This window comes from Dermochelys coriacea, chromosome 2 (genome assembly GCF_009764565.3).
Source record: "Dermochelys coriacea isolate rDerCor1 chromosome 2, rDerCor1.pri.v4, whole genome shotgun sequence".
Taxonomy (NCBI): Eukaryota; Metazoa; Chordata; order Testudines; family Dermochelyidae; genus Dermochelys; species Dermochelys coriacea.
Window position 1 is genome coordinate 91,348,369 of NC_050069.1, and position 72,089 is coordinate 91,420,457.

The window sequence follows — 72,089 nt, forward strand, 5'->3', positions numbered from 1 at the left end:
AAAAATAAGGGAAGGCATGGTCCCCTGGTCTGCAAAGTTTACAGTTTGAGATTGCAAGGCTGGGCTAATGCACATCCATTAAACCCTACTTGTGCCTGAAAAGGTACAACCCAAACCATTTTGAAATAGCCCCTTCCCCTGGGTTCTTCCCTACTGTTCATGTTTCAATAAAAGTAAAATGGGAAAATCTGGATGTAGAGACAAGGAGAGAGCATAAGCCAGCTGCCCTAATTGTGGTAGCTAAAATCTGGGGAATACTATTTAATAAAGGAGGGCTGAATCAAATATGAATGGTAAAAACAGGAACTTTACATTTTTGTGCGCATTTTTTACTGGCCTGGTTGAGTCAGCTCTTGCACGTTTTTTTCCAAAGCTTCTAACTTCTAACCCTGACATTTTTAAAACACAAAACAACAATAGCCAGAGCCGTGATTTGGTATGGAAAGTTTAATAGCAAACAGGCAGCTAAGAAGATCTCTCGACTCTCAGTTGCAGTACAATTTAACTTAGGCTTACGTAACACTAACAGAGCATAATGTTTTTGTTTGGTACTACCCTGTACTCTTCCAAATATATGTTCAAATTGAGCCCTCTTGTGTTTGCTAGAGTTCATTACAACACCTTTAATGAAATTAGAAAGCCATTTTATCGACCCATAGAGTCATAGATTTTTAAGTTCAGAAGTGACCATTATGATCATCTACTCTGACCTCCTCTTCTTATGTAACACAGATCATAGATTTTCATCCAGTAATTTCTGCATCAAGCTCATAACTTCTGACTGAGTTTAGCTATCTTTCAGAAAGGTATCCAGACTTGATCTAAACACTCAAGTGATGGAGAATCCACTATAACTAAGGCTAAGATTTAGTCTTGGGTATTTTCAGTAAAGGTCGTGGGCAATAAACAAAGATTCACAGCCCATGACCTGTCCATGACTTTTACTTTAAATACCCCTGACTAAATCTTAGCTGCTCCTGGGGCCTTGGAGTGCCACTGCTCTGGGGGGTCCTGGGGACCAACAGCTTTCCCCTAGTCTGGCGGCAGGGGCTGACTGCCCCTGGCTGCCCACTGCTCTGAGGCCCCTGGGGACCACTGCTCCGGGGCAGCCCCCAGGATTGCTGCTGTTCTGGTGGCCCCTGGGGCCAGCTGCACCAGCAGCTGCAGCTGCAGAAGTCACGGAGGTCCTGGAAAGTCATGGAATCCATGACTTTCGTGATCTCCATGACAGACTCACAGCCTTAACTATAGCTCTGGGTTAGTTGTCCAAATGGTTAATTACCTTCACTGTAAAAAAACTGTGACTTTATTTCCAGTCTGAATTTGTGTAGCTTCAACTTCCGGCCACTGGTAAGAACCATTATGCCTTTGTCTGATAAATTAAAGGCGCCTCTACTATCAGAAATCTTCTCCCTGTGAAATTACTTACACTGCGGGCTTATCAGGCACAAAGGTGCTCTAGAGCAATTATAAACTGGGACCTATGTGCTTTCTACACTGACATTTCCATGCAATATATTTTCTTTCCTACAACCCTAAGAAGGAAATTCCAAAAGTGCCTGCGTGACTTAGGAACACAAGTTCCACTGAATGCCAGTTGTGTTTCTAAATCATTTAGGTGTTTTTGAAAATCATATCCATGATGTACAGCATAATGATTTACTAAGTCATATGACTAACATGTAAGGAAATGTTTTCATTATTGGGGGGGATTTTAACCACACAGGTCCTCATTAACTTTGTTGGGAACTACATGGCTATATCACTGCATGCTGCTTTGACAATATGGGGGTTTTGTGACAATTCAGATATGGCATTGCCCAGACACCATGACAATCGGAGTGGCATAAGAATATACATAAATCAGTACTGGAATGGTTATCCAGCATCAGTGGCTAGTAACTCTGAGGATGTGATGCACTGGGAACATTAACCACTAAAACACACTGATGTCACTCAGAAATCCAGGTCTCATAACATCTTCACTAACCCAAGTAATCATGTAATATAACCACAAATAAATTGTAGCGTGGAAATAAACACAATACTTGTAGTTGGAACACACAGTAAGCTTGCCTGCTTTCACGCAAAATGTACGTGGCTACTTTGTATCACATGCCATAGAGCCTAAACATGAAGCCATGCACTAAAGATCTGAATGGGACATCCTAAACACGAAGAGGTACAATACAGAAGAGTTTGCTGCTAAAGGTTGGGCCCACTGGGGAGGTACCGTGCTAATCTTGGGGTGCATGGAGCACAGGAGAGGACTAGTGGAAGTAACTGGTGTGAACACAAATTTGCCACACCACTCAGCCCCCAGTGTCAGCCTGCTCCTGCAGCTGGTAAAGCAGAGGGCATATCATGAAAAAAACCTATCTTTGCTCCCAGCTCCTGCTGTAGCTCCTAGTCCAACCAGCATGGGAGAAGTCCATATGTTCAGCTCTCCAGCCCATGCTTATTTTTCTATTCCCCGTGGCTCTCGGCTTATCTGTAAGAACATGAACAGATCAACCCACTGGAGGCACCAGGCAAATCCCACCTCTTTATTCCAAGCAGGGTGTAGGAGAGTGAGAGAATGTGGGGAAGCAGACACAAACCAAGAAAAAGACCATTACAAATAGAAAGGGGGGTGAGGGAGGAAGCAAGGAGCAGAAAAGAACAATATGAAAAGGACTGAAGAGAGAGAAATGCACAGACAAAAGGAATGATGGCAGTTCCTGTGCGTAGCCATGCTGTGAGGGGGAATGGTGTGGAGGGCATTTACGGATCCATCTCAAGACTCCACCCCAAAAAATGCTCTATGTTGCCTTTCCTCCTCCCTATGCACATCTGTAACTCCTGTTAACATTAATGGGAAGGATGCCGATGTATTTAGGAGAATTAGACCTGTAAGTGTAGTGATTGTCGTTGTTGTTGTTTTGGGGTGGGGAGAGGGTTGTAAATTCTTTGAACGTTAAAAGAAATAATCTAGAGGAATCAAGAGGCCATTTATTCCTGTAATACACAACATTTTAAGTTGGTGAAACTAGTGGTCTAATCACAAATCAACAATATCCTTTTCGATGTCTCCAGGAAAGAAAGAGAATATAATTTTGAAGAAGCAACTTCAGTCCATCCAGTCTGATATTTTGCTATCAGGGCTTTCAGATCAGAGCATGAAATTAAGTGGGATGATATTAAGCTGTTTAACACAGTGCCTGTTCTTCTGATCACTGTGACGTGATGTACTTAAATTAAGTGCCACAGTGCAGAGATTACCAAGTCTAACTATTTATCTGAGGTGTGGATGTCCCTAAAACAGCTGAGTTGATCTGCCAGATTATTCTCACACACTATTTAACATTTTCCATTACTGAGACACCCCACCTCCTTTCCATGCAGACTTGTCATCAGTCATGTGTCCCATATATTAAACTGTACAATAGTAAAGCCAAGCAACTTATTTCATCAAAATAAGACAAACAGAAAGGAAAGGAGGATTATTTGAATATCTGTCACTATAAATATTAGTTTTATGAGGCTCATGTAAAATATAAAACTTCCACTAAACCAAAAGAAAAAAATTGGTTAAATAGATACTATAGGAAAGGAAATGTAGCACGTTTGCTAAAGCTTTATCTGTAGTTCAAAAGGTATTCACAGAGATGACACTACTTATTATTCTGAAGGATTCAAGCAGGTTATTCTATTTTAACTGCTGGTAATCAGGTCTAATGAGCTGCTTATGATATACTGGTAGTTTATCACTATCGTGTCAGAGAGGCTAAACTCCTGACAACCCAGCTTTCAAATTCTTGAACATTAATAAATTCCAGCAACTTGGTAGACAAAAATGTCCTTTGTGATCAAGAATAGGCCCATAAGACACAAGAGCCCAAGCTGTAAGTACTTAGTATCCACACACTTGAAATGTACATATTGGCAGCTGGTGCAAACTCAATAAATTTCCTGGACCATCCGGGCACGCCTGAGCTAGGTCACTTAATCTCCCATTTAAAATAGTCCAGTATGAAAGCCAGCAAAAGACCATGGAAATTAGCTCTGTGCCTGTTGATTCAGTAAGAAATTGGCTTGCTAATTGAAATCTTCTATTTCTTTTTCTCCTTGTTTGATCTGATGCCAAGTTGTTCCATCCTTTGGTCACAAACCCTTTGTAACAGCAGCACTATTTTGTGCCACACTCGGTAATAGGCAGAAGCTAGGTTTTACATGACCCAAAGAGGGCATCCCCTATTCAGTTGTCCTCAGCACTGTCAGTGGAGAGTGGCAAACTACCTCATTTGAGCTACTATTATTATTATTATTTATTATTTTATGTTTGTATTGTGGTAATGCCTAGAGGCTCCAGCTGAGATTGCGCTCCATTGTGCTGAGCACTGTAGAAACATAATATAAAAGACAATCCCAGCCCTGAAGAGTTTACAATTTGAATAGGCAAGATAGACAAAGGAAGTTGTATTATCTCAAATGTACAGATAGGGAACTGAGGCACAAAGCAATTCACTAATTTGACTCACATGGAAAGACTGTGGCAAGACTTGGAATTAAACCCAGATCTCCTGAGTCCGTTAGTGCTTTAATTACAAAACCACCCCCTGTGGATTCTTTTCTGAGAGGTAAGAGGATATGCCTTGGTAGGAAAGTGGCACAGAAAACCTAAGGTATCTTATCTGCCAAATGTTTTAAAATTTTCCTCCAGATAAAGACTATTAATAAAGATCTTTTAATCTAACAGTATATTAAGCTAGAGATGGGCCCAACTCAAGTTAGTTAAAATATGAATGTCTTTATAGCAACTATTCTTTCATATGAAGGAACCACTGTTTTTTGAGTTATAACATTAAATACTAAAATCATTTCAGTGGATTATGGAGGAGTGTCCTGCCCACAGATGACTGGAAAAAATGTATTTTGTACAAGTTCTGAAACACCTTCGTTGCCTTCAGTTAGATGCTTATATTTGATATGCAGACGTACTACTGTAGAGGACAAAAGTTTCATTAATTGTGGAACCATGTTATCAAAACCTTTCCCATACTTCACTATCTTACAGTAAACATGAGAGTGTGGGTCAACAAGCTTTAATGCTGATGAAATCTGCAAGATCTATTTCCTTTGTCTCCAGATGTTGGGACTTAGAGCAATGCAGCCCAGCCTGAGTCAACCTTGCTGTCCACTACATTGATACTGATTTTAGTCCACGAATTGCAGTCTTGACTTGCAAAACCTACAAAAGCATACCCACAGGGATGACCATTCCAAAATAAATGTGTTTTTTCCCCCTGAAAGTTGTAGAAATACAGTAGATTCCAAAGACAGCTGCCACATTGTTTGTGACCATTGTAATGTGCATAATTTGAGCTGTTGTGCACACATCCTGCAATTATGCAGTAATGATGTTTTATGTATGCAACAGTTTAGGGAACGACTGCATTAAGTCACTGGAATTTTAAGCATTTTAAGTCCATTGCAGTTTCTGAAGTGCACAGTGTGCAGAGAGAAATAGGCATGTTTGTCACTCACCTAATACAAGAAGTCACAAAGTGGAACTCATGCTGTTATGTTAAGATGCCTGACTAAAAATAAATGAGTTTTGAATGTGCATTATGCTCAGGAGTTAAATGTTCCATCTCAATGAATTGCAGTGGAGACTGTAAATGGTACACTTGAGCAATTTGAACAGTTAACAAGTGAAATAAGCACAATGAAGTTGTTGATAAAGTCACAGATACTATAAATCAGAAATAGTAAACACTTTCTTCATCATCCAAAAGCATGGAGTCAGAAGAGGGTTTGTAGCCAGGACCTTCTTGGCTCATAAGCAAACAGCTAAGATGAGAAAACAACTACACAGAGCCTTGTTGAACAATTATGCTGAAGAACACCAGTGGAACCAGTGCTTACAAATTTAAAGCTAAAAACAGAATCTTCATTCCTCCATGATCATTCCTCTGACAATCTGCATGGGGAATTCCTCTGTCAATCTGCATATAAAGACTCTGATTGATTTCGGTGGAGTTTATATAGGCCGTTGAAGAGGAAACTTAGACTTTTTTCCTCATAGCTATGGAGCAGCCATTGGCATCTGGAAGAGCCATCGTTGCCCAGTTTGCCAACCTGTAGGAACAGATAATCCAGATTCCTAATTTGGCAAAAACTTTCTTTTTCCTGCATCTGTTCCAGGATCCACTTCAAGCACTATTCATTTTGAGGACCCTGTGATATATTGAGGATTATGTCTGTGTCAACTTATGAATTCTATTTTGGTTTTGTAAATGCCATGTTATATTTAAACTCCATTTTCAAGGTAACTTTTAGTGTGGCTTTAAGCATTGTTGTAGCAGGAACTTGACACCTAATGGAGAAACTATGTCTGGGAAGCTGTGACAGAGCCATCAAGAGCAAATGGTTCTACCCCAATGGAGAATGGATTTGATACCAGCAGTGCCATTGACTTTGAATAATTCTCTGCTCAGAACTCCAGGGAGCAGGGGGTGATGGTACCTAGAAACTCCCCAATGGAAGCACATGGGCAGAAAAGGCAATAGAGGCAGGGGCGGCAGAAGCTTCCTAAAAGTGGAGAGAGGGGGGCCCACAGAGCCCGAGTTGTGGCTCTGCTCCTTCCCCCCAAGGGCCCACTCTTGCACTGCCCCTTCCCCTGAAGCCCCACTCCCACGCTGCCTCTTGCCCTCAAGACCCCACCCCCTGATGTCTCCTCTTCCCCCTCCCCCATCGCTTGCCCTTACTGCCAGTAAAAAGTTGGGAGACTATGGGCCCTCTGGTCCTCCGTTCTGGTGCCCCGGTCAGAGGCCATTTAAAAAGAGGTATACTCTCTAAGCCAAAAGTGTTTCACAACCTGAAATGCCGCTATAAGCTCTCTGTGTAGCCGCTGTAAACTTATGCTTGAGAGCTCTCCTGTTGACTTAATTAATCCACTCACAGTGAGCGGCAGCAGCTGCATCAATGGGAGCTCTCCCACTGACATAGTGTTGTCCACACTGGTGCTTCAATTGGCATAAATTATGCCACTCAGGGAGGTGGCTAATTTACACCTCTGAGTGACATAATTTATGTCAACTTAAGTTGTAGTGTAGCCATACCCTGAGTCAGCTGACATGGGCCAGTCACAGGTGTTTTATTGGAGTATAGACATATTCTGAGAGACCCAGAGGTAGGAACAGTGACCTGTCACTACCCAGACCTAGTGGAGCTAAGGAGTACATGATGGGATTCAGTAGTTAGATCCAATTATGATAGACTGGAGTCCGGTCAGAGAGCGGGACTGGATCAGTTTGTGACACATATATCCAGGGGGAAAGAGAGTTAGGCAGGGAACAAATTTTACTGGTGTACTAGCAATAACTTCTACAAATAACAAGATCTAACAGAAGGTCTAATTGTATCTACATTAACTTAAATGGAATGTGTCAGACTATAGTTTGTTATTCCCTATACTATTATAGAACATGTACATTTTTTCAGAGAACCTGGCCATTTTTAAACAAGTTAATAATATACAGCTCACCATCAGAGGTTGTGATATGAGCATTCCCAAATGTAAAATCCATTGAAGAGCAACAGCTCCATCTCATAGCTTCTGGGTCTATACAATAAAAGTTACCCAGGAATACCCCGTTTCATTAAATACTATCCCTGGAAATCTTTAGCCTGGTCATTCCAGTAATGCATCACCACACAGTGCACATAAGTAATTTCATTTGGAATTGATCAGCTTTTTATAACCAGAGAACAGAACAGTGTTAGAAAACTAAAAAAAAAAAAAAAAAAAAAAAAGTGGGGTTGGGAGCTTCACAAATATTTCGGGTTATTTTATGCCTACAAAATAGCAGCTCTGTGACTTCTCATTTCCATTAATTCACTTCCTTACAAACACAAACTTTTGTTGAAAGGCATAGTAACTAGGATAGGTCATATTGTTAGGACCAAATTCTGTCCTGACTTCCACAGACAGGGAAGGGAGACATTTCTTGGGTCATTCTCTGCTACAGGAATCTTGCCATTCAGAACCCACTATACACCTAGATGCTACCAGCTTATGCTTGTAAGAAACTCCTAACCTTTGAGGATATTGTATGCAGGATGACCCACTAGTTTACAACCCTTAATGTAACAAGTATCACTACAGTCAGTGACTCTTATAATACTTCTAAGTATTAATTGACCCTTATCATGTGATGGGATATTTTGAATCCTGACCTACTCTTTGTTTTGTTTCTATATAGTTTTTCTCTCCTGTTTTCCTCTAGGCTCCAGAGACAGCAATGATCCAGGTGCAGGTCTGGAAAGTGCCATCTCTCTGGGCCTTTAATCGTGGCTCCATCCATTTTATTTACTTTACTCTGGCATGTGTCTGATTTAGGGGAAAGAGTTGGGGTGGGGGCAGGGTGGAGAAGAATAAAGGGGGATGAATATCTGTGGAGCACTGTCAAGAAGTGCTGTACTGTATTGGGGCCTAGATGGACAGCAAGTAGCCTTGCTATATATCTGCTAACTTATTTTAGATTTTCAGAGCTGAGGACATGGTCAGGCAAAACCTGGCTTGCTAAGATCACCCCAGTACAGCAAGGACACTGCGCGGCAGTGTGCGTGAGAAAGAGACATGGCCACTGACTCCCAACACATTGTTTTGGGGTTTGATTGGGTTTTTTTGGTCTTGTTTTCCAGGGAAAAGCCCTGTGGAAATTAAACATACAATAAGGAGGGGAAAAAAGTTATGTTTTATAAATGACAAGAAGGTAGGTTTTGATGTTAGTTTTGTGTCCTTCTCTGCTATGCCAGGCTTCTGGGGAAGAGGTAGGTACTACCCTGGCAGCTGAGCTCCTCTGCCTGCCCTGAAAGGGAAGATGAGGGGCCAAGCAGAGCCAGTACAAACCAAGACTCCTCTTGGATTCCCTGTAGTTGGCTTTTCCAGCATCAGCTGTTCCTTAGACTGGTCAGGGGTTATCCTGCGGTGCAGTCAGGAGCACCCTGGGAGGCCCCCGGGCAGAAGGGGGACATGAGAGGGGCTGGTTGAAGGAAACGGAGCACCACTCACCCAGCAGGACTTGGAGCCCTGCCTGGGCGACAACAGCTGTGGAAGAGGCAGCCACGGGGGGGATGAGGCCAGCCACGGTGGAGGCCATAAGAGACAAGGGGGGTATGGGGAGAGCTGTGAAGCCCCAGGTGAGCTGGGCAGACCAGGGAGCCACAGCACTGGCACTGCCCCTGCCGCAGGCCCTGCTAGCAGCGACCAGGGCCCCCTGACTCTGCTCCCTACACAGCCACGCAGCGCCCTTGCCGCAGCACGTGGGCCGCGCGCCCTCACGCCTGTGTGCCGGGACTGCGCACGCGCTTAATCTCCTGTCCTGACCCCGTGCTGCAGCCGGGCGTCTGCCCCAAACCAGTAGCCCCGCCCCCTAACTGTATGACCGGATCGACTCCGTCTGCTCCCTGCGCAGGCGCGCTGGCGTGTGGCATCAGGCCCCGCCCCTTATGTCTGCTGATGAGCCCTACGGCTTTCCATAGCCCGCCTCTCCTTCTCTGACGCAGGTGGGAGGCGGAAGTGTCTGTCGGGTACAGACGGGCCCGGCCCGGCGAGATGGCGGCGCAGAAGATCAACGAGGCGCTGGAGCACATCGCCAAGGCGGAGAAATAGTGAGCGCGGCGCGGGAGGCCGGGCTGTCCCAACCCGGGGTCCCGAGCAGGCCCCGGGCCGGGCTGTGTTGCGGGCTGGAGAGGGGCTGCGCCGCCCGCTACTGGGAGAGGGTCGTGGCGGGCGGGCGGGCGCGGTTCCAGGCCCCGGGCGTTCGCGGAGCAGCCGCTTCCGCCGGGTTCCGCGTGGCTCCGGCCTGTCACCGGCCCCAACCTTCCCCCCCACCCCCGCCCCTCCCGGCCGCGCGCCTTGGGAGCTCAGCCCAGCGCACTTTCGCGGAGAGAACTACAGTTCCCAGCGTGCCGTGCGCGGGGCGGCGGTTGGAGGGACTGGGGGCCGGGGCTCCAACGTGAGGAGGGCTGGAGGCCCACGTCTCCTCCCCGGGCCTGCCCCCGGCAGCCTGGTGGCGCGGGGGTGGCCAGCCGGGAAGGTGCGGCGCGGGAACTAGCCTGGGGCCCGCTCCTCCACCACTAAGTCCCGGCCTGACCTTGCTCAACTCTGTGCCTTAGCTCCCCGCCCGTAACACGGGGTGCTGTGAGAACAACCCCATTAACCATTAACCCCCATGGGGGGGGTGGTCACAGAAATACCCTGCGTGGATAGCGGGGCCGTGAGCTCTCACAGTTCCCCTAATTCGAGATGGGGGCAGTGACGGGCTCCTCCGCTAGAACGACTGGGAGTAGGTCCCTCCCCACTCTGAACTCTAGGGTACAGATGTGGGGACCTGCATGAAAGCCCCCCTACGCTTATTTCTAGCAGTGTAGGTTAAAAGCTCCCCAGGCACACATTCTCCCTTGTTCCTTGGGTTTAAGTAGCGCTGCCACCACCAAGTGATTTAACAAAGAACTAGGGAAAAGGACCACTTGGAGTTCCTCTTCCCCCAGCAATCCCCCCCCCCAAGCCCTTACACCCCCTTTTCTTGAGGAGGCTTGAGAATAATATCCTAACCAGTTGGTTACAAAGTGATCAAAGACCCAAACCCCTGGGTCTTGGAACAATGGAAAAAATCAGTCTGCTTCTTAAAAGAAGCATTTTATTTGAAGGAAAGGTAAAAGAATCACCTCTGTAAAATCAGGATGGTAATTACTTTACAGGGTTTTCAGATTCAAAACCCAGAGGATTCCCTTCTGGGCAAAACCTTAAAGTTCCAGAAAACGGGAATAAACCTCCCTCTTAGCATAGGGAAAATTCACAAGCAAAACAAAAGATAAACTAATCTGTCTTGCCTGGTTTACCTATACTGGTTGCAATATTGGAGACTTGGATTAGGATGGGTTGGAGAAGATGGATATCTGTCTGGCCCCTCTCAGTCCCAAGAGAGAACGCCCACACACACACAAAGAGCACAACCTCCTCCCCCCCCCCCCATTTGAAAGTATCTTCTTTCCCCATTGGTCCTGTTGGTCAGGTACTAACCTGGTTATCTGAGCTTCTTAACTCCTTACAAGTAAGGAGGAATTCTAGGCTACCCTTAGCTGTATGTTTGACAGGGGCAGTGACAGGCCCCTCAGCTAGAATGACTGGGAGTAGGGGAAGTATTTTCCACACCCCTAGAGTCTGAGACAGATACTAGGAGGCTGATGGAGAGAAAAGGGAAGCGGAGTGGTGCTTCGAAGGCAGGTGAATGGGAGAACTAAGATGAAGAAGAAATGCAACGGAAATAAAAACTGAAAAGAGATGAGGTGGAAAACTTGTGACTGCCTGTTGTTCAAGCAACTTCAGTGAAGCTGTGCTCACACCAAACTTATTTTGAAAGCAAAGCATTTACGTATAGCTACTTTTGTTCTTTGTTGAAAGAGGATGATGGCACCAGAAGGCTACCAACCAAGATTGGTACTGTTGTGTTGAGGACAGTATAAATGCATTAGATGTAATCATTGCTCCAAAGAGGTTATGATTTAAGTAGCCAAGAAAGACAAACACTGTAGACCCTACAAACACATGTAGAGGTCTCTGGACCTTTGGGGGTGGAGGTATCTGCAGACTGTGGCTAACATTTCCAAAGCGCTCCGCACCTCCATTTGAAGGGGGTCTGCCAACAAAAAAGGGTTGAAAACCACTGCTGTAGACAGACATTTTAAACTGCCAGAAGTACAACACATGATAGTTAACTTCTAATTCCAAAACCTCCATCCTGAAACAAGTTGTTCCACTATTGTTTTAAAAAAAAAAAAAAAAGTGCTTTCCTTCCAAACTCCCCACTCAGCGGAAGTAATTTGAGGCTTATCCTGAAAAGAAAGCGAGAAATTACAGAACATCCAAAGGGGCCAAACATCTGTTCCTGGTCTGATCCAGATGGAGCAGTGTGTCCCAAATTGTTGGTCCTTACTTACCATAATATCTGGCAGTTCTTTGCTATTTCTCTGCATCTCGCATGGATGGGTGAGGGTGGTTTCAAGTCTCAAAGGAGGTAAGAGGCAGTGGCCCCTTGTTGGCCTGCCCCCTCTTCTTCCTGCATTGCCACTTCTTGAAACAAAACCATATATGATGACAGTGAGAAGAAGAGTTTCTCGTTTCAGCTATTTATTCATTATTGGTGGGCTTTTGATTTTTGCATTTCAGCCTGAAAACTGGATTCTTAAAGTGGAAACCAGACTATGATAGTGCAGCTACTGAATATGGAAAGGCAGGTATGTATGACTATATGTAGGAATGGATTTTATAAATTTAAATAATCCAGTAATTTAATCTGATATTTTGGATGTCATCATTTTAAGACATTGTCTGTAAATCTGGAGATGGTTGTGAGGGCGAGGAGTAAAATAAAGAACCAAATTTTTCTAATTTTACTATGAAATACATTAGGCTTATGTGTTTCGAATATTTATTTGAAATGATTAGAACTAATATGTAAACTGAATCTCAGTGCAAATTACAGTTTTAAATATCTTGCTCGAAAAATATGGTTGAACACAGAGTTAAGTGGACTTTTGGATAAAATAGTTAGGCATAGTTAGAATCCTTTTTTTTTTTTTCCCCCCTGTTTGTAAATAGGGGCTTGACGTGTGTGTGGGCATGTGCGCGTGTGCGCACGTCCACTCTGCATGGGAATCCCTGTTGTCTTCAGGGGAGCCCCATGCAAGGATTGGCAAAAGAATTGGACTTGAGTGAGGAAAGGAAACTTCTAATGCTGTATAGAGGCAAATAGTGGAAGCCTCTGCAGAAGTGACCTTGACTTTATTCATTCTTTTTCCGCTTTATAATTTGTTCAATACTAATATATTTGACAGAGAGAGAACGTGTATATGCAAAGTTTGTCTGTTGGATACTTTGAAGGTGCATGCTATTTAAAGGGCAAATATTTCTCTCTCTCTCTCTCTCTCTCTCCCTCCCTCTCTGCTCAGTTGAGGTGGATGAGGGGAAAAATCTATCAGATTCCTCAAGGTTAATGCTTTGCTGTTGGCTCTCTGATGTACCCTGCTCCGTTTCTTAAAAACCTTTTGGAACCCTTGGACACAGATGGTGCTCTTAGGATCCCGTTGTGTTTATATGGTGTAACTTTCCATTGGTATGCATGCAGGTGATACTCAAATCTGTCTTGGTCTTCCTATTGCAGTGCCATCCTGGTTTTGCCTGATTGCTGTCTTGGATACCACTGAACTTTGTAAAATTAAATCTCTTTTTGCACTATTCCTCCTTCTCCCCTGTCCCTCCTACCTTCTCTCTCTCTCTCTCTCTCTTCCCCCCACCCCCACTTCTCTTCCCTTGAGCTCTTCGGGGACTCTTGTCAGTGCTCTTATAACACCATCTTCAAATAACATTTTGGTGCTCACTCATGCTTCAGATTTATTTTTGACAACTATCTCATAGAATCATAGAATTCAGGGTTGGAAGGGACCTCGGGAGGTCATCTAGTCCAATCCCCTGCTCAAAGCAGGGCCAATCCCCAATTTTTGCCCCCGATCCCTAAATGGCCCCATCAAGGATTGAACTCACAACCCTGGGTTTAGCAGGCTAATGCTCAAACCACTGAGCTATCCTCCCCCCTCAGTGTTCTATCTTGAGTTTTATTTTGTTGAATTTAAATCTCTCCATATTGAGACTCTATTCCTGTAAGATACTGAGAAGAAATTCTACTGAATGCTTTTGACATCTTAGTCTTGAAGATTTCTGCTCCTTATTTGCAAGTATCCCGGAAAGTGTCTCATTAATATAAAATGTAGCAGTCCAATTCTGTTTGATTCATTTTTGTCTAATCATGTTATTCCCCCTTCCAAAATCTATTTCTTCCACTAATAGCATCTGCAGCATATCTTTCTAGCCTATTACACTTTATATTCCCAGTCACTCATCTGATATTAAATTCTTGGTTTTGTTTTGGTAAGTCATCAATAGCAACTGGTGGGGAAAAAGATGCGTCTGGGTGTGTGCGTGCGCTCTCCAGTAGTGGAGTTGAGCTGAGTCTGCTTTGATTTTTAAAATTTTTAAATAAGTACACATTTGCTGGCTAGTTAGGTTTCTTTATATTGTAATGTGCCCAAAACTAATTATGAAGGTTGGTATTTATTGCAGGTGCACTATGTTGTTGACAGGGATCTTGATTTAGAAGGAAAACTGCAATTAGACATCACTTCTAATGTTTTAGAACCTTAAAATAAACTTATTTGGCATCATTTCTGGTTAGTGAACGGAAAGGATACTGAAGTACAGGTATTCAGCTGAGAAGAGAGGCTGACTATAGTGAAAATCCAATTAGCCTACATTGTATAGAGGGAGAAAGTACTAATAATTTAAGAATGATTTTTATGAGCTTTGATATAAGGTATAATAATAAATTGATAAAGAATGTAATTAAATACTTTCATTATGGGGCAGATTTTTAAAGATATGGGGCATAAAGATGCAGATAGGCACCTAGTTGGATTTTTCAAAAGTGTCTAGGCAGCTGACTCCCATTTGAAAATCCCACTACATGCCCATCTGTATTTTTAGGTGTCTAAATATCTTTTAAAAATCTGGCTTTGTGCGTCTTGAACAATAGATGAAAGAAGGAAAATGGCAAAACATAAACACTTGTTTTTTTTCTTCAATTCTTCTTTGTAGGTGTTGCTTTTAAGAATGCCAAACAGTTTGAGCAGGCAAAGGACGCCTATTTGAGGGAAGCTGAAGCACATGCAAATAATAGAGCGTATCTTTTCACTGATGGTTAGTTCAGTATTCAAGGAATTGAATACCTGTTTAGCAATCAGAACTGGACTGAGGGAGGGGGTGGTGTGGAAAGATGTAAGAGACAAACACAGACTAAATATTAAAAGGTTTCTTAGCTAACTTCCAAAATTCATTTTAAAGAATGTTTCCTTGAGGGCTTGAATTCTATCTGGTGAATGAAAAATAAGAAGGCCTACGGAGCAGGAACGGTCGTCTTATTTTGTTTGGCCAGTCCCTAGCACAGTGGGGCCCTGGTCTATGATTGGGGTGCCCAGGTACCACTCAGCACATAATAATAATAACAATAATAACAGCAGATTCTAGCGTTTGCTTTCTGTTCCTTAGATTTCCTTGAGGTTTTTTTTTTGTTTGTTTGTTTTTTTTTGATACTGGGTTTTAAAAAAAGTTTGTTTATTTTGCTGCAAGTAGGTGACTTAAATGGGATCTCCGTGTTTGTAACATGGCTTTTAAGTTGAAGAAATCTCCCTTGGGGAATATGTGTTCTAGGATTTTTTTTAGTTAATCATTTGCATGGTTTTTGCCATGCAGTGTCTAGAAATGGATGGTACACATTAAACATACTGCTAAAAGTTTAGCTATTGTTACACTATCAAACAATGTAGTAACCAAAAGTCTTTTTAAATAAAAGTATGTAATTTAGTTTCGTCAGCTCTTTCATAGTTGGATATGTTGAATTTTATTTTGCCACAACGTTTATTTAAAACAAAAAAACTAGCATGCATGCGTATCAGATTAGTTTTGGCTCCATATAAATGTTATCTTTGGTACTAGTATTTAGATAAAAGTTCAGTTTGCTTAATCCTTCAGTAAATTATTTTTGATATATAATTACCTGTCAGGTTTTTATGGCTTGTATCCTTAACTTTGGCTCTGTTACATCCAGTCTCTTCCATGCTGCCAAGTAAGTTTAAATTCCTCAGTTAATTTCATGCATTTCCCAGTATGCTATGTGTATCTAAAGATGGGACTATTTAAAAAAATACATATATTGGGGCTAAGTCTGCTTTCATTAAATGGCAAAGTTTCCATTATTTTCACTGGTTGATGATCAGACTTCTTAGTGGCTTCATCCTGGAAAGCTTGTGAGACTCTGCTAATCCCATTGAAGTAAATGGAAATTATGACTTTTTAGCACCTCTCAGGGGTAGTTTCAATATCTCTTGGATTGTTCGTCAATAGGATATTACTTAGGATCTGCTTATTTCATTTGAGGTTTTTGCATGTATGATTAAGGTAATAAATAATTTTTCTCTTCACATACTTGAAATTTCTTCAGTGTCTCTAATCACCAGAATGGTGCTCTATAATATTAGCTGTTCTTAATTCTATTAGTAGTGTTTGGTTTTTTTTGTTTTTTTTTAAATGTTTTTCATGTCTTTGTGGTCTAGTCTGTGTAGTGGAAACGCAATCAGACCTTTCCTACCCTCCCATTCCTCCGACTCATGGCAAATAGTGAAAAGATTGTCTGATTAGTTTGAAGCACTGGTGCAAAATTTGCCACACACAGTACATGCTATAGAAACAGGAAGGTATCTTTGGTCTAGGCTGGGAAACGTTATGCTTTTTCAGTGCTCCAAATATGGTTAAAAGCACTTGATCCATAGAAGACAACACTGTCACGGTCTCAGGGATACTGTTTGTCCCCTCTTTGTGGTCCACTCCAGACTCTGGTAGGCCATCATTCTTCCAACCCTTCAGCAGGATTGGAGCCCCATTGGATAAAAGCGTGTCTATTTGCTAGATCAAAAGAAGGTCCTGATATAAACACAGCTATTTATTTGTTTCTCAATATCTGGAAAACCCAGTTTGAATCAGTATATGCAAACTACCACTGAGGGTGCTATATCTTTAGAGTTGCTTACAGTATTAGCAACTGGCCTTAATCATTGTCCACTGTTTTTAATTCGTGAAGTGTTACAACAGCTGCTCCTCCATGGAGTTGAATACAATCATACGTAAACTATTCATGAACGTAATAAAGTGGTCCCCAAAGATACAGCACAAGGTGCAATATCTGTCACTAGCGCACAAGTTAGAAACTGTCTTTGTAAATAAAAGCCACGTACAGTGTTTGAAATGTATGTGTCATGATTCACCATTAGCTGATGTATAGTAGCTCTTGCTACACAGCAAGACATATCACTTCAACTCACTGAAATAACACTGAGTAAACCTAACTTCTTTTCTCTTTGCAGAGCTTATGAACAAGCTGGCATGATGTTAAAGGTATTTACTGGTCACTTAATTTATGTGTTTGTTTCAAAACAATAAGATGTCTCCCATGGACAGTTGTATTGTAAAATATATGCGATTTTCAGCTTGCAGCATTAGCGTTAAAGTGGTTCTAGCACTTCCAGTGTTGACCTTTATTTTTATTTTTTTTCCCCCCCAGTAATTTTAAATGATGCAACATTCTTTCCTGGTTGAAACTTGATAAATCAAAATCGGGAGATGGGAGGTTGAGTTTAGTATGTATGTAATTACATTTCTCTTTTCTTAACAATCTAATGTACTTCATAGTAGCAGCTTATTTTTTGAGTTCAGGTAAATAATAGTGTGTCTTGTTGTCACTTACCAGAGATACACCCTCAAAGGTACAGGAAATTAGATTTGAACTTGAGATTTCTTCCTTCTGCTCTTATGAGAGGGGAAGGGGAGTTCACCTGTATAGAATAATCAGGGGACACTACTCTGTCTCCTTCCAGTGCTCCACAGAATCAGAGGGCTATCAATGTATAGATCCTGTACTTCTATATTGGCTCTGCCTGCCTCTAGAGTTGTTCTTCTATGAAATTTTCCCAATAGAAAAATGGCTAATGATGACAAGGTCATTGTTAACTTCTGAATTCCTGGGAGTTGGCAGGTTGATGGTGTTGCAAAGAGCAACCAGTCACGTGTTCTCTTGTTGTGGCATCTGACTTCTGCAGAGGTAGTTCTGCTAGGTTGAGGGGGAGGGAGGAGTCGTTACCTATTTTATAGTTCTGCTCCAGCTCCACAGACTTTCTACGCTGTATACAACAGGCCAAAAATATCAGAAATCAAAGGGTTCTTGTAAATGTTTGAGTTTTTCCTGTAGGAGGCATAGGCATGTGTTTATTATATATATTATTTCCGTAAGAAGCAGCAAAATAACATTTTAGCACCGGACCCAGAAGTGCCTGGAAGCTATGGTGTAACAAGACAGCTTCACACTCTATCTATCAAAGTATCTGCCATACTCATTTCAAGGCAGATGCAATAAAGAACATGCATCAATAAAATAATCTTCTTTACATGGGCCAAACTCATTAGCTTTTGCTAGCTTTGGTATGGGACAGTCTATATGGTACACAATATTTTACTTCATGCCATTTGGGAATTGCCATAAGGTAGAATTACTTTGCAGTAAACACACTAAGGCATCATTAACTTCTTTGGCTATCGCTCGATGCGAGCATATCTGCCAAGGGGATTCATTGGTGGGTTTTTAAGTGGCTGAAGAGCCAAATTTGTGCCCTGCAGATTTTCCCACAGAAGTGACAGGTGTAATCTTGGAGAAGACATAGTTGTTGGCTGAACTGTTGTGCCCTTTCTTTCCTCCTTTGTCATGTCTCTGTCTCATGAGCATGTCTGCTCTCCTCAAAGTGAGCTCTGGCTTGGTGTATGGTGTGGCGCCACTGTGTTCTGTTCTGCGCCAAATCCTCCCAGTTTATTGGATTGATGCCTCCCTTTTTAAGGTGTACTTTCAGGATGTCTTTGAAGCACTTTCGCTGTCCTCTGCAAGCCCTTCTTCCCTGACTTAACTGAGAGAAGAGTACAGTACTTGCCTCAGGAGGCAAGTTTCAAGCATACGTATATAGTGGCCAGCCCAGCAGAGTTGGTGTTTCATGACCTGCCTTTCTCTACTGCTCATGTTGGCTGCAGAGAGAATGCTTATGTTAGTGTGTCCATTTTCGCAGCTGATCTTGAGAATCCTCCTGAGGCAGTGCTGCTGGAACCACTCTAGTCACTTGAGATGTTGTCTATAGGTTACCCAGGTCTCTCACCAATAGAGGAGGGTGAGGATGACAACTGCCTTGTAAACCAAGATCTTGGTGCCTGTTTGCGGATCTCTATAATTGAAGACTCATTTGAGTAGTCTTCCAAAGGATGCGCTGGCACAGCGGATCCTGTATTCAGTTTGTGTGTCAGTGCTGCTGTTTGGGAGAGGTGGCTGCCAAGGTATGGAAAATGGTCCACATTTTCCAGGGGTTCTCCACTGATAGTGATTTGTGGAGTACAAAGAGTAGCTTGTGCAGGTAAGGGCTGGTAAAGTACCTTGGTTTTCCCGATTGGGGGGGGGGGGGGGAAGGAGGAGGACAGACAGACAGACACCGCTTAGGCTGTGATAGGCATCTGCAAAAAGATGTAGGGTTCTTTGCAGGTCAGCCTGTGTGTGCAAGAAAGACACAGTCATCTGCATAGTGAAGGTCAGTGATGCCAATTTCCATGATTTTAGATTTTGTTTGGAGTCGTCAGATATTGAGGAGTTAACCATCCATATGATACTCAATCCCGATTCAATCAGGAAGGCAGTCACGGATGAGAATCAGGATCACGGCAAGGTAAATGGATAAGTGTGTTTGGAGCAGTGACACAGCCCTGCTTGACACCAGTGCGAATGATGAATGGTTCGGTCTCTGAGCCGTTGCACAGAATGGTGGCAGTTATCCCATCGTGATGATGGATATGAATTTCTATGGGCAGCCAAACCTACACAGCACCTTCCATAGGGCATCACGATTGATAGTCAGAGGCCTTGGTTAGATGGATGAATGCCATGAACAGTTCCTGGTGAGGTTCTCTTTACTTTTCCTGACTATGTCATGCCACGAAGATCATGTCAGTTGTGCCTCTGGATGGCCTGAAGCCACACTGTGATTTGGGAAGGAGTTCCTTGGCAAAGGAGCAAAGATGTTTTAATAGCATCAGGGCAAGGATCTTCGCTGCAATGGAGAGGAGGGCAATACCTCTGTAGTTCTTGTGAAAAGATTTATCCCCTTGAATATTGTAGTAATGTTGGCATTCTTAGTCAGGTGGAATTTCTTCACAGGTCCAGATTTTGTTGAGGAGTTGGCAAAGTTTGTGCTGGAGCATTGTTCCATCAGCTTTAAAAGCCTCTGCTGGGATGCCGTCTGGGCCTGGTGCCTTGTGATTTTTTTGGCTGGGTGATGGCACGCTGGACTTCCTCAGAAGATGGGGGATCAGCAAGCTGTGCCATTGCTGAGCGTTGTGGAATAGAATTGATGGTGTCTTCAGAGACTCTGGATTCGTGGTTTGGTAGACTCTCCAAGTGCTCCTTCCAGCGTTGTTTAATGGTAGCATTGGCTCCATCCTCAAGGACAACCTGGGAACGTAAGGGGTTTGGACCTTTTGGAGCTTGACCCATATGTAGCTTTTGTTGTTTGAAAGAAGCTTCTTGTGTCATCTTGATCTATGAAACCCTGGATATCGGAGGCCTTCTCTTGCCATCATATCTTTGACATATTTTTGATGTCACACAGCCTCCTTTGGACTTTGGCCTTGAGCAGGTGATAAGCCTCATGTTTTTGCTGATAAGAAGAATCATTTTGTCAGTGACAGAATGCAATTCTTTTCTGGTGAATTAATGCTAGGATTTCCTTGTTGTTGTTCATCAAACCAGTCTTGGTGCTCATGAGTGGAATATCCTATAGTTTCATCACATGCACTGTGATTGGTATTTTTAACATACAAAGGCATTGTTAACAGACCATTATATAACTTGTGATCCTTCAGTAAGCTGACATATTATAGTTCTTGGTGACAGCTCCCATACCTTAGCTCTTCTGTTTTAGCTCAACATAAATCTTGTAGTCAACAGGAATTAGTTTTCTAATCACATTTGCCACAACCTTGTTAGTGATTTTGCATGCAATAATGACTTGATAGCTGTGCAGTTTATTGAATGAGTCTAACCAACAGTTGAAAACATCATTTAGGGGATAGAAAATCAGTGTATAGTAAAACAAGCTAATTAACCACCATAAGCCAGTTTTTAGGGAACTCAAAGTGAACTTGTAATCCAGATGTTGATCAGTTAAACAGACTTTCAGAGAATCATTATTTCAGGGTTCAAATCAAGTACTACAAAAAGTCCGTATATATGTCCACTTCCGATGATGTGCCCTCTAAACAAACTGTAAAGTGTGGCTACCAGGGAACTGATTTATTTATTCCAAAATTGAAACATGACAAAGGGAGACAAGACTGGCTGCTTTGGTTCTGTAGCTCCACTGTGTGAGTACTCATTCGGTTATTTCATCATGTGGCTAATGCAAAGAACAAAATCAGCCAACTTTTCTGATTTATCATAGGCAGGTGGAGGGAAAAGTAGGATGAGATGTTTGTTTGCACTGTGGATGTTGTAGTTTACATTGCTGGGAGCTGAACTCTACAAATGTAATGCTATGCAATACAGAATACTTTCATTTGGTCTGTTGTATATTAGCATAGTTCCTGACACTGTTATTCTCCCAACTTTTTCTTACAGGAGATGCAAAAACTTCCTGAAGCAGTTCAGCTGATTGAGAAGGCCAGTACGATGTACCTGGAGAATGGAACACCTGACACAGCAGCTATTGCACTGGAACGGGCTGGAAAGTAAGCCTGCAGTATTGGTAGCTAGGACAAATCACAAAACATTGGTGCTACCTTTTTATAGACTGTTGTGTGAATCCTGTACTAGGAGAAAACTTTACTATCTGAGCTGAATAATAATAATTCTGGCTTGTATTTATTTCAGGCTAATAGAAAGTATGAACCCAGAAAAGGCTGTACAACTCTATCAGCAGACAGCATCAGTGTTCGAAGTAAGTACTACCATTTTAATTTGAACAACAAAGGAAATAAAGACTGGTAAGGAAATAAAGATTGAGTACAAGGAAGAAGTGTTCAAGGTCAGTCAGCCTAAAATAACTCTGCACACAGATAGCTGTAATGTGAGGGTGAGTTTTGAGCTCTGTCTTGTTCTCTATCACAGCAGTGAGTAAATAATGTTGCACAGGAAGTCACTCCGCTCCTATTGGGATATTTAATGTAAAGGTGCAGAGTCCAGCATTGCTCCTTCCCTACCAATACTCCATCCCCCACTGTATAGGATCTGAATTTAATCTCCTATCCCTCCTGCTGGACTGCCCAAGAAGTGGGAGCTCTGCAGCAGTTCTGTGACATTGGGAAGATGTTACACAGCAGAATGCTGATTAAAAGTACTAAGGCCATGGGAGAACCCCACATTGACCTGAGCTCATACCTTATGTTTGTGTTTCATTTTAAAAAGAAGAGAAGTTGCATAGAATTAAAGTCACAAATGTGTAAAACCTTTTGTTTTTGTTCTGCACCTTTAGAATGAAGAACGTTTACGGCAGGCTGTAGAATTACTAGGGAAGGCCTCAAGACTTTTAGTCAGAGGACGCAGGTATAACTCTTCTTGTGTTCTGAAAACCTATGTTTTCCTCTAAATATAATTGAAATCTTTACTGCTGAGTTTCACTGAATCTACATACTGCCTCTTCAAAAGTCACTATCTGGAAACAGAAGATTATGTTGGTGCCTGTCAAACTAAGATCCAGTTTGTTTCTGCTGGCTATACCCGAGTTCTGAAAAACTCATCAGTTTTTTCTTGTTTTGTTTTGTGGTGCTATAAAATGTTTAATATTCCTCTAATTCAGTGAAGACGAATTATGAATGATTGAGAACCTGGTGTGGCTCATCTCTAAAGTTCTTCATCAGTGTGAATTATTCCCCACAATACTGGGTACACTTTAGATTTCTTCATGTGTAAATGGTGTAGAATATTAAGTAGGGGAATTAAGTGACTTACCCAACCAAAGCAACCCATATGCGGGTGTCTGATTCTGAATCAAGGGTGAAGCATTTGACTTTGAATCCTGAGGTTGACCTGTTTTTCTAATTCTTTTGGTTAGTAGTACCAAATTTTACCATGATTTAGCATAAACATATATAACTACAACCTATAGCTCACTATAAGGCTGTCTTTGAGTCTGTGTTCCTAATTAAATTTTGTCAAGCCTTGAGTGTGTGCTGTAATAGCAAGCAACAATGATAATATAAAAGGAAAACTCTTATATTTACATGGGTGGAAGGACTGTCAGCTGATGTGTACATTAATGTTTTTGAGACTAGCTTGATAGTCATACTGATTTTATAGAGCCCACATTGTGTCTGATGTCACTTGAGGTTTGGAACATCAAGTAACTTGCATATAATTTAAACAGAAAGTCAGTTTTTCATCATCAATCACAATAGCAGTCTTAGACATAATTTGTGTGAGCAGATCAGGGATTTCCTACTGTACTTCTGTGGATGTCATTGATTCTGCTTCAGAAGAATAGTAGTCTAAAATATTCATATTCTTTGAATGATTGTTTTGTGAGTTTCAGTGAAAGAAAATCTTTGGTAGGGAAATGAATTATGATATATTGAATCAGTTAGCTGCCATGTGAAGTCCTTAATAGTTATAGTAACTAGAAACTTTAATCCAAAATAGCTTGATTGATTCGAGTATGAAGTTGGTGATTTATAGCTGACAAATGTAATCTGAACCTCTATTAGAGTGGCTAATGAAATTTTAAATCCTGTGCTACTTGATTACATGCCTATTCCAAAACCAAGCAATTCTTTTACGCTCAAAAATCTAAAATAGTAGACCATGAAGGCGGAGTTCCTAAGTTCTCTGAAATGGCATGGTTTTTACATCTGTTACAAAACACTAGCAAGTACTTTGATAAATTTTAAATGTATGCAAAACTTTAAAAATGCCTCTCTGGGGTACTAGGCAGGGTTATTATTTTTTGCAACCTGAAATCACCTACTCTTTTTTGTCTGAAAAGACCCACTTTTGTACTTTATTAAAAACATTTGTGTTCACATTGCAAGTATATTTATTTCTCAGGCATAAAAAGGATGGAAAACTTGGACAGTCCTGCTGAAGTACGAGTTTCACTCATTTTATATGTAGATTATGATGAGCGTGTATGTATGTGTGGTTTAAAATCTATACTGTAGGTATGGGGGGATAGTCTTATTTAAAAAAAAAAAATCAAGATGATGCCAAACATTCTCACATAAATTGATGTTTCAGTAGCCGACATTTGTCCCTTCCAGTGCCAGATCAGTGCTCCAGCTTGATGCTGATACTGTGCTGCTAAAGGTGTCACCTTTTGGATGCGATGTATCATGAAGGTCCTGACCATGTCTGTCCTCCTTAAATATCCAGTGTGAACTCTTGGGTCATTAGCCTTGATGTACTTCCTACCTAAATTGACTCTGCAGTTTCAGTTGGATATAGTGTTTACTTCCTGTACAAAAACTGTAATGTTGTTGTGACTTGTAAAATAGTTGCTGTATTTCAGCAGTATGTGCATGTACGACTGCTTGATTGGAAATATTAGCTCTCTGTGGACTTCCACTGCCTGAAATGATCCTTGCTCAACATAACTGACCACCAAGATATTTGCAAGTAAATATTCCATTTCCTTTCTGTTTTGCATTATTTGGATTTACACATGTAGGGTGCTGAACATTCTGGTGGGATCCAGCAAGAATTTAAACACCAGTTTAGACCAGAGCTCAGCTCTGTACTGGAATGAGCCCTGTCTGAAACTTTTATGCAGGGTACTCACAATTTATCAGCATGAGTGTTTATTTAAAAAAAGTAATGTGCACTGGATTGTGACTTCCTTCTGTGAGTTGGGTTGACTTCAAAGATTACAGCTTTTGTTTTCTTGTAAGTCTGGGACCTGGAAATGACAGGGACAGAAATGCTAGAAAAGTATAGGACATACATGTGTTGGAGCTCTGATTAGCATAAAACTAAACTTTACTGGCATGTGGCATGGATTGCTTTCACACTGAAGCACTGATTTCTGGATTTCACTCTAGTATTTTACCTCGTAACTCAAAAAAAACAAGATTTCTGAAAGATGTGTATTTGTTTTAACCTTTGCAATGTTACACTGATGCCATCAAGATTGAAAACCAAATGAAAACTTTAAGACTCGATAATTTTTAGTGTTTAGATTACTTTGATTCTTAATGCCAGTGGATTTAAACAAAAACAGTGTCTTGGTGGTTTTTTTTTTCAGTCTGGAGGAAAAAAAATTGATTAGACACAAATATGAACTCTTTTTTTAATAGACTTCATGTGGACTACTGAAATGCCTTTACAGCACTTGTGCTTTCTTTACCACCTACAAACATTAAAATATGCACATCATAAGGCTCTAATCACTGATTTCTTTACACTGGTTTCTCACACTTCCTTCTGTGTTTGTTCTTATTTCTAGATTAGATGAGGCTGCATTGTCTATTCAGAAGGAAAAAAGTATTTATAAAGAAGTTGAAAATTATCCAACATGTTATAAGGTAAAGACTTGAGTGAATGTTTCTTTTCTGTTTATAAAATAGAAATGCGCAAAGGGGAAATTGATTGGCCTGTGTGTCTGCAGCACCTCTAACTGAATGGCACCATATGCCTTGCAGTCCAGGATAAACTTCTTATTGGATGAGCACCTCCTGGGTGGCTATCCCCTCCTTTCACCTACCCCCTTAACTGTCTTGTGTCAGGATAATAGTCTTGAAAATGATGCAGATAGTTGTCACGGATAATCAGAATGGTTTTTGCAGCTTTCTGATGATCTTCTTGAAAATGCTAAAAGATAAAATATCTGTGTAGGTGAACCTGCAAATACAGTTAGTTTAAATAATTCTTTGGGCTATGTGGAATAGGAGACATGTTAATTTATTTTCTAAAAGTGTGCTGATGGCAGGAAGTGGGGCTAGATATTTTGAATGCATTAACTTTTTGGACAAATGATAAGCATATCTATTCAGAAAATCCTAATAAGCAAAAAATTGGTTTGTGGTTTCAAAATTCTTGTTAGAATAATTTTGTCTTTCAGTTCTAAATTTGTAAACCTAGGTTCAGATAATCTAAAGTTACAACAGAATTGGTCCACTTTGATCTCTTCCTCTACACTACTTTTTAAAAGATGGGACAGATCCACAGCCGGTGTAGATCAGTATTTTCAGAGCCCATCACTTTTTTTTCATTTGTGAATGTGGAGTAGGGAACGGTGTACGGCAATTGTGCCATTGGTTGTAGTGTTCTTTTTACACCTATCCTGAGCAAGCAACAGGACTTTCGGTATTGAATTCATAATAGAAGTTAAATATCTTACATTTGGTTACTAAAGAGTGATCAGTCACTTCATTTATTTTAGAAAACTATTGCTCAAGTCTTAGTTCATCTTCATAGACATGACTATGTTGCTGCAGAAAGATGTGTCAGGGAAAGTTACAGGTAAGACATATATTTGCCTCCATTATTTTCATACTTAAATTTTGGTTATGTTGAAGATTGATATGAATTAATCTTTATTAAAGAGCCATGTGGCAAGTCTATATTTCCACAGGTTTGAATCCTGTACTCTGTTGGTTTGGCTTATAGTACAACAGTGCAGTGTCTTTTGGAAGACTACCATTTGAAAAACATTATTTTCAAATGGTCAGTTGTAGTTATTATTAATATACTATTAGTTTAATAGCAAGACATACATACCTTTAAAATAAAAAATGAAAATATTTATATTGATTTACTATTTGCTTAAAAATTAAACAGCTAGAAGAATTTTGTTCAGTTCACTACTCTTCCCCTTTTCTGTTCCTTCTTCCCAGATTATCTGTTTATTCAGCTTTTATTAAAAGCTAAGCAAACAATACAGGGTTGTTGCTCTTGGCATTCTTTCACTAAAAATATTTAATCATTTTAAGTGCTGCCTCATCTTGATATCTGTCTCTTTCATACACTGAACAGAGATGGATTAGCTCTTGTAACTATGTTCAGTACTGATAAGGGACTTTTTGATCGTTGCCAATTAAATTTACTGTTTTTATTTTGTGTTACCATTTTCTTGCCACTTCGTAGCTTAAGACCAGATATCATACATTTCTTTTAAATTTTAAAGATAAGATAAAATGATCCATTTTTAATTAAGTCTTTACCTTGCCTAGTCTCAAACACTTATGATTCCATACATGCATTGTAAAAGGAAAATATTATGACTAGTTAACAGAAACTCATGAGATTTAAGGCACTTCTATCATTTGGGACCATGCAGACAACTAGTCCCAAGCAGAGGACTAAATATTTTTTAAAAAAATTGATGATCTGTTTATAATTGGCATGGTTAGATGATCGTATAGTAAAAAATTTTCATCCCATTAGGCATTTTTGTTCAGCCTGGGTTTTAAGACTTTTATTTAAGCAATACCATAAATTTTTATAAACACAAGCCTTCCAGCTGCCTGTCCCTCTACTCTTAATCAGTAACATGTAAACATAGACAAATTGTTGAGTGCTTTGAGTGGACAAGTTAAATGTTTTAAATGAACTTTTTGTTTCTTTTAGTATACCGGGATTCAATGGAAGTGAAGATTGTGCAGCACTAGAACAGCTTCTAGAAGGCTATGACAATCAGGACCAGGATCAAGTTTCTAATGTCTGCAACTCACCACTCTTCAAGTACATGGACAATGATGTAAGTTAACATTTCATGTGGATTTTCATAAACCTTTTTCCTGGTAAGAAAAAGAGAACTGGTTTGGAGTTATTGTATGTTTTGTCCTGGATTTGTTCTCCCCACCTTCCAGTTTCTCATATTTTCCACTTTACTGCTCACCACTTGTAAATTTCCACATTCCTCTGATCTTCCCTCTTATCTGGAAGGGTCAGATGAATGAGCAACTTATGGCATTCATAAGTCTGTCTGAAAAATTGGCTGGAATATTGTTGAATAGCATCTGAGTTCAGTTCCCTTCTGTCCCCAACATGGCTGAAAACTCTGCTGTTAATGCTTCAGCTCAGAAATACAGTACTATTTGTACAAGTCCATTTTAGCTAGAAATCCGTGGACTGGCACTGAGATGCTAAGCACCTTCAGCTTTTATTGATATCAAGAGGAGTTGCAAGCACTGCTCAGTTCTCAAGAGTGGTCTTGTAATTTTACAGTGAGTTAGCATGGCCATTTGCTATTTTAAAGAAAGATGTCTTTTTTTCCTTTCAAGAAAATACTTGCGATGTTAACAAAAAAAACCCACCACCTGCGTATTTGCAAATTGTAGAAAGGCAGTAATAGAAACTTCTGATCATCCTAGTGTAGGTTTTCTAACCATATTTATTAATTTTCACCTAATATAACTTTAAAATCTGAAAAGATGATGCCATCTTGATTGAAAAAGCTTCTGTAAAAGACCACTTATGTGGTGGTTAATAGATAAAATATGTAGTGCTGCACATTTAAAAAACTGCATTGATGAGATTTGCTTGTCTTAAACTTCTAGTCAGTTGCATCCGATGAAGTGAGCTGTAGCTCACGAAAGCTTATGCTGAAATAAATGTTAGTCTCTAAGGTGCCACAAGTACTCCTTTTTCTTTTTGCAAATACAGACTAACACGGCTGTTACTCTGAAACCTGTCAATTGTACTGTGCAACATGGCAATGATTATCCTATAAAGGAGCAGAATTCATAGTACATATTTAATCACTTTAGCACAGAGAGAATAGTGCATGCATTAGGTCTCTTTTTATGCTATTGGAACAGAATGTTACAAAATAATGGACTGTTGCCAATTGAGTGTAGTCAATAGACTGAGGCAAATCCTGCTCACCTTACTTGTAGGCATGTAGTCCTATTTACTTCATTGTGATTCTTTTTAGAGAAAGGCAAGTAGGATTTGGCCCTATGACAATGTGGACACTAAACCTGTTGTCATGATGTTTGTTGTTGTCAGTATGCGAAGCTTGCTCTTAGTTTGGTGGTCCCAGGAGGAGGAACTAAGAAGAAATCACCAGTTACTGCACTGGACAAAGCAGGAGGACCGGCCGCAGTTGGCTCCCATGCTGAGGAGGAAGATGATGAATATTCTGGTGGACTATGCTAGTTGTAAACATGTTTAATGTTAAATATCAGTCTTGCTGTTTGTGGTTGTTGAGCATATCCAAAGGTACCAGAATTGCCAGCGCTTCATTGCAATCATGATATTGGAATGCTAGTATTGACTTGACAGCTTTTGGGTACTATTACAAAAAAGCATGATAGGCCACCACTTGTTGAAGCATTTCGGGATTCCATTCTATACATGGTAAGAACTTCCTGAGTGCACTGCCTTCCTTTGATTGTAATATCTGAATAATATTGTGTCTTCTGTAAAGCACATGGGTTAAAAAAAACTAAATCAGATTGGGGAGAAGTATTGAAACAACTAGAGTTTCAAATCATTGGATTCTAGAATATTTTGACTAGCTCTTCTGGTTCTCTATAATATGTTTGTAATTTCTTTCCACTTTGGCAGTTTTAAAGGTTATTCATCTTGGTGTAGTTTTTAGCACATTGAGTATCTGAATAAAGAAGACAAACTTCAGATCAGATATTTATCCAAGCTTAAGCCTGTGGGGTGTGGACCATTCCATTTATTCTGAAAACATTTTTACCCTGTAGAGGGATTTGTTTTAAATGCCTTATTTTTATAAGCATTATCCAGGAGTGTAAAAGGGTGTGGAAAATAACTAGGACAACTGATATGAAGCTGTCTTGCAAGTTTCTTCAGATACCTATGGGAAAATAATGGGGTTATCTTTCATCTAAAGAAACAATATTCTCGAGAGATCTTTGGTGATACATTTGCATGCAGCTTGAGATGCTGTTTGTAATGTACATATTGCAAAGGAGAAAGGAGGCAACAATAATCAATTTAAAAGACTGCAGATGTATTGTTTGCCAAATAAAAGCCTTTGCAAAAAAAAAAAAAAAAAAAAAAAAGAAATCAGCAAAAATCTAAGTGAAATGTAACATTTTGGAAATGGCTCAAAACAGTTCTTCAAAAATTTGAGTTGATTTAAATTTGGAATCAGCAGTACTCTTCTGCAGTTATTTAAAGCATAATGTAGCCATTAAGTGGTCTGTTTAGCATTTTTTAGTTTTGGTCCAAAGTTCCCATTAATAACCCATCAAAGTTATTTGAAAAACTTAAGTATAAATCATCACAAAAATCTAGTGCATGTTCTTCAGGATCAAACTAAATTTGACTACTCCAGTTTGACTATTCCATGCCTAATAGGTGACCATAGAGTTCAATTCTGCAGAAATTTCTATGGAAGAACCCGTGAAGGTCTACTGTAGATGAAGTCATTCTGAATCTGACGGGGGGGGGGGGGGAATTCATGATGCACCATGACTCCTAAATTGCAGTGAGCATTAGACCAGAAGCAAGGTATAAATGCTAATACTGTGGCTTCTACCATGTTAAGGCATCAGATTATTTCAGAAATTTTGAGAATTCTTGAAACAATTTGGTTAAATGTACAAGTGTGAAAAAGCTCTTTTGAATCGATGATATCTGATTTAGGAATGTTGTGAAAGAATGTGCAAACTTTGAATATGTACCACATTGGTCAGGCAAGGCTATTATGACATGCACTGTTGATAGAAGCTCCCATTGATAAGTCTTTTATTCTATGTTATGCTAGAATAGATGTTTTAAAAACTGGTTCTGTGTGCCCAAATTGTGTAGTAATGGACTGAAGCTTGGATCAGAAATGTGAAGTTGTTTGAAAATACCTGAGCTTTCCTCGTGTGCGTGGGTTTTTTTGTTTTTGTTTTTTTTTTTTTAAATTGTCACATTGTACTAGGGACATGGATATTGGAAGTTTGCTTGCACACCTTGATTTCTATAAAATTTGGTAAGTGTGCGTGTTTTGCTTTTCTGTCAAGACTGGTGAGAGGGCTTTGAAGATCTGTGGCTTGTCCTTTGAACAGTACTAACAAATGTAACTTTTGGAGTAGCTTACTCTAATGAACTCAATAACTTCTGACTCCTTGACTGTTCATGGACCTACATTATGCTCTAAAAGAGGGGCTCTTGTAGGATAGATTGATGTTCCCAGTACTTTTGTGTGAGGAGAACTTTAGTGACTACACTGGGAATTTAAGATTACCTGTTACACGTAACCTGGGATATCTGAGGAAAGGGAGTGTGACATGCATAAGTGAAGAAAATTAGTGTACTTTTTATCTGTTAGTAAGACAAAAAGTACTGCAGTTTTTGTTTAAACTACCCCAGTGATAAAACACTAACATGTTGTGTAAGATAAGGCTACAAGTCTATGCATTCACTTCTGAAACAAAGCACTTTAGTAGCATCTGTTTTTTGTGTTATCCAAAACACTTTTAGACACTAACCACTGATTTTTCAAAGTATTATGGTGAGGTTTTAGCTTGACAATTCCTTTCATGTTGATAGGTTTTCCAACTAAAATTCATGTACTGATTAAGGAAAGTTAAGGGCAAAAATTCGTTGTACTATGCTAGCAAAGCTCATTAAAATGAAAGGAACTTGTATGAATCTAGGAGAATAAAAATTTAATATTTGATTGCAACATTGCAATCAAGACTGAAATATGAAAAGATGGCTATGGTTGGAAAACTAGATATCTATTTTATATAATCTATTCTCCCCTATTTTAGGTAATAAAAGTGTAATAGGAATGTTACTGCCTTTAGTAAATGTGTAATTGTAAACAGATGTGTCTGTATTACATATTTAATGTTTGTTTCTACTTTCCAAAACAATTGGTACTTTTTTTGTAACTTATCACTTAAATAATTTAAAGTAAAAATATACTGTTTTGCAGTAAGAAAAATTATTTCCAGAATTGATGCCAACTATTTAAAAACAAAAGTAAGCTTGTATGAAGATGCTGAAATATTGAAATATGTATGTGAAGTCAGATGTATAAATTACCTTTTTAATATGACTGAATTTGTATGCCCAGATACAGTGTAAAGTGTTCATACAATGTGAAACTGTGCTTTATTCATACCTTTTCCAAACCTGTGAGGTGTATTAGAGTATGAAGCGTATTTGTAACAGCTCTGCAGATGCTGCCTCTTTCGGAAGAGGTTCTGTGTTTCACCAATATAAAAATAAAATTTGAAATTACAAACTTTTGCTAGCTTTTCCTCTGGTGGTGATCAGCTGGACTTCCAATTTCAGCATGAATTCCTTTGTTGGATAATCGCAAGAATCCATTTCTTCTAAATAGTACACAGTTGCGGTAAGTGTCATAATGCTGCATGAAAGATGGTAGAACTAGAGCACATTAAATACTGTACATAAATCATTTAGAATATCTAAATTCACAAGTAGAGTTTAAAACTTAGTATTCTGTTGACTTCATTTGCCAGATCTGTATTGGACGTCAACAGTTCGTCATCCTACAAAATTACATTTCATTTGTGTTCTAAAAATGTGAAGAGGAGGATTTTTTTTATAGTTTGTTTTTTAAAATAATGTTCTAGGAAAAAAGACACTATTTTAGTCTGGGGAAGAATCAATTTTTAAAAGGTATTTTGTACTGTATTAGTAAAAACCAAATCAAGTTATTCTTCACGTGATTGAGTGTAGCTAATTTTTTTTAGATGCATCTGGCCAATGCTTTCTTTGCTATCCCTTTACATCAGGACAAAAATTACATATTTGCTTTATCTTTCAGATACAGCTCTGCATTAGATAATTAAGATGAGTTTCATTTTAATTCCTGCCTCTCTGCCTGCTCTCCCTTCTGGTGGCTGTCCTTCATATCTTGCTTCCCTTTCTCAAGAGCCCTCAGTGCTGTGTTTTTTTTAGTCCCCTTCTCCCTCTACATTTTATCCTTGTGTGATTCCATCTGCTCCCATGAATTAAGCTATCCTTTCCACACTGACTCATAGATTCCAAAGCCAGAACAGACCATTGTGATATATAGGTTGAAGTAGGGAAGTGTATCTCCATCTCTCTCTGTCCCAATCTAGATGGCTCACTGTCATAGAAGTTGTGGAGGCCTCTGCTCAGAAAATAACTTTTGATGCTGGCAGTCTTAATTGTAGATCTGCTTTTATTTAATTTTGAAAGATTATTGAAAAGGTAGTGGCTTGGCAACTCTGGCCATTTTTGAAGTCTTCAGGCATCCTTAATCATGGTCACTCTGGTTATAGGCATGGCTATGGAGTAAAAACTGCACTGGTTTAACTGCTCTCATCCTGGCAATGGACAAACGCTTCTGAATGAAATTCTGGCCCCTTGAAGACATGGAGTTTTGCTCTTGACTTCAGTGGGGCAAGGAATTCACCCTTAATTCTTTCAGATCTGTCAGCAGCATTTGATACCACTGCATGAGGCTCTGACCCACCTGCACATCCTAGCAAGGGTGGATAGAAAGTTGACTGCTATGAAGCCATGTAGGGCAATTGAGTAATTGTTTCTCTGCCTGAAGAGTTTTCTTGGCGCAGGGTACCACAGGGTCTTTCTTGGTGTTTTTTGTTATACATACATTGATCACAGGGCTAATGGCTTTGGGAGTGTTCATGAGGAAGCACGGGCTCTGATGTAGTCTTTGCTGCTGATAACCTGTTCAACTATGGTAATGTTGGCATTCTTTCATCTGCGAGAGATGGTGGGAATTGCAGCCTATGATGTAAATGGCTTGCAATGTCTCATGTGACTGAATAGGCCAATCTGAGATTTGCATGATCTTTGCCAGTTATTGCAAATTTATGTATCTTGGTTGGGAGCTGCTTGCTTCCTTATCTTTTCAAGCTGTAGGAGTCCACTCCTGTCATGGACTTTGATCCCTGATGGAGACAATGGCACCACTTGTTACAATCACTTGCCAAGATTTCCCATTAGTCAGGATCGGTTCCAAATTCCTTCATATCTCGCTTGTGGGTGTCTTTTTAGAGCGAAGCTTGGGATGTCTTGTTGTTAGCTCCCCGGATAACATGTCCTTGGGTATGCATCTGTCTTCCAACCCACTCAGATGGCCCAGCCAGCGCAGTCATCTTTGCTTGAGCAGGGCTGTCACACTTGGTAAATTTTCCCTTTGAAGAACCTCTGCGTTGGTGATGTCACCTTGCCATTTGGTGTTGAGTATGCGGCGCAAACAACATAGGTGGAAACTGTTCAACCTTTTCTCCCGATGAGCATAAGTTGTCCATGTTTCCCCACTGTACATGAGAATTCTGAGGATGCAAGCTTGGTACACTAGCATTTTGGTCTTGGTGGTAAGTTTTGAGTTGTTTCATGCTCTTTTAGTTAGTCTGCTAAAGGTGGTGACAACCTCTCCAATGTGAACATTTAGCTCTTCATCCAGTGAGAGGTTGGCAGTCACTGTAGAACCTAATAGCTGAACTTTTGGCCTACTACTAGCTGGTTTGCTTTTAAGGTAATTGAAGGATCTTGTGGAACCCCCTGTCCTAATACGACCGTTTTCTTGATGCTGATGGTGAGAGCAAATGCCTGACAGGTACTTGAAAGGTGGTCCATGAGTTCTTGTAATAGATCTTCATTGTGGGCTATGAGGGCAGCATCATCAGTGAATAGAAGTTCCCTGATCAGCACCTTTTTGACTTTTGGTCTTTGACTTAAGTTGGGACAGATTGAAGAGTTTTCACATCCGATCTTGTGTGGAGATACACTCCATCTTTCATGTCCTTTAATCGCACAGTCCAAGAGCACTGAGAAGATTCCAGAGGGTGTAGGGGCAAGAACACATCCTTGCTTCACTCCACTTTTCATCTCAAAGCTGTCTGAAGTGGACCTGTCAACCTGGACAGTTGCTCTCATGTTGTTGTGAAATGAACATACAAGACTTAGCATGTCCACCAAACCTGTTATCTTTTCTAGTATTGCAAATAGACCTGCTCTGCTGACTGTGTGGAATGCTTTGGTTAGGTCCACAAAGGTGATGTAGAATGGTCAGTATTGCTCTCTGCATTTTTCTTGGAATGGACACAGAGAAAATATCATGTTAATCTTCTAGCCCTGAATCCACACTGTGAGTCAGGGTAGACACGATTCACCAGCTGTTGTAGGCGCCCTAAGATGACTTTTTTGTGAAAGCTTTTCCTGCTACACTTAGTAGCGAGATACCCCTGTAGTTGTTGCAGTCGCCTTTTGCCTTTATTTTTATACAAAGTGATGTTTGCGTCATGCATCCCTTGTGGTACTTCACCCTCTTTCCAGCATTTAAGTAGCAGCTGAGGAAGATATGGTAACAGTCAGTCTGTCTTTCCCGCATTTGAGGATTTCCCTGGGATGCCATCTTTTCCAGGAGCCTTGCCATTTGTTAGCAAATCAATGGCCTTGCTTAGCTCTTCTGCAGTGGCTCCACATCTAGCTCTGGCATGACCTGTAGAGTTGGTATTTGGTCCAGCAATTCACTGGTGATGGTTCTTTCTTGTGCGTATAGCTTTGAATAGTGTTAAACCCAACAAGACAACTGCCTGCTTTTATCTGTAATGATTTCACCACTGTGTGATTTTGAGAGGGGTAACTTTGTTGACAGTGGGACCTAGAGCTTTCATCAGGCTGTCATAAGTGATTGAGGTTTCCTGTGTCTGAAGCTGTCTGTATCTCTTCATAGAGCTTGATCCAGTAATGATTTGCACAGCGTGTGCTTGCTCACTATATCTTGGGTTTTTGCATGCCAAAGTCTCACTTTGGTGCTCTCTGTTGGCTTCTTGTGTTCCAGATAGGCTGTGTTCTTAATGTTGATGAGAACTAATAGTTCCGCTTCGTTTTCTTCAAACCAGTCTTCTGCTGCTGATAACCTGCTCAACTGTGGTAATGAGGACTGTGTCAGTATCTAGATAGAGATACAGCTCACCTGGCTGGAGCAATGGAAAGAATAAGCTAGTGTCTAGACAGACTTGTGTTGCAAGGGCTAGTTGGATGAGCCTTAGTCTCAGTGGGACTGACAATGTTGGTGTCTTGGGAGGACCAACCTGAACAGTTGAAGATGTCCACTATTGTAACACAGCTACACGCTCCTATCTGCTTTGGAGGTTTAAAGGATGTGTCCATGGTTAAAAAGGAACTAAGGGCAATTGTGTGGGAGGCTCTGGTACTCATGCACACACTCTTCTATAGGCTAATTGCTTTGAAATGGTTTCTTGTTGCTGTGTGTGGCACAGGGTGCACTGTTTTAGTGTGGATCTGTGGAAGCAACATATTCAAAGAATAAAACTTACTTCGGTAAGTTAACCATTTCTAATTTAGTCAGCCTAACTCCTTTAAATCCCGGAATATGTATTTGTCCTCCTGTAAATATCTGACAAAGCAGAACAGGCTAATTTTTTTAAGATAAAATCTAACAGTAATCTTTAGTAATCTTAAGAATTATAAGTAAGCACTACAAGTAAGAATATTCAAAGCGATATGCAGAAAAGTGTCTTAGTCTCATTCCAACATGGCTTACTAATGTAAGGTTGGAGTCTCAAATCTAGAGATGAGCTTAAAGAACCATATGTGCTGCATTGATTGGAACAAATGGGCATTCGGGTTGAATTTCTTTTGTAGTATCAAAATGATTTTGCAGCTTTTTCTATGAACAAGGGACTCACTAGGCATTCTGACTTCCGTGTGAATGGCAGTGGACACTGCTATTTAGGTTCCTTCTTATTTGTATTTTTTTATTTAGTAAATTGGCGCTCACTGGACTCTATTAAAACATTCAGCAGTGATTTATTCACTCTGCAGCTAGTTATCCCTATAAATTTTACATGCACAAATCAGATAAGAGTTTCACCTTTTTAGAAGATTCTGCATTTGGCTCTTTTTTTTTTTTTTTTTCCTGCTAGCAAATGGTGCTGATTTTCATCCTCCTAAAATGCATACAATTCCTGTGTTTTTACTTCTTAAATTTTCCATAAAAAGATAATATATTAATCATGTGTCAGCTGGTTTTGTTTCTAACTTTATGTATATTGCATGATCTCCTAACGAACTATATGGATTCTACCGTGTTTGATTAAGAAGGAGATAAAACAAAAACACATAGCAAATTTAAACTAGTCAGCTACAAAAACCTTTCCTGCCCAGTGTTCTTGACTATGGAAGCAAAGGTGCCCTTAAGTCTTCAAGGGTACTTTTGAATTCAGTATCATGAAGCTAAGCAACCATGGTGGGGGTTAATGATGGCACTATACTGTACTGTTGTCTCTGGGAAAGACATGGGTCAGTCTGTACATTTTGTGGATTTTTCCATTTGTTCACAAATAGTTTAAATTGGGTAGGAGGATATAGACAAATCAGCTAGCAGTGTGTGTTTCTCTTCCCCCTCCCCTTCCCCAACTAATGCAGACTTAATTACTTAATGACCAAGAGGTATCCCTAGCTCTAATAATACAAGTTGGCAATACATTATTTAAATTAAAATCATATTTGCATTCAGTGCAGTGACTGTATTTCAGCAAAATATGAATGAATACTCCATATACACTGACGCTTTTGCATGGCTATGTGCAAAATCCATACTTCAGTGTTCTTTGTGTATAAAAACCATTTTTCTGTTGGAATATGCTGTTTAATGCTTAAGATCAAATTCACTTAGTTGTAGAAACACAAGGTAACATCCAATTATGATGACTTTATACCATAGGTTGAGGGGTATAAAGCCACTGTCACAACAGCTACTCTGAGACCTCTATAGTCGGGGTCTGTCTGGGTTGAACATTTGCAGTTTCCACAAATACTACTTGTCTTCTGTCAAATTAACTCCTTGTGATAAAAGAATGGCAACTGCACCCAGCTGCCCTGTTAATTACTCAGTGTGAAGCATTGGTACCTTCCCTACATGACTACTGAAGAGGAGGGTATGTTTCTACCAGAACTGTAACACTGCCATGAGAATTTATGGGGGAATTTTCTTCCTGAGCCCTCTTTCATATGGAATGCGAACAAAGATCTTTTCATAGCACAGTTCACATCTTAAAAGCCTGTAAGGTGCATAATGTAACTGCTAGAAAACTTATAGATCTTATAGAAAACTCAACTTTGTTTAAAATGGTTTAAACAAAGTTGCTGGCACAGAAAGGATTGAAGAACTCTGATGCTGAACATTCTATGTAGCACGATGTTAATCATCCCTCTAGTGCTGTGAAAGCACTGGCACAGAGTAAAAGCAAAGCTTTTTCAAAAATATTAGAGGTTTAAACTGCAGTAACTAATGACTTTTTTTGGTGTCCTGCGGGTCCGGTCATGAGCAAGGATATTGGAAAAGTGCAGAAAAACATGGTAAAAAGTGTTAGCAGTTGACTAGAAGAACTTGTCTTTGAGGCCAGAAGGGATAAATTATGATTATCTAGTTGGGCCTGCTAAATAATGGAGTCCACAGAATGTCCCACAGTAATTCCTGCAGGAGAGGGAATTCAGATGAGAACTATTTAAACTAGAAAATGTGAGGCATAATTTTCAGAAAGACAATGACTTGCTTTACATGTAAAGAAGCTGGATCTAATAGCCACACCAATCTACTTTATACCTGGCCTGAATTTCAGTTTGTTTAAAAAAATAAAACAAAACAAAAAAAACTGCAGGTAGGTAGGGGAATTATAGACTTGCATCTATAGCAAATTGGGATTGTAAAACTATGGCTAAGATTTTGGTTTTGAAGATTAGAAACTGGTTTTTACCCTCTGTTTATACACCTGAACCAGATGAGCTTTGTTCAAAGATCACATAATCTGCATTAGTTTGTAGGCACGTGGGGGTTCAGGGATCTGTTGGCTATTACTACTTTTCTGGACCCTAAATAAATCTGGCTTTGATTTCTTAGATTAGATTAGATTGGTCCTGGCTTCTTAAATTGCTTAGTTCAGATGCAAAAGCCTCTCATAAGTAATGAACTTATTTCCTCATTCTGAGTGAGTTAGGTTGAGGGTAGACCTCTGTTTTCTTGGTTATTTGATGTCTCTTCTGAAATCCTGACCAATGATATCTCAGAACATTCTCATGTCTGGATTAAGAATAGGTCAATAAGAATACAAGGGCATATTTTATGCCGATGACCCTTTTTAATATTAAAGTATGCAATCCTGTGGTGGCAACACGTAATCTATTGTTTATCCTCTTGTCAGGTTATAAAATTAACTATAATAAATCAGAAACAGCAGTAGCTTGCAGCCTATTTTAGTTATTTCAAGTGATTTGCCAAAAAAATGTGAAACTCTACTTTTCCTCTGGGGTAAAATTTAATATAAACATGCTCCATGGGAATTTTGTATATCCCTAGTTTACTATGTTATAGCAATCCAACCCCTTTAAACATAATTTTTTAAAAAAATAGAGATTGTTTTAAATACTGTGCCAAAATATTAGCTAACCTGTATGTCTAGTGACACATGGCTTTCTTATTTTCTGCACATTAAAGTGTACTATAATTCATTCTTCCTCCCATGTGGTTTGGGAAGCTAAACCTTCTCCTTCACCTCTCTTCCCTCCTTTTTTTTTTTTTTTTTTTTTTTTTTTTTTTTTTTTTCTTTATCACTTATCTCCTGTCTATGATGATGCCTACTGCTCTGCCCTGGTATCAGCTAATGCATTTGGTTGGTTGTTTGGGTACCCTCTGACTAGTGAGCCTGAACGTCGTCAATCTAAGAGTGAAATGACCCATTAACACCCTTGTGGTTATTAAGACCATGATTTCTCACTCAGGGATGTGAAAAAACACACCCCTGAGCACCGCAAGTTTCAGTCCTGTAAAGTGCCAGTGTAGACAGTGCACCAGCGCTTTAATGTGGCTGTGTAGTCATGGCAGAGCTGTTTTTATTTATATATATATATTAAAAAAAAAAAAAACCCACCCCTCACGAGGGGAGTGAGGCTAACAGCGCTGGGGCACTATCTATACTGGCACGTTACAGCGCTGAAACTTGCAGTGCTGAGGGGGAGGGGGGTATTTTTTCACACCCTGAGCGAGAAAGTTGCAGCGCTGTAACGTGCTAGGGTAGACAAGCTCTTAGTGTCTAGCAACGTTATGAATTTATCCTTTTTTTTCCCCCTCTAACACCCTTGTAGTCGTAAATGGGCCACTTCACCTTGAATATGTCCCTTTGAATATGTACTAACTACTTTTATGCTAAACTATCTGTTCAATCTTGTATTTAGCTGTGACACTGAGTGCCTTTCCCAGATCTGAGGAAGAGCTCTGTGTGGCTCAAAAGCCATCACTTACTATATGTGAATTTAGTGAGTATTTTTAAATTGTTTTGCTTGCACTTTTTTAATCTTGTTTTAATTGTACGTGTTAACTAATCAATCCTAAGCATTGTATTTTGCAATGAATCACTACTATTTTATGATCACTAGGTGGCGGTGCAGAGTTTGGAATCGATGTCAACTTTATATAGTGAAGTGTGTAAGTGTTCGCAAAAAGAAAAGGAGGACTTGTGGCACCTTAGAGACTAACAAATTTATTAGAGCATAAGCTTTCATGAGCTACAGCTCACTTCAAGAGACCATTGCTTTCCAGCTGGGATATAGCTCACTTTTTAATTTCCTATGGTGGAGTATTAACTTGTCAAAAAAGATATGCAGGGGGGACCTGATGTGGACATCTCGTGAATCAAGTGCTGCATCCCTGGACAGATCAATGGTTCTCTACATTTTGTTGTTGTTCTGTGGATGGTGTAGTAAGAGAGAGATTTCCCCTGTGCGTCTTGTCTACACTGCGTCCCAGCTTCCTATCTTCAAGTGGTTTTATATGTTTGTTATATCAATTTGATTACTACACAACTGAATCAAGATCTCATTGTTAACTATACAATAGTCACTGTGGCTGGATCTTAATGTTACTACAGATATTCCCATTGAGCCTTAGGGATTCTCTACCATTATGACCTGAATTTTATAGTTTAAAAATATCTAATTTTGTATGTTTATGCGTGAGACTCATTGCAGATAGAGGGCCAGATCATTAGTCACAGTTGTGCTGTGCTTTGGCAGAGGCCCCAGGAGTGGAGGGAGGAGATAGTGGCTGCAAGCTATCTTTTCTTCTTGCCTAATCCTGAACCTGGCTATTGGCTGAAATGGCCCCTAGTGCAATTTAAAATGTCCAAAGGGCTACTTTAAATTACAGTATCTAAGACGTTTCTATTGTGACCACTCTGCCCACTGGTAATTTCCAGAGTTCATTGCACTCTAGCTATGGCCTAACATGACCCTTATGCCTAAGCAGGTACTATGAGGTTGGCTACTCCAGCTTTACACCACTGGTGATTCTTCCCCTACTAGCAGGGGAGTCCCAGACTGATTGCTTAGGGTAGTTCTCCATTTCCACTACATCACTGGAGCAATACCAAGCAGGAGATGAGGTTTGTAGGCAAGGCGGAGTTGTCTGCTAATCTTCCTATTTAAACTCTCTATTATTATGAATCTGATCACAAGAGAAAAGACCCAGCCTATGACATCTTTATGGGACAATGATGACAAAAATCTACACTCTGATCTCTCCTTTTCCAGCCCAGGAAGGCTATACTAGTGGTGGGAAACTGAGGTAGCTGCCATGTCTACACAACAGAGAGAGGTATGCTGCTATTATATGCATGTTACATGCACACAGCTCCACAAATAAGAAATTCCAGGCTGTGGCATCTCAAGAATTGTCACTCTTCTGTCGCCAACACACTACAATTCAGGAATTAAAGATGAAAACCCTACAGCAGGATTCAGGGATATTTTTGTGTGCAACTGACAACTTTCTAACCAGGGATTTCTTTGCTGCATTTCTCAACAACTGTCCCAGACTAATTTTGTTAGTAATAGTTTAGCAAAGAACTCATAGAGTGTAAAGGTGGACAGTGCTCCATATGTCCTGTACATGTCTTATTTTACTGACAAAAACTGTCCAGTATTTCTCTGGCCCCAGTCTTCTGACAGGAAATGAGTTTCCAAGTTGAACAGCTAGAAAGAATGAATTATGGTTCTCTCATGCTACACCGGAGCCCAGATCACGCATTTTGGCATGTAAGGATAGAGTGGTTAGTCTGTGTGGACTTTGAAGGTGCATTCTTAAGGCAGATGTGCAGCAATAGTAAGGCAGCGCAGAATATTTTAAGGCCTTGATAATGGAGATACTTGGTATCTTAAACCTCAGAGCATAGAGTGGGGTACTCTGCTTATGCTCTGCTAATCTTAGTATTTCTCTGTCCAGACTGGTCTTAAATTTATAATTCTCTTTCTAGGTAAGGTCCAAAGAACTTCATTGAGAGTAATCACCCATCTGTAGCTGTAGTGGGCAGAATCAGATTCAAAGCTGATTGGATGGCTGATGTGGGGCTAATCCCCATCTTGTGAAGACCTGCTCAGTTTTGTCCTGCCTCCAATAGCTACTGGTAGGTCAGTAGAACCCAGGACCTACTGCAAGAGAGAGAAGGAAAGAAAAAGTTTGAAGAGTCAGTTTGTTTATTGCCTGGAGTTGCCACAACATCTGCCACCCAACCCAGCTGCCAGGAGGATGGCAGAGAAGGGCCCAAAGAAGAGGAGTCCAAGGCTGTGTTGCCCCTGCTCTGTATCCCCTACCAAAGGGTGCAAAAGGAAAGGTTTGTGCCTTGTGCACTCCAGCTTCCTTTCAGCCTCAGGGACTGGAAAGGATTCGCTTTGCTCCCCCTACCTTCCCAGGAGTTCCCCACAGATAGAGCAAGGACCATTTCAGGTATGCACCCCTGAACCTCAGGTCTCTTCATCCAACCCCCCTTTTCTCATTGGGCAGTTTGGTCTCAAGCCCCTAGACCCAGGGGAAGTTGGGAATTGTGCAGGGAGGGGAGAAGAAGAGAATTTCCCCTTAAGGAAAAAATTTCCTCTAGGGCTAGGGATCTCCTGAGTTTGGTGCCGAAAGCACTTTCTCCTCAGAGGCTGAGATCTTGTGAGGCACAGGCAGCAATTGTCATGTCCTCTTACACTTAGGGAGGCCACTTGTCCAGTATTAAACTGGGTGGTCCCCCATCCAGTACTGGTACTCAACCAGATGTGGTTTTGTCCAGTATCAGATGTGAAATGCCCCTCTGCCCCTTCTCTCTCTTAATGGTGCCCTCTATGTGGTGTGACCTCATACTCATTGCATATACAAGGTCACGTGGGAAGGGCAGCATGGCATGCTCTTATGACGGGGGGAATGCCACCTTTATTGCATGATGTCACACACACTGTCACATCGGCAAAGGTGGGCCAACATCACTCCTGGAAGCATAAGCGCCGACTCCATGGGTGCTCCGGGGCTGAGGCACCCATGGGGGGAGGGGGGAGTAGTGGCCCTGAGCATCAGCTCCTCCCCTCTCCCCCAGCACCACTAGCAGCCCCACCAGTCAATTCCTCCCCCTGCCACGAGCAGCAGTTCAGCAGTGTGCAGGAAGCACTGGGGGGATAGGAGCAGCATGAGGGTGGGGCATGCTCCAGAGAGGGGGCAGAATGGGTTGGGAAGAGGTGGGGTGGGGCCTGTGGTGGAGCAGGAGTGAAGCACCTCCCATGAACTGAGGAAGCTGGCAACTAAGCCAGTACTGGAATGTAAGGTATTTTGGGAACCTGTGGTTGACCACCTTACAGCCCTTCTATCCACTCTCAAGGGCAAGGTTAAAAATGTCAGTTAGCAGAAGTTCACGGAATTCCTCATCTGATTCTGGTTCCCAATTCTACACACCCACCCACCCACCCACCCCATTAGCTGCAACTGGGCTATAGTCCTGTAACTCAGTAACAGTCTGTAGACCTCCTGCTCAGAGCAATGAGAGAACCAACCAAACAGCCTTTTAGGATTCTATGCCTTATTGAGCTATTATTTTGCTGGGGGTGGGATGGGAGTTCTGCAGCAAGATTACTGAAAACCCCTTCTGCTCCTAGGTTACTGGCTCAGCTGCTTCCAGTGTAACATGGCTGGGCAGGCCTGTCTGGCAGAACATCTCACAGAAAATCAGAGGAATAGAGAAGTTGACAGAAAATGACGCACAAATGTCTGGGCTAACTCAGACCCCACTTGTGCTGTGGTCAGCCATGCCACCGCTGCCAGGTTAACAGAACACAGCTTGTGCTGCAGGTTGGCCAGTACTCAGAAAACACACTGAGGAGCTGTGGACCTTGCCCTGAGAAAGAATGGCAGAATTTGTGGCTGTTTACCTGAAAAAGTTCCTCTTTCAAAGGCATAGGTAAAATATCTGGCCCTCTCTGACAATCCAGTAAGGGAGGTGTGTTTAACTCCTGATTAAAGTGATCAGCAGTAGCTTAAAATTTCTTGTTTGTTGCCAAGGTGTTTGTTTTTATTCGCAAGGTGCTGATGCAAGACGAGTTTTGGTTTTTGTTTCATAGACCAGATTCCAGAGGGGGTAGGGGCTAGATTTAGAAGCACCTCAAAACTAAGTGTGTGTGGGGGGGGGGTCTCAAAAGGTGGGGGGCTAGTCCCTCATCAGCCATTCAATCAGCTTTGATTCTGTCCTCTACAGGTTCAGCTCCATACAGAGGATCTGAGGAACTATTCTTTTGAAGAAGAGAAACATTTTCACAAGTAATTACATAAAAAGGAGAGTGGGAGAGTTTATCTGCCATTCAGTAGCCATACATTTTTTGTAAGAGACTTAACCTTCAGGTCTAAGTTGGACAGAAAAATTAGAGGGGCTGTGATGCTGTATGATTGAAATATGAACAGGTATAACATTGTTACTACCACTGTTACACAATTGCAACAAATCTTATACGAAGTTTGTCATGTAAAGTATTTAATGGAAAAGTTACAATCTATCAAATATGATTATCCTGTTTATATGCATATATCATTTTTGTATCTAAAGTTTTATGAATATTGACTATGTAGCAGCATTTCAAATGTCTGTTCCTGCGGTAACAACAAATAACATCTACATTGAAGCCAGACCAGCTTTGTGTTGATGGCCCATCAGAGGCAATTAACTCTCATAATGGGCCACAGAAGAAACTCATTCCACCCAGATGGCTCTTCCTGCAGATGCCTTCGCCTCCAAGTAGCTAATGGCTTGCCCCTGTGAGACAGCAAACCCTGTAAGGGCAAGTGATCCTGGACTCCATCTTGTGCCTGTACTTTTCCACAAGCTGTGCTGTGGGCTTTGTTTGGGACAGTAAAAAGAAAAGGAGTACTTGTAGCACCTTAGAGACAGACTAACAAATTCCATCCATATGGCAGAGGGTATAAAAGACTCTGGAAACATCTCCACTTTGTTTTCATTTCTTTGGACTGGATTTCTAACCAGGAAGCACTAAATAAGGACTGATGACCCCCAAGCTATTTGGGTAATTTCCAGAGACTTTTGCAAACTAGTAGTTTATTCTATTGCTCCTCCAAACCTAATACAAGAACTTTTTCAGTCACTTGTAAGTATATGATTTCCTTAACCATTTCAACTTTTTTTCTTTTCTCTTGTAAACAAATAGCACGATTATTGGATAAGATCTGAGTTATATATTGACCTGGCTATGAAGCTTATCTCCTTGGGATCAAAAGAACTCTTTGATTAAATTGGTTTTCAATAACTACTCATCATAAAGCTTAGAGTCTGGGTGGTGAAATAAGTGCTGGAATGCCTAAGGAGACGCATTTTTTACTTCTTGTCTCACCACACTGGTTAACAAGCTTATTTTTATTATTGGTTTGGTATATATTCTGATGACTAACCACCAGTTTGGGATGAGTGTGCCCCATTTCTCAGCAGTTTGTCCTGAATCTGGTATTCTCAGCTGTGACCGCCTGCCAGTTTGGGGGGCATTATAATAATTTGCATAATATGCTACACTTTGTTGTCTCACAATGAATAGAATATCAGACTTGTTCAAATGTGTGCAATTATGCAGCAGCTTATTGAGGATGTGTTGCAACTGGGTTATTGTTGAATACTGTAGAAACCCACAACACAATGTTAATGCTCCATAGTTAAGTCAGTAAATGCAGAAGTTAGGTTTTGTATTCTAATCTCTTACAATTATGACTTATGATAGTCTGCATTATCATGCCGTTAGATAACCCTGGATATATAAAATTATGCTGTATTACTTCAGAAGCAGTGTGAGCACTTAATTCAAGATTGTGTTGAAATGTATATGTAGCAGAGACACAGTTAAGGTTGTCCTTTCTATCTTTAACTTTCAAGTTTCCTGACTTTTGAGTCCTTAACCGTGTAACTTTAACATGGGAAGGTTGTGGGAGGAAAAATAGCCTACCTGCCATTCTTTTCTTTAGGATTTTTTGGGGAGGGAGGGGATAATGTAGAATTTCTTTAACTAAGTGATTGATAAATATTTGAGTTGATTATGTGAATGCACTGACAGTTTATGTTCAGTTGCAGAATCTGGAGTGCTGCTTGAATTCAGCTGGCAGCTATTTTATTAAATTTTTCAGGATCTTTCAGGACCATTTGAATATAATATGCAGATTGTCGAAGCTTTTTGTTTTTTCTGAACATTTTGTGATATTTTCTTGTCAAAAAAATCAAACAGCTTCTTGTAATATTTTTCAGTAGAATTGTGGATGCTTATCAGGGCAGAATTTAACCTTTTCTTATTAGGTGTAACATGCAGAGTCCACAAAATCCCATTGATTGCAGCAGGATCTTGTATAGCAAGGTTTCCATTGTGAATAGTTCTACTGACAATTGTATGCAGCTGAATAGTTTGTCAAAATTGTCTTGTATGGTTGTAACTAAGAGTACTGGCCCCTTTAAGAGCAAATGCTGCCTGCCTGCCTGCCTGCCTATTACTCACCCTCTATGGCCTGGCAAATAGGAGCATCTGATCAAGACAGCCATATAACTGGAGTGGCAGGACTATACAAAGAGCAGATTGTGGCTGGAAGAGCCCAGAGCAGTTGTGGGGTCTCATTAAAGAGAACTGGGCAAACCTCAAATAGGTGGGGCTGTGGGAAAGGCTTGTTAATGAAGAGGCAAGAACTTGTTCTGGGGAGGGGTTAATTAGGGGACAGAAGAGGGCTGGGTTGAAACAGTAGTGGTGTGGAATTAGGCAGAGTTGGCACCTGTGTGTTTTGTTTACAGAATTCAGCCTTGGGATTGCAGTGAGGGAATCCTTCCTTTCTCCTTCTGCATTAACAGGGGAGAGGACTGTTTATCCTTGAGAGAGGGTACAAGGAGTATTATTCTGTGTATCCTTTGGACTAGTTTTGTTTGCCCTGAAAGGGGAGGGCTTTATAATTTTGGCTGAAGGGGGAACTGATCTACCACAAAAGAAATTGAAGCATGGATGCAATTTGATAGAGGAAAGGTAAGAGATCTGAAATGGGGCATAGTATTGTTTCAGACAAGTCCTATGATGCATTTTAATTTCTGATAACATCAGGTGTTATCCTTGTCAGATGGAAAGCTTCAAGAGTTACTGACACTTGTGGTGACTTGCATGTGAAAGCTATATTGTGATCATCTAAACCAGGGGTGGGCAAACTATGGCCCACAGGCCGCATCTGGCCTGAGAGCTGTTTTAATCTGGCCCTTGACCTGCTGGGGAGCAGGGTCTGGCGCTTGACCCTCTCCTGTGCTCCAGCCGGGGAGCAGGGTCGGGGCCGTTCCATGTGGCTCCCAGAAGCAGCAGCATGGCTTCTGGTTCCTATGCATAGGGGCAGCCAGGGAGCTCCACTCTGCATGCTGCCCCTGCCCCAAGTGCTGCCCCCTGCAGCTCCCATTGGCTGGGAATCCCAGCCAATGGGAGCTGCAGGGGCGGTGCCTGTGGATAGGGCAGCATGCAGAGCTGCCTGGCTGTGCCTCTGCATAGGAGCCAGAGCAGGGACGACCTGCTGCTGCTGTCGGGAGCCATTTGTGGTAAGCGCTGCTCGGAGCCTGCATCCCTGAGCCTCTCCCCCTGCCCCAGTCCTGATTTCCCCCTCCAAATCACTCAGTCCCAGCCCAGAGCACCCTCCTACATCCCAAACTCTTCATCCCCAGCCCCACCCGAGAGACCACACCCCCAGCCGGAGCCCCCTCCCACATCCCAAACTCCTCATTTCTGGCCTCACCCCACAGCCTGCCCCCCCCAATGAGAGCTGTCTTCCCACACTCCAAACCCCATTTTTGTGAGCATTCATGGCCCGCCATATAATTTTTACTCCTTGATGTGGCCCTTGGGCCAAAAAGTGTGCCCACCCCTGATCTAAACTGACCTCCAGTATAACACAGCCCATAGAAATTTCCTGAAATAATTCCTAGAGCTCATCTTTCAGAAAACATCTAATCTTGATTTAAAAATTGTTAGTTAATTGTTCTGCCAAAGGCGAAGAATTCCAGCTACAGTGTTGGTTGTAATTGTGGATGTTTCCATCCCTATCTTTAACTAATTGCATATCAACTATGGAAACAAGTAGTTCCCTAACTCAGTCAGAAATTCAACTTCCCCGGTATTCAAGGTAGGAGATAAATCACTGAATTCCGGCCTGGAGCATGCACGTGTCTAGGTAAAACAATCTTAACAAACTGCATTTGCTCAGTTTGACATACTGGGGTACAATTCAGATTAGTGGGGGGCTTTGTCATGCCTGCCCTGCAACTTTGGGTCCTTTACAATGCCTTGTAGCTGTAGCTCCCACCTGTGTCATTCACAGCCTTCCTGTATGCAAGCCACACCCTGAGTATGTGTGTGTAACATGCCTGCCACCTACACCCTAGTAACCGTTCTTACCAGCCTTGATTATACTGCTGGGTGACCCCAATACAACCCCAGTTCCAGATCTTCCCCAGAAATGTATGTCCTGTACTGCCCAGCCCTCTCCTGGACAATATAAATATATTAAATCCATTATAATGCCAGTTTATTACCTTCAATAGTTACCTGGACACTTCAATGTAAACACATTGGTTTAGATAAAACAAGTCTATTAACTACAAAGAGAGATTTTAAGTGAGTATAAGTAATGAGGCATAAAAGTAAAAAGTCGTTACAAGAAAAATAAAGATAAAACACGTACTAGCATTTACTTATGAAACCACCTTAGTTGCAAAGTAAACTTTCTCACCACGTGCTCCAGCAGATTACTGATTTGATTCTCAGGTCAGGCCCTTTCCCCCAGAGCCAACAGCTTTTTCCTTTTGTCTTGTCTGGTGAAGAGAATGAGGTGGCCAGGGAGGTGGGGGGGGGTGCCTTAGGGTGTCATGGTTTTCGTGGTTTCAGTCCCCCTCTTGGAAAAATATTTTCTTCTGAGATCCTGGAGACAGAGTCTATGCAGGATGATATTTCCTGACTTATTCTTTTTTTCATGTGTTTGAACTTCTGTTTTCCCTCCCTGCTTGATGACTATTTACTGTTCAACGCAAATTTAAGGCAAGCATATGTTCCTTTGTTTTACAGACCTGTTTGCCAATTTCTGTTTGGACAGGGCTGTGGGGTTTTGAACATGTGTTTAATATTGTCATACAGGGGAGTCTTATAACTTCACATACAATGTGACCACACACATTTTATCAGGAGAATACTGATCAGCAAATTGAGTTTTCAGATGATACCTTACAAGGCATACTTGTACAAAGATTAATAAATACTGGGGTATATTCTGTCACATTCAGGGAAAGTGAAATATTCCAGGCCAGATTCTCAGGTGTGTGCAGGGTGCATTGTCTGAGTTGCCATTTGCCCTCACCTGCCACCATTTTAGGAGCCAGGGATCCCTGGTGTGCTGGGTATGGTTCCTTTCTCCCAGACATGTCCCCGTGACAGGCAGGAGCTGGTGGCTTTGGAGCCATTATTATGTGTCTTTATCACTGAAGATCCCCGCCCCGTGCAAGCAGAATCCTTCACTGTTCAGTTCTGTCAGCCTTAGGGCAGTTTTATGGTTGGAGAACAATGCAAAGTTGCCCTAATGGACCTAAGAACGGAGGTTGGTGGGGGTTTTTGTTTGTTTTTTGTTCCCCTCTTTCCCCCTCTCCCCCCATTGTATATATTGTTAGGTTATAGAGCACCTATTGGGAACCCAGTCTAAGGGGAGGAGCTACCAGACCCAGATTCTGAGCAATTCTGGGGGACAACTAATGAGAAAACAGGGATGGGCATGAGGGTCACAGGATCAAAATCAGGAATTCAGAGGAGGATGCTGAGCAGAGACCCCAGACAGGGCCCACTGCTCCTTGAATGTGTTTAGGGAGCCAGCGGATGTGGCCCAGAGGAACTGTGGCCCGGGAGGAATGCCCCACGGTCACAGGGCACCTCCCCATCCAGTATCCTCTCTCTGGTTTGATGGATGGCCACCTTGGCCAGCACCAGGGGGAGGTTGATGAGGAGGTCTTGCGACTTCTTGGGGCTATGGACAGGGTGCATATAAATTGGGAGGTGTGGGAAAAAGTGCAGCCAAAACCTGAGAATGTCGTTCTGGAGGAGCCAGAAAAGGGGCTGCAAGCTGGTGCACTTCAGATACTGCAGAAGGGACAGGTGCGGGGAGGGCAGTGAACCGTGCCAGTTACATGCCCATGCTCACGGCTCTATAAAGGATCCGCCAACTGAGATCTCTGGCGGGTTGTGGGACCAAGGTGGAACACAGACTGATCCACCAGGGCTCCTCACCCTCCACAGGTGGTAAAGTCCCGCCACTTGGTATCAGAGTGCGACACGATGAGGAAATGGAATGTGTGGGACATGAGTGGGTATGGCTGTTCCCTAGGTGTGGTTCAAAAACAAACTGCAAGTTGTGCAGCCAGCTTGGATTACAGAGGGGAGGAGGTCCAAGGGGGAGGAAGGGGTAGGGGCCCGATAAGGTCTGGAGGGCCAGGGGTGAGGGATGGGCAGGAAACATCCTCCCACAGGACCTGCTAAAGAAAAACCCCAGAGGAAGGCGGTAAGGCTGTACTCCAGGAGGTGAGAGCAAAGGGTGGAGAGTCCCATGTGCTGGCTGAGCACCAGGGGATTCTCCTAGTCGTAGTCCAGGAGGTCTCCAATTCTGGTGGTATCTGCCAGGACCAGCCTCTGGCACACCAAGGGGGACTCTACCACCTACACAGATTAAAAAGCAGGTGAGCAGATTATGCGTACTGGCTGGGCCAAGGAACTCAAAGTACTCTCCATGTATAGCTTAAGAAGTTTAGGACTCACTTCACTCTCATGGAAATACAGCCACTTCCAGTACAAAGAGCATTGGTGGTTTTAACAGTATCCAGCAACATTACAAGTAGTTCAGGAAATGTGAAAAATATCTATACAACTGACTCTTCAGGGGGGACTTTAGAGAGGAATTTGATACTATTTAGGTTAATTGTTAGACTGATCAATTTGTAACGCTCACTCACAGCTGAGAGAAGCTTGGCTCAGCTCTGACTCCACTCAGCAAGAGATGGCTTTCTTTCAGCTCTCTTGTGATGTGCTTGTTAGACCATAGATGTATGGGTCTATGTGTTGGTGGTAATGGTTTGCAAAGATTGCTTGGTGGGATAGTGGCTTTACAAATTTGGGCAATTCTTTTTTGAGCGTTAATGTACGCTCACTGAGTGCTGCTATAATAGCATTGATCCAATCTAGTATTGCCGAAGGGCTCATATGTGCAGTATAGGCAGACAGGAATAAATCCACTAGATGGCAGTATTGCTGGAGTTATACAATGTTTGTAAGTAGAAAAGACCAAGTAAATAGGACTTGTCTTTTGGATCTACCTTAACTAAAGCTGAGCAAACTCTTCTGAAAAAATTAAAACCTATGTGAAGCATTCAGACTCGTATAATTTTTGAACATCCTGGGTTCAAGTTTTGGCAGATTGACATAAGAACATATCACAATGTGTTTAGCAGAGCTAGTTCAACAGTTTAAAAATCCAAGAATCTGATCTGTGAATATCTTTGCAAAAAGAAAGGGTCAGATTTGGTCATTATGACTTGTCGCATCATGTTCATTATTTTTGAATATTTAAACAACTTCTGAGTATTAGTGAAAAAATTAATGAATCCTGAAAGTTTTGAGTCTTCATACGAACCGTTCTACATCTGAAAACTCAGATTAGAAGTGTTTAAAATATTTCCTCTTCCATTTGGAGAGTAGCAATAGTAACCTACTCTAAAGTGAAAAGGAGTACATGTGGCACCTTAGAGACTAACAAATTTATTTGAGCATAAGCTTTCGTGAGCTACAGCTCACTTCATCGGATGCGTCCGATGAAGTGAGCTGTAGCTCATGAAAGCTGATGCTCAAATAAATTTTAGACTCTAAAGTGCCACAAGTACTCCTTTTCTTTTTGCGAATACAGACTAACACGGCTGCTACTCTGAAACCTACTCTAAAGTGACTTTCACCCAACACAGAGAGAATCATAGGAACAAGGGACCTCAAGAGGTCATCTAGTCCAGTCCCCTGCACTCAGGGAAAGATTAAGTATTATCTAGACCAGTGGTTCTCAGTGCATGGCCTGCATGCAGCCCAATTAACACACAGCTGCAGCCCAGCTGTGTGCTAAAGGTTGCAGGATCTGCGTGGCTGGGTCCACGCTGCCCTGCTTAATTAGACTTTGACTCTGAAGACTCTGGTTCAATTCCTGACTCTATTACAGTCTTTGCAGTATGACTTTGGGCAAGTCACTTAATCTGCGCCTCTCTCAGTGCTCCATCTATACAATGGAGATAATACTTCGCTGCTTCACAGATGTGTTGTCAGGACAAACTTATGAATGGTTGACATGCTTAGATCCTTTGGTGGGAGTTATGATCTATCCAACTTGGTTCTTATGTGTTTCAACATCACCAGTTAAGAGCCTGGTAGGTGAGATTCTGTGCAGTGCCTCCAAGGGGTGTAGCACAGAACTCTCCACCACAAGGGATGGCAGAGGCCAGGGCTATGGTGGCTTAAAGCCATGTTTGCTTCCTCCAAAACTTGGCCTGCTTTTTGGGATGCAGTAGTGGCCAGAATCTCTCTGCTGTACTGCAGCATCATTTCTGAAACTTCTCATTCATCCTCAGCTCTACCCTGGCATGCCTCTTACTCCAGGGCTTGAGACAGTGGTCTTCAGATGGTAGCCTTCTAGCTGTCATCTGCAGTACCTGTGTTGTCTTAAATCTTTCAACTAGAGCTGGGGATTTTAGGGCCCCTGTATGCCACTTTTACCCAGTGTAAAAGGTAGGTTTAAGGATTTCACTCATGTTCCCAGAGAGTGAGCTGAAGTGGAAAGCCTCTTGCACATGGCTGAGTGCAGCTACGTAGAGCCTCATTCACTAGCATCCCATCTCTGAACTCAGGCTCATGAAAGGCTGTTGAAATCATAGCATGTGCAATGGGATTTTGCTCCATGGGGGCTTGATGTTCACGCAGTTACTTTGGCTACAAAGTCCTGTGAAGCTTGAACTCAAACACCAAGCCGCAATCTGTTTGGATTTACATATAACTAATCTAAACCATCTAGACTTCTTGTTTGTTTTTAAAAGATGTCATGACTTTTGACAGATTCTTGAATGTGGACATTTCAGAAGACGGTGAGTAGGAAATATTTGGAATGACACTTGTGGAACTTGGATGTGGTTCATGTGTCTGGTATGTTTTGTTTATATTAGTGTTTGACTTCCAGGACCCGCAAGGGGGATGGTGGCTGCCTAGTTTTACAAGCTCCCTTCCCTATCTCTTAAATCTACAGCCATCAGCAATTGAATCGCCTTTTTATTTAATCTAACGCTCAGACATTATTCTACAATTCTTTTCTTCTAATTTGATGCCATTATGGATGTTCCTTTATCACCAGATTTCCCACAAACTCCTAAGAAAAAGATGCTGTCACACAGCCCTCTGAGAATTTGCCTCTCTGAGACTAGAGTGAAATTATGGCTTAAAAAAAAATCTGCTCTCTGGAGTTTTATCTTGAGGAAAAATATCTGAAGATCCAACAAATTACTAGCATGCATCAAGCTAATTTTGAAAGGCTTGGTATCAAGACTAGAGGAAGCTGAGAATAGAATCTTCTTGCTAGAAGTCACAGTGATCACCTCAGAGTAACGGAGGTGTTCGCTGTTCCTTCCCCGCTCCTTTCAAAGTTTTAAAAAGGAAGCCAAGATGTTTTAGTTTTATGACAGCAGAGGAAGTTGAAAGGTACCTGATCGCACTACATCAAAAGACTCCTGCAGAAGATGCAGATGGTATGCATTAAAACAACTTTACCAAGTCAGGGCTGGAATTCAGCTCTCCATTTAGCAACAATGGTACAGGGCCAACCCACTGTTTTGTCTCCTCTCTCCCGCTTGGTTTCCTTACTTTGAACTTCCCCAACAGAGGGAGCCAGCTGAGGAGCAAAGGGGCGGGGAAGAGGATCTCCTCTTTTATTTGAGGTTTGGCCCTCCATCTAGATGCAGGAAATAGTTATGAGCTCCTGCAGGTGTGTTAGCAGGTTGGAGTGTTGCAACCAAAGTAGCTGTGCCAATACTGTATCTACTACCTTAGCTCACCTCCCCATGATTCCAGTACACATCTATCCTACTCCCATCCCCTTTCTCTCCCTCCTCCGCCCCCGAATCTTCCTCCTCCCTTCTCACCCTTGATGACTTTACTTCATTTCATCCCCACCTAATTTCCTAGAATTTGGGTTAACAGTATTCCTGGAAATAGTCAACTCATTTGCCCTGAATGGATACTTACAAGAGATACCAGATCTAACCTGAAATCTTCATTACATTATTTAATGATGAATCTGTTCTGTTCAATTCCTCAACCGTAAAGAAATCTGATCTCCTAAAATCCTATCCAAGAATAAATATTATCGCTGGTTATGCTTCACCAAATGACCGAGAATGTTTTACTATGAGACTTGCTTGGTTTTTCAATAATATTAGTTCAGGTTCTCTCCTTTTTTTTTTTTTTTAGTTTTTATTTTTGTTAAAGGAGTTAAAATAACTGTTGTGTTGGTTTTACATTGCTGATGTTACTATTGGGCAATGGCGTTCACACTATAATCCAGCATGATCAAGGCTTGGGGGGGGGGTAACATTTAGGCACAGCTGTTCTCCAAATAATCCTATTAGGTTTGAATAAGATTATTTTAACAACTTTCTCTTATATCCACTATATACTTGTTAAGTTTAGACCTCATTTTTCTCTGGCCCCTCCCCTTTTTTGTGAATGATGCAGAAACCAGACCCTCCATTGATATTGTACTATTTTTTCCTTATAAAGTTAAAGGGAATTCAGTTATAGGCCAAATGGATATTTGGGGTGGGGCGGAGGTGGAGTGGGAGTGAGTGATGAGATGACCCCCTTGTATATCTCCTCGACTTGGGTTCTATTTCAGTTTGGATAAGAGTTGTGTGCCTTTGAACGGTCATTTCTGATCTCTTGATTTCTTTCCCTGTCTTTCTAGCTGTCTTCTATATTATATCTATCTTTTCCCCTCATGCTCTGCTTTACCCTTTCACCTTCCCCTCCGCTTCGTGTCCCCCAGGCAGTGAGAAGGAACCCAGTAATATCTTTTCAGTGGTCTATCTAGCCCAGCATCCTGTCCTCTGATAGTGGCCAATGCCCGATGCCCCAAAAGGAATGACCAGAACAGGGCGATCATCAGTGATCCATCCTGTGTCATCCAGTCACAGCATCTGGCAGTCAGAGGCTCAACCCCAGAGTAGTGGGTTACATCCTGACCACTGTGGTTAATCGCCAATGATGAACCTATCCTCCATGAACTTATCTAATTCTTTTTTGAACTTAGTTACAGTTTTGGCCTTCACAACATCCCCTGGCAAGGAGTTCCACAGGTAGAATATGCATTCTGTAAAGAAGTATTTCCTTTGTTCGTTTTCAACTTGCTGCCTATTAATTTCATTGGGTAATCCCTGGTTTTTGTGTTTATGTAAAGGGGTAAATAACACTTCCTTATGCTTCTCTACACAGTTCATCGTTTTATAGACCTCTAGCATATCCCTCCTTAGTCATCTCTTTTCCAAGATAAGTCCCAGTCTCTATAATCTCTCTTCCTATGGAAGCTGTTCCATACTCTGTCATTTTTGTTGCCCTTTTCTGAACCATTTCCATTTGTAATATATCCGTTTTGAGATTGGGTGATCAGAACTGCATGCAGTACTCAAGGTGTTGGCGTACCATGGATTTATAGAGTGGCATTGTAATATTTACTGTTTTATTATCTATCCCTTTCCTAATGGCTCCTAACATGGTTAGCTTTTTTGAGTGCTGTTGCAAAATGAGTGGATGTTTTCAGAGAACTATCCACAATGACTCCAAGATCTCTTTCTTGTGTGGTAATAGCTAATTTAGCCACATCAGTTTGTATGTATAGTTGGGATTATGTTTTCCAGTGTGCATTACTTTGCATTTATCAAAATGTGAATTTCCTCTGCCATTTTGTTGCCTAGTCACCCAGTTTGGTGGGATTCTGTGATGTAGCGGGGCACAATCCAGACTATTGAGGGGGCTGTCATCCCTGCCCTACAACCTTGGATGCCTTACAATGCCTAGCTGAGTGTCTCCCATATGGGATACTTTTAAACAGCCTTCCAGCATGCAAGCCACAGCCTGAGTGTCTGTCTGTCTAACTGCAACCAGCCTTGGTTTTATTGCAGGGTGACCCCAATATACCTCCAGTCCCAGATCTTTCCCCAGAAATGTATGTACTCTGGAAGAGTACAGTATATTAAGTCTGTTATTCCTTTAAGGGAATAATATTCTGGTTTATCACCTTAAATAATTGTCCAGAGACTTCAATTTAGACCTGCTGGATTGGATTAAACAATAAAACAAGTTTATTAACTACAAAGGGAGATTTTTAAGTGAGTACAAGTAATGAGGCATAAAACTCAGTGGTTACAAAAAAAAAAGATAAAATATTTACTAGCATTTACTTAAACTATCTTAGTTGCAAAGCAGACTTTCCTTTGCAGTATCTTCTCTTTGCATCCAGACAAAGGAAAAGATCAGCCAACTGTTCAAGCCAGATGGTAGACCAGGGTAAAATCTTGGGTGGTTTTTTTTGTTTTGTTTTCAACTTATGCATTTTTAATGTCTGTCTGTAATGTATCCAGGAATCACTAGTATCTATAGTGCACAGGCTCTTGTGCAAAACTTTATCAAGTTTTTGTGTCTTTTGCGTCAAAACTATTTATTCACATGAGGAATCCTTATATGGAAGGAGTCCCTCTGAAGTCAGTCAGGCTATTTACACATTTTGAGATTCCTTATGTGAATAATGCAGGGTCTACTGTATCAAATTAGCAGATAGACTAATGGAGACATAGCTTAGGGGACTCCAGTCTCTAATGATGGTATGATTTCTCATCATACTGAATGATGACATTTGGAGGTCCCTTAATCTCATTGTCTCATGGCTCTGTACACACTTAATGTTGTGCGCTTTCCCCCCTTCACTCTCCAAGGAGATACAGCACTGAAACCGATTGCAGGCTATTGTGAGAAGTTATGGAAATGACTGAAGAAGTCTAGCATGTGATAGTAATTGATTAGTAAATTAATGTTTAACAGCCTAGTGGCAGCAGTTACTCCAGTTCTGCTCCCTTACTACAAATCACTGCGATTCACAAATATGAAACACATGTTTTTTGTCTGACCATGTCTTTTATGGGATAGTGGGGATTGCAAACACAGATGCACAGGTTCATCTGATTTTTGGCAGATTGGGCTATATATGGCCGCTTTTGCTCTCAGAGCAGACATTACTGTTAACATAGCTTCACTGACTGGAGAACAGATATGTCCACAGGTAATAAGCTTGGCCGAGCATTTTAAAACATCTTTGCTCTCTGTAGGCCCCGTTCATCTAGGTCTGGACTGTGACCTTAGACATCTCCGGGATGAACAAGTGGCACAGAGGCATCGCTCTGGTGCACAGCTCCTACCCTGCTTGCCTCTGCCCTGAGAGGGAAGTAAGTAACTTCTTGCTGGGATGTACCAACAGCAAATTACCACCCTCCCCTCCAATTCCCTATGTCTCTGTGTCATCGGTATGTTGGGTAGTGAAGTCTTGGCTCTGCTCATTCCTGGCTTACCTGCTCCAGCAGGCACTCGGGAGTCTGTTTTCCTCTGTTTGCCTAGACTGAAGGTTTGGCTCAGGAAGGGAGGGTGTGTGTGTGTGTGTGTGTGTGTGTGTGTGTATAAATGTAATCAAGGTCCTAATATTTAACATTAACACTTGTTCTGGAGTTGCAGTCGTGACTCTGTATTTAAAGACCCAGCTCTGCTCTTATTACAGTCAAAAGGAATTTTCCTCTATAGGTACTAAGTATTATCCACTGCTGTAGGTTTGGCTGTCTAGTTGTAACTCATTTTCTCCTTATGTAATCCAATTCCCTCCCTCTTTCTTTAATTTCTGCCTGAAGTCTTTCCTGCTGGAGAGGAGCTCTTTGTAACTGTGATGTTGCAGTCACTCTGACAAAGGGATCTGGACATACGAATTTGAAAAATACTTGTCTTCTCTCTGAAGTTTTTTTTTTTTTAAAGTTTCTTTTAGGAATGTCCTTTCTGTGTCATAGCTTGGTCTAGAAACTCCAAATGTGATTTAGCCATCTGTCCAAATGAGTGGATTTGGGGGCTATTGAGAGCTTAAGTGGAATTATAGACTAGACAGATGTTAGCCTCAGAACTGTCTGAGGTGTTGAAATACAGAACTCCTCGCTTAAAGTCGTCCTGGTTAACTTTGTTTTGTTACGTTGCTGATCAATTAGGGAACATGCTCGTTTAAAGTTGAGCAATGCTCCACTCTTGCGTTGTTTGGCTGCCTGCTTTCTCCACAGCAGGCAGCCTCCCTACGCTCCCCCCATCCCCACAGCATCCCCTCTTCTCCCTCCTGCCCGGGGCAAGGTTTAGGAGGGAGGGGGTAGGAGCAAGGAAGCAGCCTGCGAAGTAAAGGGGAATGAGGTGGGGGGAGGGGAAGAAGAGGCAGGTCAAGGTTGGGGGCTTGGGGGAAGGGGTGGAATGGGCGGGGTGAGGATTGAGCCCCCTGCCCCTGGTGCTTGCAGAGTAGGGGAAACTGCTGCTGCGCAACATGCTTCTCCTGGCCTACAGAACCTTCAGCCTCCTTGCCTGCCTCATTGTTCTAGTGACTTAATAGGATTTAAAGATGCTGTCCCCGCTATGAAGAAAGATATCCTCGGCTTGGCCAAGAGAGCAAGTTTTGATGGGGTGGAAGAAGCTGACGTTACACAACTTCTGCAATCACACGGAGAAGAGCTAACCAATGAAGATCTGATGCAACTAGAGGCGACAAGAGCGATGGAAGAAGAGGGCCAAGAAGTAGAAGAAGAACCAAGCCATCGAAATTTGACTGTCAAACGTCTTTCTGAAGCTTTCCAAATAATTGAAGCTGGCTTGCAAATCTTGAGTGATGACTATCCTGACTGGGAATGCAGCTCCAAAGTGATTTAGGGGAGTTGGTCATCTAATGACTTGCTATAAAGAAATTTACCAAGGAAAAAAAAAGGAAGCAAAACAACAATCTCTAGATGTATTTTTTTTCCCTGAGTTCAGAACGTTCAGCAAGAGGAGCAGCCGGACAATCCACCCTCTTCCACACTCACTCCACAATGTCAACCAAGCTTCATACTCAGCAATGACTGTAGTATTAAATTGCTATTTAAAATTGTTTAAAACTTATACCTGTATTAAATATGTGTAAATGCCTTTTGTCTGGCAAAAAAAATTTCCCTGGAACCAAACTTCCCCTATTTACATTAATTCTTATGGGGAAATTGGATTCGCTTAACATTGTTTCACTTAAAGTTGCATTTTTCAAGAACATAACTACAACGTTAAGTGAGGAGTTCCTATACAGAGTTTTAAAATATTCAGTAGATCCTTACTGAACTTGTATGTTCCATGTGCCTAGCCTGTGCACTTACTGACATCCAGCGCTGAAGTGGATACGTTGAAAAATTTGGGGCCTGATCTTGATCTTGCTGAGGCCAAAAGCAAAAGGGCCACTGATTTCAGCAGGCACAGGATTGAACCCTTTGTGATTCAGTATAGTTCAGTACTGCAGCTTTAAAAGGGGGGGAGCAGGAATACAGTAGACCTGCTTCTGTTGCTCTATAGTTCCTTGCTGCTGGCGCTGCTGGCTCTGCTGGCACTCCTGGGGAGCACAGCAGGTCTCCCCTCTACCATGAGCCAGCTTGGCTTCGTTCCACTTCACTGCATTTGGAGTAAATGTGTTTTGGTAACTGCTGTGCACCTTGTATATCTAGTTTGCCTGGCTGCCGTGTTTGTAGTAGTTAATGTTGCATTTGTATTTCTGTCTGCACCATATCTTCTATTAGGACTTGTATTTCCCGCACCCATCCCCATCCGCATATTCTGCGTCTGATCTCTGCCACAGGATGGCTGTTCCATAGGGCATCAATGTTTGATATCTTTAATCTCAGTGGCTTGGTTTCCTTGGAACAACAATGAATTGCACTGAGGTTTCTTGTAATACACATATGGTCACCTCTTGGAACAGCCTGTTATAGCAAAAATTCCTAGTCCATTTGTTTTTGCTTGTCTATTTTATATTCAATGGCTCTGAAAAAAGGCAGTAACCAACTTCTTTACAATCTTCCCCCTCACTTTTTTGGTATGTGAAACGGATCCTGACGACTCGAGTTCTTCTAAATTGACTCACCCGTTAAGTAGTATGTCCTGAGATGAGGTTGGTTTGGTTTTTAAATAATTTGTTTCAAACAATTAAAAGTTTACTCGCATGGGAACAGTTATTCCCATTGCGTAGAGTTAAGTATTTGCAGGTTTAGAGGCTAGGACTACATAGGAAAATTGTGTAACTATCTCTACACAGAGTGCTGTCAAATGTATAAAGTAAACAAACCGGAACAATAGAAAAATATTTTTTTCTGCAGGTTCTCTCATATTTAGTACTCTCTGGATACTTCTTGTAAGACAGAACTGTCACTTTTAATTTGAGGGTGTCCCTTTTAAAGTAAGCTGAAATTTTCTTGGAATCAGGTGTTCCAGCCCCCAAAACCCATGTTAAGTGTTTGAACTGTATTAACTTAGGGAACATGCCTTATTGTCAGGTATAATACAGGCATTTATTGTAAATGTAGATATTTTAACACCCTAGCTGCTCTCCCTTGCCATAGTCTTTATGGCAACAGAATATGTAAGCATCCTTTAATAAATTCAGCATCTTGAAACTGTGTAAGGTGAGAGAGACTTGGATCCTACTAACAATACACATACTCCTGCCTTTAAAGATAAAGGAGAATCCCCATTAACTATTGCTATAGGGCCTATGACTCATGATGGCCGTTGGAGAGCAGCTGTACACATATGACAGGTTTCAGAGTAGCAGCTGTGTTAGTCTGTATTCGCAAAAAGAAAAGGAGTACTTGTGGCACCTTATAGACTAACAAATTATCTGAGCATAAGCTTTCGATGAAGTGAGCTGTAGCTCACGAAAGCTTATGCTCAAATAAATTTGTTAGCCTTTAAGGTGCCACAAGTACTCCTTTTCTTTTTGTACACATATGCTAACCAATTTATTACATCATATATAAAGCTTCCCTACTACCTATAGAACATGGTTGGCAAACTTTATTCTTCAGGGCAGTTGGTTTCCATCACTGCAACCTCACATTGAAATAGTTTATCTTCTGCATAAGATAAACATAAAAACTTACTCATGAAGACACCTAATACACTAAACAGAGTGGAAGCTCACATTGCTTCAACCTGATGCTCCTGTATGAACTGGCCTTATATGACAATCTTCTGTATTTCAATAGCAATTTTAACTTGGAAGGTAAAGAACCACCTTGTACTGTATTATGCCTTTCCAGTTCTGTATTAAAGTAATAAAATTGAGTTTCAACTACAAGGGAAGAAATATTGACAGTGGTTGGAATTAAAAAGTAAAAGCCTCTAGAGCTGCATTTTTCGGCAATATTATTTTTAAGATAAAGAGCAGAATTTCTTATTTTTCTTAGTGAATTCTTCGCTGCAGTGCTGCATGTTTTCCAGACCCTGAAATGCTGGCTGTCCTGTCACCCTATCACATTCAGACTCAAAGATTTCCCTGCTGTAATTTCTTCATTGCTTTGTACCTCCCCAATAAAAGGTAGATCAGGTATGGCTGAAATGCAGGGAAGTGCCTCCAAGGATGAGGAACAGAATGTGGCACAGGCTGGGAGAAGGCCTGGTGCTTGCAGCTTCCTAATTCCTCGGGTAATTTTGGCCCTATGCATCTGTGCTGCATCCCTACCATTCTTCTGCTACATCCAGAACTTCCGTGCATTTCTGCTTAGAGAGCCACAGCAAAGTTTGGCTAAACAGAGGGTAGGGAAAGAGTGTCTCTTGCATGGGCTCTCCACTTTCCAGCCTCCTAAATGTAGAATTCTTGCTCCTTACGCTGTACTTTGGACCTTGCATGTGCACAGAGAGGAATGGAGGATTTGACCCATAATCAGATGCATCTGTGGAGATTCTGCTGCTCTTGGGAAAAACCAGCAACTGCCTGACCGTACCAGCTCCCAGTCACCACCAATGCTGAATGCCTATTGTGCCAGGCAACAATGTGCTAGTGCTGACCTTGGATGCTGCCCTACCTGATTCCCATAAGCAGTTCTTGAACTTTCTCTAGCATCACAAGTCACTGATGCTAGTGCTATGTAATGGCTATTTTCTGAAGGTCTAACTTTATGGACAGCTGTTGTCAATTACTATAAACACATACAAAGCAGCTCACAGGGTTTGGTAAAGGGGGAAAAGAGACATGAGCAGTAGCAGCAAGGTACAAACCATTCTGACAACCCCTAATCTAAGAAGATGGGACATAATATCAGGTAGAAAAGGGCAAGATGGGCTCTCAAGCCACCTCTGGAGCCTCTCCCAACCAGCTCACAGCACCACAAGGCAATGGAGGGAGCCTGTTTGCTCACTCCTTGGGGCTGTGCAGTTTGAAACAGACAAACTATAGCCACCAGAAAGAGCTGGGAACCCCATATCTGTAAAATTCCTAAGCACTTGGCAAGTAATATTCTTGGCAAAGGGTGGCGCATCCTGAGTTGTTGGGTTTTTCTAATGAGGGGCAGAAACTTTAAAAAAAATTATTCAGAAAAGAGCAAACACTCTTTGCACACAAACAATGAAAGTATTCAAGCATATTATTAGTACAACAATTCTACAGCCCACTCTAAGTCCAAATCAAAATAGCTTCCCCTTCTTTTCCCCTCCCCCAGTCCCCTCTCCCCACCCTAAAACTAGCAAGGAGGCCTCTTTGACAAAGGGACAGTATCTTCCTGGGTCTGTACAGGGCCTAGCACAATGGATTCCCAGTCCTCACTGGGGGGCCTTTTGGGTAGTACCAGAAGACGAAAAAGTTGTGATGGAATGCATCCGAAGGTATAAGGATCTCTCCTTCTTTCCTCCAGTCATCGGGGAATTGGGCTTGTGTTTTTGTTGTTGTTTATGGAGAGAGAGAGAGAGAGAGAGAGAGGTGGCGATGTTGTGGGAAGTCTGACAAGTGGATTTTCTTTGGGAACCAATTGGGGAGCTATGTGGGCCAGCCAAGTCTGTGATCTCATTGAGACTTTGTTTGAGCTCAAGAATCTGTCCACATAAATTTCTTTGCAAGACCAGGGCTGAAGACAGAAGGGAGAGTCACAGATTCCAAGGTTAGAAGGGACCATTCATCTAGCCTGACGTCCTGTATAACACAGGCCATTGAAGTTTCCTAAAATAATTCTTAGACCGTATCTTTTAGAAAAAACGTCTAGGCGTGGTTTAAGATGAGACCAAACAGATTGACTCACAGACAACTAGCCATTATAGGAATATGCAGTTGAGAATCTATCTTGATGAGGAAAACCAATATGTGCATTAATCATAAGAGACACTTTTAACACTGATTTGTAAGATATCTCAATAAAACTGAGACTATTAATCCCCTGGCTATGCATTGGAGCTTCCCGGGATGACCTGGTGTATAGTTCGCTAAATGGCAGCTAAGTCTCTTCATAAAATATTAGTTTGTTTAGTCCCGTATACATGACTTGTTCATATTTGGCAGTTTTTAATAAATTACTACTCCAGTGATTTATATCAGGAAGAGTTAAGTTTTTTTTTTCCAAGCCATTACAATTAGCTTTTTATCCACAAGGGTGACTCTTAGGGGCCATAGCTTTTTGCACTGACTTAATAACAAGTCAAACGTTATTACTGAATAGGGTGAGTCCAAATCCCCTGCTGAGAGCCTGACTCAACCTTAATGCTGAAGAAGAGAACTGACTAAAAGGACTGAACTCTGGACAATTCCATGCTCAGTTGTGGCAGCCACACACCTCAGCTCACACACACCAGGACAACCAAGGTCTGACACACTATCAAAAGTGGAAGTCCAGGAAATCCATAAACAACCTTAATTCTAGCTCCCGATCGATATACTCTCAGCCTTTGCACCCAGCCACAACCTCGTGGTACCTTTCCCACATTTCTGATATGGACGACACAACCTCGTTTCTCAGATTGGAAAGGTAGATATACAAGTTGCTTCAGCTCATATACAGTTCACTGATTTAAATACAAATCCTCTTCAACTGCAGCCATTCACTAGTTAGCATAGCATAGGTATGTTAGGTAGGTAGGTAGCATAAGGCACCACCATCTCCTCTCTTTTCCTCCCCATACATCTGAGAAACAACACTTAGATCCTCCACTGAACTATGAACCAGACAGCTGAACTAAATCACCTATTGCAGCACCCCAAATAGACAGTGGTGGTGGTTGCCATCTGCGTTGCAGCAGTGCCTAGGGTACCTAGCCTCATTGTGCCAGGCACTGTACAAACATATAACAGAGTGATGGTCAGAACCCATAAGAGCTTATGACTTAGGTAAAAGACAAGAGGCCACAGGTGGATACAACTAGGGTGACTAGGTGTCTGGTTTTTGATCAGAAAACCCGGTTGAAAAGGGATCCTAGTGGCTCCGGTCAGCACTGCCGACTGTCCAGTTGGTGGTGCCGTGCAGTGGGCATGGCAGGCTCCCTGCTAGCCTCCACGCCACGCAGTTTCCAGGAAGCAACTGGCATGTCCAGCTCCTAGGCTTAGGGGCGGCGGCCAGGGGGGTCTGCATGCTGCCTCGCCTGCAGGTGCAGCTCCAGTTGGCTGGGGAAGGGCAAGGGACAACGTAGCAGGTGGCTGTTGAGGGCTCCTGGCTTGTGCCTCTCCTGCTGCTGCCGCCCTCTTCTCCTTGTGCTCCTCCTGCGGCTGGGCTCAAGCTGTGGCGCGTGCCCTGCAGCAAACCACAGTCTGTCACCCCATCTCCGGCACCTAGGAGTTTGAGGTATGCGTATCCCCGTCTCCGAGTGCTGGGAATAGGGCTACAATGGCATCCGATGAAGTGATCTGTAGCTCACAAAAGCTTATGCTCAAATAAATTCGTTAGTCTCTAAGGTGCCACAAGTCCTCCTCCTCTTCTATCCCCTCACTGCATCCTTCCCTATCCCAACCCCCGGCACTCCCATCATTACATCCCTCCCCATATTATACAACAATGAGATGATTTTAAGTGTAATAATCTGTGGTTGCAGAACACTAATTACCTGGTCCTTCTCAAGAGATTTTTTTTTTTTTAAAGACATCACATCAGAGATGGATTTTAAGGTGATATCTGAAGGACGAAAATGCAGATTTTTATGGGGAGCTTCGTCCATGCATGGGGTGGGGGGAAAGGAGAAAATGCTATGATGTGTTTCCAACATTTTGACCAAAGAAGGCTGACCTCATTCCTGGAATGGAGGGCAGTGGTCAATGGCTCGGTACCATCTAAAAGATAAGTAAGACGATGCTAAGGCCCTTCATGGCCTAAAAGTGAAAGCAAGTAGTTTTTGGTTTTGGTTGTGGAAAATCGTGATCCTGTGGCTGGACACAAAGAAGTGGGGTGACATGGTATAAACAACAAGCCAGGCAAAGGATTTTTGCAACAGCTTTTTGAACAGAATTAGAAGGGAGGACAGGACTCGTTAGTTGAGATGCAAGAGAATAAGGACTTGGATGAGTTTTAGATGTGTGGACGGAGGAAAGGCCAGATCTTGTATAGGAAGAAGTGGCAAGATTTAAACAGAGCCTGGATGTGTGGTCATAGGGAGAGGGCTGAGTCTAAGATGATGCTCTGGTTCTGTGCCTGAGTGACAGTGGTGTCTACAATGACTGAGAGATGGGAGAAATCAAGAGCTCAGTCTTGGCCAGGCTGAACTTGGATTGACAACTGAGCATCCACAAAGAAGTGTCAGAAAGAGAGGCTGAGATTCTAGTTTTGGATAGAAAGAGGCAGATCCAGAGTGGAGAAAAGATTTGTGAGCCATCAGTGTGAAAATGTTGGCTAAAACTTTGTATGATTTCAGTCAAACGCAGAGACAATGTAGAGGAGGGGGCCAGGATGATGTACCATCTCAATAGAAAGCTGGGTGGGGATGAACAGAATCTTCTGAAGGAGCAATTAGAGAGGTAGGAGGAGACCCAGCAGAAGACAGTCACAAAGGCAAGGGCGAACAAGATTTCAAGAAGAGCTTGGCTGGCTTTGAAATAGCCAACCAGCAAGTTGAAGTGGAGGAGGATGGTTCTGAGATTTAGCCAGGAAGAGACTTTTTGAGCAATTTCAGTCGAGCAGGGTTTTCAAACTTCATTGCACTGTGACCCATTACATGACCCCAGGAGATGGCCGGAGCAATAAGGTGTTGCAGTTAACTTTTAAGTTGAAGCTTAGCTTTGAAATTCCTGGCTTTCAACTTGCATGCGCTTGTGCTCTCTCACATGATGTTAATTCTTGCTCAGGTAAGAGTTAATGGTGTTAAGTACTTTATGCATCTTAAGGAAGGATTTTTTTGTTTGTTTGTACACAGAAATAATGAAGGACATATGGACCAAATTTTTAAGATCGGTTACGACCCTGTTGTGCCACTTAGGCAATACAAAGGAGTTGTAATCCAGCCACAAATTCCCCTGGCATAGCGGAACTGTTGGTGAGTCTGCACACCACTGATGGCCACATGTAGGTATATGTAGTTACACATTGCAGTAAAAGGCTCTGGCAGTGGGGAGACAACAGGACACTACGGTGCTGAGAATAGACAGGGGAGGCACTGCTTTGGCATGTAAAGAGCTGTGTAGGCTATGTACTGTAAGGAGTCAGCTTTATCTTTACTGGCCTAAACAGTGCGTACACTGCTATTTATACCCTTGCAGAGGTGGGGGTGGGGAGGGGCATGCTTAATTTACAGCAATCTGGTGGAGCTCTTCATTGCATGCGGGTGAGGGCTAGCCCTCAGAATTGGGAGGCTGGAAGCAGCTCCCTCGTGTAGCACAGGACAGAATCTGCCTCAAGATCTCTTGTCAGAGGTGGGGGCAATCCTTAGTATGTGCAGGGAGAGGAAGATGGTCATTATCTCAATTAAAAAACATTTTTGAAAGAGAAGTGAAACTTCCAGCCTCGTTCTCCGAAACTTCACTTAGCCACTTACGATAGCCAGAAGGAAATTCCACCCCTCGCCCCCTACATGCAACGGGGCTGGTCAGAGGCATTTTGGAGGAGTTCGTCTTTTTCTGAAACCTTGCATGTTGGTTACTATTCCTCAATCCCTTTTCCCTTAACCTGTCCTACACCACCCTGCCCTAGGGGCTCCACTACCCAATTGCACACAGTAAGTTGGAGGTTCTCCATTCCTCTTCGTCACGCATCAGACTTCCTGGGACTCTCCACCATGGATACGTATGCTCAGATACCGTAGTGATGGGCATGGTAGAACACTAACTAGATGGAACACACATACGTACCCCCACGGTAGCCACATATTGCAGCTTCTCAGCCCCTTCTCTATGCTCTTGGCTGCCACCTGGTAGCTCTGTCCCCATCTTAGGTTGTGTGGAGGGGACTGTAGCAAGCCTTCCCTCTCCTCCCCCTCTAGCTAGGCTGTGGAATCCATTTATGATTCTCTTGCCCTTATTTCTGACTTGTGATGTCATTTTAATACTTGCTAAAAAGTCTGATCCTAGCAATGCACCCAGTCCTTCCCTTTCCTCCCCAATCCTTGTCCTATGTGGCATCTTACCTGTGTGACTAAGAGAGAAAGGGCTGGCTGGTATGTGCATTTGAACTAACAATAATCACCCCGCCAGTTTTTCATTACAGAATGCCCCCAGCCAACATCATGAGGTCCATGTGGGTGATTTAGTCCATTGGTTTTGGCTCTAGCTAGTGCTAATGGTCTGTGTTCACGTAAGCTGCTCACTGATCTGGTTTATTTTACTTGCTCCGAGTATGCAGTCTGTAAATAAATTAAGTACGTGCCAATGATGAATACAAAGAGACTGGGTCACAGGAACACAATATCAGCACTGGGAATATTAATTTCCATATGCAAGTTACTGGGCCAGAAGTGTGGGTGTCTCTCTTTCAAATCCATGGAAAAACTCTTGGCAAAAAAAAAAAAAAAGAGAGATTTGGTCTCATTTCTCTGAATAGCACTGTTTCTGCTAATCTCCTAGAAATCCCAGTAGTGGATTCAAGATCAGCTGGATGATATTTATGTAATCTCTAGCCTCCAATTAAACACACAAACAAAAAAACAAAAACTCCAGCAACCTCTCTGCCAGTCTTTTTATTGAATGAGGATTTTACACGTAGAAGCCAACAAACTTGCTGCTACTGTGAGCAAGTTCTTTTATTAACTGATCATTTTCTTTCTTTCCCTTTGTCCCATTGTCTAAATGTGCTAGAGAGAAGAGGGCCCTTCCCTCTCTGAAAAGTATCCTAAATTATAGACTTGATTTCTCCATTAAGACTATGCCTTCCTACTTTTTGAATTGAGTGAGATCAGCACATTCTTCCCTGGAGTCACAAATCTTCTGTTAGCAGAGTAATAAAGGGTGTTTTGTGTGAGTACCAGGGAGACTATACTGGTCCCCCAATGAGAGCTGCACAGATAGTTAAAAAGGATTCTATTCACAGTGGTTGCTTTGCTCATAATATAGCAAAGTTGAGGTCAAATGTCTGGTATGTTACTGTAGGAACTGGAGCAAAGGGTACGTGCTGTGTATGACTCACATAATTGCAGACTTCATGTTTTCTTTAATTTTTCACCCTGCTTAATGGAATCAGCTGCTTGCGTGGGGCAATTTCTTTGACTGTAGACCAAAGCTGTAAAGATAGTCCAACCTTCCATGACTCTGGTTTGAACACTGCTGAATAGCACAGGATTATATCCTTAGCACCTGATTAGGTGCTGAATGGTTGTATGGAGAGGTGTATGAGATAATGTGGTTAGCTTTAGCCAGTCTCTACTTTTCAGTTGTTTTTAACTTTCATCCTGCCATTGGTTTGAAGAGGATTTCTATGGCATTTCCCTTAGCAATTCTACACTTCACTGCTTGTTTCTCAAAGTGTTTTCCTCGGGATGAAACAAAAGCATTCTGCAAGCCACTGGCAGTCTGTGGAGACTAATTTGAGAACCACTGCCTTAAATTCCAGTAACAGATTTTGTTTAATAGTATTTTTAAAAGGTACAGCTAACATGAAAGGCACTAAGAAAGGGTGTTGGAGTCTGAAAGCTTAATCAGTTGAGAAGCTGATTCATTTGCAATTAAGTTGGCTGGACAACAATAGTCACTTTGGCCACTATAAAGCGAAGTGCTTGTGTTCAGGTGATTGTACATTTAATATTGTAACATTACACCTAGAGTGATTTGATTAAATGCTTTATATAAACTAAGGGTCTTATCCTGGACACTGTGCATACTGCTTCATGCTGCTATGGCAATGCAAAGCAGCCTGAACCAGTCAGTGAAAGATTAATGGTATAGAGCTAAAACAGCAGCCCCTTGCTACCATCTCCCATTCTGGCTTACAAATTGCAGAGTCTGATTTTAGACTCTTTAGCTAGATTCCCATTGAGACTCATGGGAGTTTTGCCTGAGCAAGGCATGAGGGTTAGAGAGTTCGAAAAAAGAATGGCTACGAGTTCAAAAAGCCAGCGTGATTCATAGATACTAAGGTCAGAAGAGACCATTCTGATCATCTAGTCCGACCTCCTGCACAACACAGGCCACAGAATCTCACCCACCCATTCCTACGAAAAACCTCACCTATGTCTGTGCTGTTGAAGTCCTCAAATCGTGGTTTAAAGACTTCAAGGAGCAGAGAATCCTCCCTCAAGTGACTCGTGCCCCATGCTACAGAGGGAGGCGAAAAACCTCCAAGGCCTCTTCCAATCTGCCCTGGAGGAAAATTCCTTCCCGACCCCAAATATGGCCATCAGCTAAACCCTGAGCATATGGGTAAGATTCACCAACCAGATACTACAGAAAATTCTTTCCTGGGTAACTCGGATCCCATCCATCTAATATCCCATCTCAGGGGATTCGGCCTATTTACCCTGAATATTTAAAGATCAATTAATTACCAAAATCACATTATCCCATCATACCATCTCCTCCATAAACTTATCGAGTAGAATCTTAAAGCCAGATAGATCTTTTGCCCCCACTGCTTCCCTTGGAAGGTGATACTACACAGTGCCTGATGTATCACAATAGTAGATTTTGTCTGCAGTAGTGTGGAAACTGCTGATTAATGTTGGCTACTTAGTGCCAACCACTGTACTATATTGACTTCTTAGTGTGTACAATGTGTCACTGGCTTCCAAACTCTTAACAGAGCACTCTTTCCTCCACAGAGAGGAGCTCCTTGCTGGCCTGGCTGGTCCTCAGGAAGGGTAGAGGACTGTGGGGTAGTTGTATAATCAACCTATGGAGCCCTAGAAGGGAAGGCTCCTGCAGAAAAGTTCCCTGTCCCCAAGGGTCTGGGTGGAGATTGAGTCCTGTGTCTCCCAGTGCCTTGGGTTTGAAGTAGCCCACACAGTTACTCCAATATGGGGGAGAGATGAGTCCATATAATAGGTACTAGTAGGCTCCTGAGCCTGACTGGACTCCTTTGCTGGTTGATAGGCTTCCACCCAGGCCCTCAAACAAAGCCAGTGTGGCTCCTTTTAGAACAGAGAAGTGGTGAGATTCCAGCCATTTTGGTTCAGATGCTAGATCTAAATTCAGAACAAGCTGGCTGTAAGAATTCTGATGATAAATTAAATCATGATTTATAACCTTGTTGGCATCTGAAATCATTCTTCTTCTATTTTGTATGTACAAGGGACCAGAGTTATTGCTGAGTTATTCCCATGGTTGCTTTGGGAATCCATGATTCTGAATTTTCTGGCCTTTTATGAATTAATTTCTCAATCTTATTGATGATCATTAAATTCAACATGTTAAACATCTGTGAGTAAATTCCTTTTAACAATTTATACAATGTAGAAGTACATGGCACTTTATAAACTATAAAAAGGACCAGATCTCTTCCTCCCCCAACCATATGAATGAGAATGAGAAATTCCTTGACAAGTCTTGAGTACAAATAGGATTTAAATACACTATCAAAAATGAATGGTAGTGGAATGCCAGGTATTATTTCCATCTTCACGTTCTGGTGGCATGTTATATTTAACTTCCAGGTGGGAAGCGAATGGACACCATATTCTTGTTCTGCAAACTATCCCTCGTGTCTTCTGCCTAGCTGGAAGGCTTCAGGACCTATCTGCAATGATTGTGCTCCCTGTCATTTTTGAATGTCTTTTAAAGAAAAACTGGAAGCTGTAGCAAAATTAACTAGCCTTAGACAGTTGGTTGCATTCATCTTTGGCAGTGATGGCAGAATTTTAGAAAAGCTGAGCGAACCCTCCAGTTTGACTGACTCTTTATGGATAAATTTCTGTGAAATGCAGCTAAATTATATACTGAATGAATTCCAAGGGTCCTCAATCTGGCTTGATATGTTTCATAATTAATGAATAGGAAAATCAACAACAATGGTTAGCATTAATAGTGAGAAGCATCATACAATATACCATGATTTGACACACTTTTCTGCTGTTCGTGGATACAAATTCCCCCATAAAACTTGTACTGATTTTCTTTGTGTTATTAATCTCTTCTGTCTATTCACCCATTAATCATTTTTTCTATTTTGCCTATTGCCATAGTATCTAAGTAATGGCCTCTGCATAACTTTAGAGTAGTAAAACCATATGTTGCTGTGTTTACCTGTGTTGCCTAGACAATGAAAATACTAACAGAGAACTCACCAAACATCCACAACTGAGAGTAGAGAGAAGGCCGTGTGAAGAAGGAAAGGTTGAGGGGTGGTCTGCTGTGTTTGTAGGGGATAGTTTGGTAAGGAGATGCTGGAAGACTGATATCCCTAGAGGGCAGAGTTAAGGTTGTGGTGTGTGGCCCATGTGGTGTGTGTACAATAGTTGTGGTGATGGTAAGATGTGTGCCCATGGGTGAAGAAGTAGAGGGTACACACTCTTAAATGACTATCACCATTGGGGAAACCTCATCTAATCTGCAACAAATAATGGAATTTTGCTTTTCTGGTGAGA

At 41.7% G+C, this 72,089-nt stretch overlaps 1 protein-coding gene and 1 long non-coding RNA gene across 3 annotated transcripts; both read left to right on the forward strand.

The window, feature by feature from the left end:
• Positions 1–9,478: 9,478 nt before the first annotated feature.
• NAPG (NSF attachment protein gamma) lies at positions 9,479–31,887 on the forward strand. Its single transcript, XM_038389380.2, has 12 exons — positions 9,479–9,657; positions 12,218–12,285; positions 14,699–14,783; positions 15,708–15,725; positions 17,020–17,050; positions 21,354–21,463; positions 21,606–21,672; positions 22,207–22,277; positions 25,168–25,246; positions 26,104–26,183; positions 27,291–27,420; positions 28,674–31,887. The coding sequence occupies exons 1-12, from the start codon at positions 9,602–9,604 to the stop codon at positions 28,821–28,823; spliced, it is 945 nt and encodes a 314-aa protein (XP_038245308.1). The 5' UTR covers positions 9,479–9,601; the 3' UTR covers positions 28,824–31,887.
• Positions 31,888–39,680: 7,793 nt separating this feature from the next.
• Positions 39,681–47,124, forward strand: LOC122458723. 2 transcript variants are annotated; one of them, XR_006278914.1, is made up of 3 exons: positions 39,681–39,944; positions 41,939–42,408; positions 43,590–47,124. It is a non-coding gene; the product is annotated as an uncharacterized LOC122458723 (long non-coding RNA). The 2 variants fall into 2 exon arrangements; XR_006278915.1 differs by lacking the exon at positions 39,681–39,944 and adding an exon at positions 40,214–41,280.
• The last annotated feature ends 24,965 nt before the right edge of the window (positions 47,125–72,089 follow it).

What these genes read in the sequence shown, in the direction of transcription:
- NAPG (XM_038389380.2), top strand. Translation starts at nt 9,602, where the DNA reads ATGGCGGCGCAGAAGATCAACGAGGCGCTGGAGCACATCGCCAAGGCG. An exon ending in GCACTGGAACGGGCTGGAAA is followed by an intron (nt 21,464 to 21,605) that starts GTAAGCCTGCAG and finishes TATTTATTTCAG; the next exon opens with GCTAATAGAAAGTATGAACC. An exon ending in CTTTTAGTCAGAGGACGCAG is followed by an intron (nt 22,278 to 25,167) that starts GTATAACTCTTC and finishes TCTTATTTCTAG; the next exon opens with ATTAGATGAGGCTGCATTGT.